Raw genomic sequence first — 72,089 nt, forward strand, 5'->3', positions numbered from 1 at the left:
GCCTAATATGTTGCAGTTACCGTACTGCAAAATTAGACAACAACCACACTCCTTCACATGCTATTACAAATAATTTGGAATTGTTTCCATTACCAAAAATTCTACAGCAGCTCAATTTGTATGAGAGCATCATAATTCAAACAGTTCACCCATTTCAAGCAATTATACGCCTTCATCCAAAAACAGTAAAATTACCTTCCGCTGAATTGGTGAAAGGCATTCGTGGCAAAGTAGTTTACTTGCCATTAGATCTAACGGAAAACGTACATACTCTAGGAGTGGAACGTTCAATAGAGCATTCTTTAATAGTCTTGGTAAATGGAGTACCAACAAAGGACAAAACAATTTGGCAACAATTAGTGGACTTACATAAAGTTAGACAAGCATTGCAATATCTAAAAGACAATAATGAGTACTACAAGGAAATACATATTGATGAAAGCTTAAGGCAAACAACTGAAATAATTCAAGAGCCATCAGAAACTGGACAATTCGAACTTCTGGATCCACCTACAGTATCCACTCTTTTGGACCATTACACAATTCATCCATTGCATTTCAATGAAAGCATAGATGATGCACTAGAAACTTACCAAATGCGACAAACCAAAGGGTCACCAATGAGTATTTGGGAAAAAAGCATAGAAGCACATGCTTTTCCACTGCTATTTCCTACTGGCAAAGGTGGAAGATACGATGATAGACCCACTCAGAATGAGGCATCAGAATACTGCTCACTGCGAATGTATTTGCAAAATCCCAGATTTAGACAAAATGTGGAATACATATTTCACCTACTCTATGAAAGTGAATTAGCAACACTATGTTATGGAGTTGCACACATTCTTAAATCTGGACCGCACTTTCAAAATATGTCAGCTACGCAGTTAATACAAAAAGTAGAAGAAAAATATGAGGTTTTACAATCAAGAATAACAAATTTGTTTACAAGCATGCGTGGTACAAAGAAATACTGGTTCAGAAGGCACAGAGACGTGCGTTGCATGATCAGAAGCTTTGGACCACCAACTTGGTTTGTTACGCTAGGTTGTGCAGAATATGCATGGGAAGATTTACATGAGTTCCTACGCATAGCAAACAGCAACAAAAACAACATAGATATATTAAGACCTGGAGAACTTTGCTCTCTAGATCCAGTTAATGTCTCAAGATATTTCCATCATAGTTTCATTGCAATGCTACACTTCATTTGCAATAAAAGTTGTATTCCCCTTGGAGAAGTGCAACACTTCTTTTGGAGAAATGAATATCAAGTGAGAGGAGCACCACATATTCACATGCTGTTATGGATCAAAGGTGCAGCAAAATTTGGGCATGACAGTGATAGCACTGTTTTGCAGTTTATCCAAAAATATGTCACATGTGAAATCCCTTCACAACAGACACATAGTGCGCTGCATGGGCAGATTTTACAATTTCAAAGACAAAAATGTGACAAATATTGTCGCCGCAAATACAAAAACAAAGGTATATACTACACCAAATGCCACTTTGGTTTCTCTAGACCAGTTACAGAAACAGGCGAAGTAAAAAACTTCATGTCTTCAGTCTGACATAGTGTTAAAGGTAAATCACCTAACAACACGTATTACAGAAAAAGAAGGGAAGAATCAAAATATATCAATGATTACAATGCAATCATTGCCCTATTATAGAATGCAAAAACATAGATGTGCAGTACATTGCAGACCATACAACTGCTGTTGCACGATATGTTACAGCCTACTTAACAAAAGCAGAAAAAACAGAGCTTCAAGACCTCTGGGATGACCTAGCATCAGAGAAAACATTATCTCAGAAATTGTACAACCTAGGCATAAAAATGCTTTCTCATAGAGAATGTGGCGCCTATGAAGCAGCAGATCGTTTAACCGGTACTGCTTTGTATGGAAAATCAGACAACATAGTATGGCTAAGTCTTGGTCCTGCAAAATCTAGAAAAAGAGTGCTGAAATCATATGAGGACATAGAAACAATTGCCAGAAATGATCCCAACGGCCAAGTCATTCTAAAAAACTATTTACTGGACACATACTATCCTAACAGGAGTAGCACTTTGGAAAGCATGTATCTATACCACATAGCTCAAAACTTTGCAAACAAAAATAATGTAAAACCCGATGAAAGCAAACGTAGATATAGAGTGACCGATTGTGATGGGAGCTTAGTGCAACTTAACAAACAAACGTTAATTAATCATGTGAAATTGTCATTAAAAACTCTGTAACAGAAAGAACTATATTATATGTCTCTGTTAAAAATGTTCAAACCATGGAGAAAAGAGGAAGACATACTAGATAATTATGAGTGCTATGAAGATGCTTTCAAAGCAAATGAAAGCACTATCACCGATGTGAACTTTACGCAGTACACAACAATGTTACACAATGAGCAGCAACCGGAAGAAAAACTTCAGGCCCAACTAGATAAAGACTCTTCCGACAGTAGTCAACCTTCTGTAACAGGACGTCAAGAACCATTAGGACAACCACTAATAGCAAATGAGGCTGCAGTAGCTATGGCAGAAGTAGAAAACACCATGTATCAGTATCAAGAAGATACAGAAGACTTAACTGTACAACAAGCAAAACTTAACAACTCTCAACGCACCATTTTTGAAGATGTAACAAAACAAATTGTACATGGTATACAACACGAAAATAAAGAATGTACCTGCCAAAATTACAAACGTATACTGCTGTACGTCAGTGGAGAAGCTGGATCAGGGAAAACATTCTTAATCAAAATCATCAGCAGGTTCCTTCAACAATTGACAAACAACAAAGTGTCAGCTGTTGTAACAGCCCCCACAGGTTTAGCTGCCTACAACATAGGCGGTGTGACTTTACACTGATTACTACTGCTTCCAATAGAGCATCAAAATAAATTAGACTACTACAAACTTTCTGCAGAAGCTGAAATGGAATTACGTAGAGTATTGCAACAAATGAAAATGCTACTAATAGATGAAGTGAGTATGGTCTCCAACCTAATGTTGGCTTTGATTCATCTCAGATTGCAAGACGGACTTAAAAATAATAACGAAGAACTCTTTTCAGGGAAACACATTATCGTTTTTGGAGATCTTCTCCAATTGACACCAGTAAAAGGTGAACCAATTTTTCAAACCTTAGGCCACAAACTCTGCCAGAAAACTGTTGGTAGCATAGGTAATGTTAACCTTTGGCAACATTTCCAATACAGAGAATTAACTTAGAACATGCGGCAATCTGCAGATCTCACTTATGCTAACATCTTAAAAAGTATTAGAGTTGGTGTTCTATCTCAAGAAGCACAAGCAATATTGAAAAACCGGCACATTCATGCACTTTATACAGCTGGGATGGAAAAAATATTGAAATTATCATTAAATTGTAGAGTAATGCTTAAACGTAAGCTTGACGTAGAGCAAGGGCTAGTTAATGGAGCACTGGGCACAGTTGTTGGCTTTCAATCATACCCACGTGATAGCAACATTCAGTTTGTAAATATTCGCTTTGATAAAGTTTCAGAAGTGAAAAGGATAGGGCACTCAATTGCTCGATTCCTTCTCTTCAAAGACATGTATGTACGTAGAGAGTGATTTTCTCTAACTCTTGCATATGCAGTTACCATTCATAAATCCCAAGGTCTAACCCTAGAGAAAGCATTGATAGATATAGGAAACACAGTGTTTAAGGAAGGCATGAGCTACGTAGCATTATCACGCTTACGTACACTTGACAGTCTATTGCTAATAAACTTTGATTCAAGTAAAGTCAAAGCTGATATTCCTTGCATTCTAGAATACAATAGATTGTGTTCACTGTACACCCCTCATCTGAAACAATAGCCTGTTCCAGATAAAGTGAAACGTGGTAAAAGAAAAGTAAATGAAACAGAAATGCAACAGAATGCAACAGCACATTCCGCAAAGAAAAGAAAAGAAGCTAAAGTTTCATCAATTGCCGCAAACATAGAAGGACCTATTAGGGAATGTAAACCAGGCACGTCGGCAAAGAAGCAACAGAAAAACCAAAAAATGCACTGAGATACAGAACTTGCTGGCCCATTCAAATTTACAAATGAAAGTGTGGTAAATTGCTATGCAAATGTAGCAATTAATATTATATTTCAATTGCCACCAATTGTTAACAATATTTACCTGCACAGTACAGACCAATTGTGTTTGCAAATGTTAGTGCTGCATAGAAATGCAACAAGCAATCCTGACAAAACATACAGTGTTCATGGAGTAAGGCAACAACTGGACGACTGTGCTGGAATGGTGAAATTCACTATGAACTCACAAGAAGATCCACAATAATTTCTAATGTACATACTATTAGTATTGGAAAGCAAAAGCATACCTGTAAATGAAATCTTCCAAATTTCGTACATGTGGAAACATGCATCCACTCTCTGTAGCAAAGTGATACAGTTAGAAATCCCAAATGAGCGATTTGTGTGTATTTCCATACCAAACAGTGAGAGCATTCAAATTCAGCAACTTGTACAAAATGCAAACCATGGCAGATTATGTAGTATTTGCAATTCAGACAATCGCTCCACCTTACTGATACAATCACATAGTGCCTACATAATACTTATGTTTCTACGTTATAATGCAGTTGGCACCAAAAACAACTGCAAACTGACTGGATTCACACACGGTCAAGTGTCACTTGGAAAGAAAACCTTTACAACAGTAGGAATAATCTATCATGCAGGAGCTACAAACAATGCAGGTCACTACACTGCATACATTAAAAAGAAATGTGGATGGTTTGAATGTAATGAGAGCACCATTACTCTAAAGCAGAGGTTGCCAGCTAACCTAACAAATGCGTATTTAATGTTCTTGAAGCCAAAATTTACGAAATAATGTGTACTTCAAGATTGTCAACAAAGTATGTGAAAGACTCCAAACAGTTAGAATACGCCCACAGGTATCTAACTACCCAAAAGGATGGAAGAATGACACAGATAAATGGTTATCACAGATTGTTGGAAACAAATACACAGGTAGAATACGCCTATAGGTATCTAACTGTTGTTAAAAATCGGCAGGAAGACAACAAAGAAATCATTAATGGGAAAGATGAAGGAAACAAGATATAACAACGACACAAATGAATGAGTTTCACAAATCTGTAGGAACAAATGCATAGTTAGAATACGCCAACAGGTATCTAACTGTTGTGAAAAATGGGCAGGAAGGCAACAAACATAACATTGATCAGAAAGATGAAGAAAACACTGAAAGGAAAAAATGAAGTAGTTAGTACCATAGGAAATGAAGTTTTTTTTTAATCCGACAAGGATTTTTTTCCCCAGACCCAAGGATTAGAAAAGCAAACACAGAAACTGAGCGCAATGCACAGTACACTGGTTTGTAAACTACATATGAGGGTAAAAAAAATGTTAACTGTCTATTATGGAATGTAGTACATTTTTTAAAAATGCAAACACTAACACACCTTTTTGTTTCATCACAGAAATGAAAAAATTATACTTCCGCCAAGTACGATAGCCAAATAAGAAAAAAGTATGTGGATACTGAACAAAGTAAGGAGTAAGTACATTGGCAGGCATTTTCTACACATGGGAATGTACACATCTAATCTATGGTACTAATATGCTGCAGTGCCTGTAGGCTGCCCTTCCATCTTCGGTGAGTAACCTACCACCTACGCCTTACAACGAAGGTACAAGGAGTATAGTTGCTATCCACAACCATCGCTGCACATGGAAACCATGGTCCTTGTAAATTAGCTGCTTATAAATTTACTTTTTGGACCATCGTCTGCAGCCATGAAGCTAAGACACTAGGGCATCAACACAACTAGCACATTCATCCAAGGCTCTAGGCCCTGGCCACAACCACCGTAGCATGTGACACCCATGGCGGCGTACTAATGAATATAATAATAGCCATTGGAAAAAATAATGCATTCACGGCATGTTGTCAATTTCAATGTTCCCTAACACCACACGTGTCCTTACAAATGTAACAACTCCCCCGTGCACTGCACCAGCTGAAATACTGCCCTTATTGGACCCCTCATTTTCTGTGCGTACAAGGAGGCCATAGGACATACGTCATTAAGTAGGTATAAGTGTATTATTGGGTGCATGGCCTTCGGCCCTGCACCCAAGAGTGCAGGGTCTCCCCACAACCACCTCTGTGATGTGTGGCAGTGGGGTTTATTCTGTAGGTGTGTTATCCTTCAGTACGTCTGCCCAGAGGCTTCACTCCTAGCTGTATGTCTGTGAATCTTACATGGGATGGGTGTGCAGGGTCTTCCACATCTAATACTTACCACTTTGTTCTTGGGTGCATGGCCTTTGGCCATGCACCCAACACTGCACTCACTCCCCACAACTTGCCAATCAAAATGCAACACTAGGGATGTATGCATGGGTGGCACATGCAGCGGTGGTTGTGGCCAGGGCCTAAAGTATTGGAAGTAAGGCCTTCGGCCGTGACACAGGGGTGTCGTAGTGACCCCCCAACATAGACTCCATACCCTGGTACTGGCTACTGTCTCTCAGGGCATGTAAAGTCCCCATTGACTTTACAAGTCGATTTTTATTAACTTAACCAGTGCACCCCATATTAATATGGAAGTACTGGAAGGGGTTGATAGTTTTTCCCCTATATTCATTTTGGAGAGGGTACCTTAAAGTCCTCCTCTACAAAGTTTCTGGCTGGTGGAAGTGGTTACTACCTTTTATATTAGACCGCAAATATTTCGCTATGGGATTTTCCCATTGTTCGAGGCTACCACTTTTACTGACAGCCTCTAACATAACGCCGGGCTATTTTGTAATTAACTTTACTCCGGTAAGTGAAGAGAAGGTTCAGAGACCATGGAATTAAATACTCCATGCTATATCCCGCGAAACTGCACATAGAGCATGCCAAACAGGTATTTTTTTACACGATCCCAGAGGAGGCCTCCAGATTCATCGATGAACATTTCCCAGGCTGACCCTCCCCTCCAACCATGTTCCTACAACTTCTCAGCTCTCCCGATAGGGGGTCACCGACACCGGCCACCCCCCTGCGCCAGGAATGTATTAGTCTCTTACTCCTTAATTAGTTCAGCTTGGTTCACCTCTACAAGATTGTGCCACACTAATATGTGCAAAAACCTTTTCCAAGTTACGTACAAAGCTTCATTGTAGGCATTGGGCCTCATTACGACCCTGGCGGTAAGGGGTTAACGCCAGCGTTAGCTGCGCCGACCCCTTACCGCCAATTACGAGGTCCCCTAGCGCCATGGTGCTTTTAACACCTGCTTTTAGCAGGTGTTAAAATCCATGGCGCTAAGGGACCATGGAGTTAATTACGCCACCGTAATTTACGGTGGCGTAATTAACGCCTTCCCCACTCCCATTATGCCCTATGGGGCAAAAATGGGAATGGGGAAGGGTAAATGGGGATTGGGGACTTACCGCCCCGCCTAGGTCGGAATGGGGCGGTAAGTCCGCCAACCACCATGGCGTAAACGTAGTTTACGCCATGGTGGTAAAGTCACGGCCCAGGCGGTAACTTACCGCCTGGGTCGTAATGAGGCCCATTATGTTTTATTTGGATCTGCCATTGGCCCGGTGCAGCGCCACCAGTCCGGCCTACAGGCCCCCAGGCGTTGATGCCACTGGTTTGGATTTGGTTAAAGGGTTTTGGGATTGATATTCCTCTAGTTGGGGGAGGGATGCGGGGGGGGTGGATACGTTGGGTGTTATGTTATAAAAATCTTGGTGTTGGCAGAGGAGGCGGATCACAGGGTAAAGTGGAATGACTGGGGCTACAGTACTGCTAAATCGGTCCATTGGATATTAACACTCTCTTGATACGAGCACCGCTGCATTATTAACTGAAAATAACCTGACTTTCATGAGCTGGAATGTGCGGGGATTGGGCAATTTTAAGAAAATGAGACAACTCCAGCTGCAGGCCAAATGTCATGGGACCAAGATCCTTTTCTTGCAAGAGAAACATGCCTGTGCCGAACAATGTATGAGATTTGCTAAAACGTGGGGTCCCCAAAGATACTTTACCAACTTCTCTACCCAAAGCCGTGGGGTCATGACTCTTATTCATAAGAGTCTTAAATTTGCTCTTATATCCTAACAAATAGACCCTCAGGGCAGATATGTGCTACTCCATGCCACACTTCAGAACAGGGAGGTGGCCTTACTGAACATATATGGCCCTAACATAGATGACCCAGAATTTTATGCACATCTCACATCCCTTCTCGATGGCTTCCCTCTAGTTCCCACTCTTTGGAGGGGCGACTTCAACACAATTTTTGATGTGGACCTCGATAGATCTGGGTCGAGACCCCGCCAACTCACCAAGGCAGCCTATAATGCGCTGTCATCCCTGCCATCCCTGCCCCGCTTCGCTATGTTTGATGCATGGAGACTCCTCCACCCTGATTCTCGCTTCTACTCCTTCTACTCCTCTGTGCATGACTCCTATTCCCGAATTGATGGGTGGGTGATCTCAGATGTATTGATAAAAAATGTTATACAACTGATGATCCTTCCTAGAACCCTATCTGACCACTCGCCAGTGACCATTACCATGGGTTGGGGTCCGGACCGTGACCGAACTAGACACTGGAGGATGAAACCCCATTCTCTCCTCGACCCCTTGTTCAGCTCCGAGCTCGAGGTAGCTATTGAAGAGTTCTTTGAAATAAACACAGGTTCAGTGTCTTCGCAGACCATTCTATGGAAGTCCTTTAAGGCTTACATTAGGGGTATAGGGCTGTCCAAGGAAAATGGCATTCTCAGAACAATCCGAAGGGGCATCGCTGAAAGCGAATCCAAACTATCGATCCTGGAGGCCCAATGCTCACTACTCTCAACCCCTGAGACCCTGGCATCTATAGGGGTGGAATTAGACACATTCCGGTCCGTGGCGGATTGTGAACAAAAATTCTTAGATAACCCTGGCCTGGCGATAAAATACGGAGAGGGAGAGCGTCCTGGCCGCTTCCGTGCTAGACAGATCCGCCGTGAGCTGGGGGCTCCGCATATCCCTGGGATTGAAAGGCCCGGCGGCTCTATGGCTATCGCATCACAAGACAACAACTGAGAATTTTTTACATTTTATGAAGCCCTGTATTCCAACTCGGATGAGGCCTCAATGGAGGAAGTCAGTTCCTATGTCGATGCCCTCCCCCTATCGGCCCTTTCCCCTGAGACCACTGGGTCCCTCGACTCCCTGCTCACCCCAGAGGAGTTCTCGGATGCCATAGACTCCCTCTCCTCGTGGGAAGGCCCCGGCTCTGATGGCATCCCGATTGAATTTTACAAATGCTATAAAGCTCTCCTACTCCCTCACTTAATAGCTCTCTGGGAAGAATCAGTAGAGGCGGGCACATTTCCCCCATCACTTCGTGAAGCCACAATAGCAGTATTACTCAAACCTGGTAAATCTCCCACACAGTGCAGTTCGTATCGCCCGCTCTCGCTCATAAATTGTGATGTAAAAATATACGCCAAATTGTTAGCGATAAGACTTGCCCCCTGTATGCCATCTATTATCCACTCAGATCAAGTGGGCTTCATCCCATGGCGCTCTACCTCTTTGAACCTGAGGCGTCTTTTTAATATAATTAGTAGAATAAGTCCCAATGTACACGCGGTAGCTGCCACTCTCGACATGCAAAAAGCGTTTGATTCAGTCTCTTGGAAATACCTTTTGCGGGTCCTCGAACAATGCAAATGTGGACCCACCTTTCTCTCCTGGGTCAGTGTGCTTTATTCAAATCCTGTGGCTGGGGTCCGCACTGAAGACCGATGTTCCCCTCTCTTTAAGATCGCTAGGGGGACGAGACAGGGTTGTCCATTCTCTCCCCTGATCTTCGCTAAAGCAATAGAACCTTTTGCTGACATGCTACGCCAATCCCACGCACATAGAGGGCTCCGTACTGCAGGTCAGGCTGACATAGTGTCCTTGTACGCTGATGACGCCCTGCTTTTCATAAGTTCCCCCTCCGTCAATTTATCCCCGATATTGAAGGACGTCGTCCACTTCAGTCGTATCTCGGGCCTCAAGGTGAACTGCTCAAAATCCACTCTCTTCCCACTCACGGATTGCACCCTCCCCCCTCCTAATACCGTGGGGTTCATGTGGGCTCAGTCAAAAATCACCTATCTGGGAATAGATATAACACGACAATTCGAGTCGACCTTCGAGGAGAAGTATCAAAATTACCTTACACATCTGGCGACTAAGACGCTAGCCTGGAGTAAGCTACCGATCTCCCTTGCAGGCAGAATAGGGATATTGAAAATGATAGTGTTACCCCAACTACTCTACAGGTTCACCAACATCCCTTTATGGCCAGGTGAGGGCTTCTTCCGAGTATTGACTCACACTATTAACTCCTTCTTATGGCACTCGGGTGCGGTTCGACTTAAACTTGGTACCTTGTCTACCCCTATGGATAATGGTGGCTTTGGAGCCCCTGATTTTCTTAAATATTGGCTGGTTTCCAAATTCAATACACATTGTACTGGTTTAACACGACGGACCCCCCTCCACATGTCAGACTTGGAGAAACTAGCGGTTAGTGACCGGGACATCCGTTCCTTGGTGATACAACCTGTCCCCTCAGCACTGGGCTCACTAGACCCGGTCGTCTGTACGTCCTTGGCATTAACGAAAACATGGAAACTCTTTGATACCACTTACCCGTTCCATGGCAACCTCCCGCTTTGGAACTTTCTCCCGGGGGTTCCACGAGTACCGCCACCAATGGTGCGACGCTGGGCTGAGGCGGGATACAAGCTGCTTCGAGACGTCTTCGAGCAGGGCAGCTTTGTTCAGTGGCCGGACCTCCCATTGCCCCAGAGACGTGGCCCGTGTGCATGGCTCCAGTATTCGTCCCTTCGTAAAACCGTGAAACGAAACTACCATATGTTCCCAGCGTTACAGCCAGATGACCCCGCTATTGAAGAACTGACCTCCCCTACACCCACCAGAGGTAAAATATCTAGGCTGTACACCATGGTGCAATAGAGATCCACTCTGAAATTCACTGAACTGAGGCGAGCATGGGAAGACGACCTTGGGGTGGAGGTGACAGATGAACGCTGGGCCCATATGTGTGCTCGTATACACCGGGTATCCTTTAACTCCCGCTTCAAATTGATTCATCTTAAGGTACTGCATAGGTTTCATTATACCCCGAACAGATTACATTGCATGTTTAGTGACCACTCCCCAAGATGTCCCAGATGTGGCCAGGATAATATTCACATGACTTGGTCCTGCCCCCGCCTTTCCCAATTCTGGGGTATGGTGTGCTCAACCATATCCGCTATTCTCGACCACCCTATCGACCCCTCTCCGATAAAGTGCCTCTTTCATGACTTCTCCGGACTCCCCCGGGACTCCAAAAAACTGGCTGGCCTTGGCATGCTCCTTGCAGTGCGATCCATCTTATTCTGTTGGCTACGCCCCACACCCCCCACTCATGCTCAATGGCTCAGGGCAGTCACGTGGGCCTCAGACACTGAGGAAACCTAGTCTTACCTACAGCCCACTCACTCAAGACCCAGAGATATCTGGCTTCAATTCCGGTCCTATATGTCCGATTTGAATGCGACACCGGATGCATCTTCTCCAGCCATTACCTCTACCCAACTAGGTTCCCCATCCTGAATCACAGTCCTCTTACGACTCGCTTATTCTGCATATGTACTTGATAAACATGTCCACATTGAAAGCAGTTACTGTATGCCTGTATTGTATCAACTGTAACTACATTGTACCTGTCCTGTGTGTTGCTCGCCTGTGTTATGCTGCCAAGCTGAATAAATAAAAGTTTATAAAAAAAAGGGGTACTTACTTGTTCACAAGACTTCAGGGAAGTGTTGCTAGGGGGTGTCTGAAGATATTTCGGTTTAACTTGTGCTTTCCCTCCCTTTCGTTGAATTGGTAGAGTGCCATTTGTAGTAGGTTTTCACTGTGCCGTTTTGCTCAGTTTTCACTATACTGCAAACTTGTCTACAATTGAATAGGGAGTTGTATATGCTTTTCTTTTGACTAAACTTAACTTACTTTATTAACTGTGATCTATGTGTTGACTTAGAAGTTTATAAAATAAATATATATTCTCTTTTTCATACAAAACTTTGCTCAGTGTTTCCTTGCTCCATAGTACTGTACTAGCTATTGTGTCAACCCTGAATACTGCTCCCTCTCCCTCTTGAGATAAATCCGACTGCTTAGCCACAGCTACCATCTAAATCTTTGTTGTACAGATTGATACCAAAGGGGATTTATTGCTGTCACCTGTGGTCCTAATCTGGGGTAGTGCTCCCTAAGGGAACTGCCCTGGATTATGCCTAACACCGGTGTACAGCAGTGAGGATAAAAGTATTGGATTGACATGTTACTGTGTTACTAGTGCCTTGGTGCAACAAACCACAAGGTTAACAATCACAAAAAGTTATTTTAACAAATGTCAAAAATTATGGAAAGTTATAACCAGGAGACCCTCCTTACTAATACTGCTGATTATTTAAGGGATCTGTGTAGACAGACAGGTCTTCCTGTCAAAGGCAAGAAACAAGAAATGATTTATAGACTGTTAGAGAAAGAAAGTCTGGATAGTGGTACTGTAGTGCCCACTACTCCAGTAAATGTGGCAAACAGTAATGAGGATAATGTTGAAGATGTTATTGTTGAGACAGATGAGGAAGAGGAGGATAACTATGTCACCCCCTCTAGTCCTCTGCCTGCTCAAGGGCCTCAACCTGTAGCTACTGGACCCTTACCAGGTCCCACATTAAGTCCTGAATTTATCTCCCTAGAAAAAAAGGGACTTGAACTTGAATTCAAAAGAATTAGTGCCAAAACTGAACAGAGACACCAGGAACTAAGGCTCAAAGAAATGGAGCTCAACCATGAGCTTGAGATGAAGAAATTGTCTTTGGAAAATGCTTCTCTCCCGAATCCTCTAGATCTTCCAGTCCAAAAAGACCCGGATGCCTAAAGAGATTGTGGGTATGTATGAACCTAAGTTAGATGTATTAGATTGGCTTGCTATGTTTGAATATAATCATGGGCTCCAGGATATCACAGGTGATATGGTAATGGAGTTGGGGGAAGAGGAGAGAAAGGATTATGAATGTGTAAAGCTAGCTTTAATAGCTAGATTTGGGAAGACTCCTTCCCAGTGCCTTAAGAGGTTTAGGACCCTCAAAAAGCATGATAGTACCCCTTGGGCTACTTAGGTGAATGAGTGTTTGAAGAACTTAGAGGGATGGATTAAGCGTTATAGAGTTAACACTTATGAAGGAATGAGAAATCTTGTTATGATGGAGTCTATCTATGATGCCTGCTCTCCTGAGCTCAGACAGCACTTGGCTGATTCTAAGTAAATGGATCCTAGAAAGTTAGGCAAGGCTGCTGACTTGTGGGTTGCCAACAGGGCTACTCACAAGGATTCAGGGGTCACTCAGAAAAAGGATGAGGGAAACCAGCCACCAAAAGGGAACCAAGAGACTTCTAATACCTCCCATCCCAAAGAGGGCCAAAACCAACAAAATAACCAGGGTAAGCCCCCAGGGAAACCAAATAGGGCTAGTGAGTCCTCTGGTGTTCAACCAGAGAGAGGTCAACAGAAGCCCCCATTCCAGAGAGCATTTGGAACATGCTATCTCTGCGGGGAAACTGACCATATCACAGGAGATCCCAGGTGCAAGGGTAAACCTGCAGGGATCAGCACAGTCTCCTTAGCCTTCACTCCTGAGGAGGAAGTACAAGTGGCTAGTGCTCACTTTGAATTTTTTGCTGAAGAACCCTCAAGTCTTCAAGCAACTGTATCCTTACAGTCCATGGGTCTGGTTAGCAAACAGAATAGGGGTGTGTATAACTCCTTTCCATAAAACTCTAAAGTATATTACATGGACAGTGTTCTTGTCAATGGCCAGGATACTCCTGCAGGGAGAGACACTGGGGCCAGCAGAACAGTGGTGGATGAAAGCTTTTTCAAGTCTGAGGATGTTGCTAAAGCACCCAAAGGTCCCACTAAATTTTCTGGAGGTCCTGTCCAGATAGTTCCTATTCTACCAGCCCTCATTCAGTGTAATAACATGAAAGTGAGGATTCCTGTCAGTGTTCAGACTGAGGTGCCTGGGAGAGTCCTTTGGGGAATGATCTAAAAACTCTAGGAGTAGTATCCAGTACCCCCAGGCCTCCCAGTATGGAGAAGCAGAACCTAACCAAATTGGCTAGAGAGGCTACCTTAAGGGACCACTCTGAGCCTGTGGGAACCTCTACAGAGACCCCCACTCAAAGCCCTGGTGTTAGTAAGTTGACCTCTAACCCAGGCAAATTTCAGGCTAGTATGTTAGGGAAATGGGAGCCCCAACCAAGCTCCATCATTGTTCCCTCAGTTTTAGAGTCTCTGACTCCCCCTGCTTCTGAGGAAGAGGTGGATAGACCAACTGGGCCCCTCTCTAGGCCTAAGAGAACTGGTAATTCTCAATGCTGGTGGAAAACCAGGAAAGAAAAGTCTAAGGCTAAAAACCTTCAGACTTTTGGACCTTCTATTGAAGACTCCAACTCAAATCCTAGTATTAGGAGGGAAACTCCTAAAGTAGGTAAGGTTAGATCTAAGAAGAATGGGAAGCAGGTACATTGCCTAACCCCAGCCGCTCCAACCAAGATACCTAAGACCCAACCTACTTCCACAAGAGTGGTGGTGAGGACCTCTGGAGGCCCCTCTAGATCTAAGGGAATCCTTTATAGGGACCCCTTGAAAAAGCCTATCACAGGTTCAGTAGTTGTACCCACTTCTGAGGGACTGGTCAACCAGATCCCCTATAGATTTAAAAAGAAAGATATTCCTCAAAGGGTTTGAAGGTCATATAGTTTACAATGGAAAACCTTTGATTTTACTATTGAGCACAGGTCAGGATGTCACCACCAAAATGCTGATGGTCTCTCTAGGATGTTTAGTCCCTCAGCAGCTTTGCTGGATTTGAAGGGTTTGTTTCTTTTTACCTGCTAAGAGCGAGACTCTTTTCCCCACCCTTAGGCATTTTTGCTATGTGTGTTCTAGGCTATTTTTGTGTTTAATGCCTATGGGATCTTTTTCTCTCACCCATAGGAACCATCTTAATGCACATGTGTCACACAGCACCATCTGTGCCGTGACACAGGGGTGTCGTAGCGACCCCCCAACATAGACTCCATACCCTGGGACTGGCTACTGTCTCCCAGGGCATGTAAAGTCCCCATTGACTTTACTAGTCGATATTTATGAACTTCACCAGTGCACCCCATCTTAATATGGAAGTACTGGAAGGGGTTAATAGTTTTTCCCCTATGTTCATTTTCGAGAGGGTACCTTAAAGTCCCCCTCTACAAAGTTTCTGGCTGGTGGTAGTGGTTGCTACCTTTTATATTCGACCGCGAATATTTCTCTATGGGATTTTCCCATTGTTCGAGGCTACCACTTTTACTGACAGCCTCTAACATACAGCCGGCATATTTTTTTATTAACTTTACTCCGGTAGGTTTTATTTGCCAGAACTTTGATAAAACGTCTTTCTCGAGTCTTACTCCATTTTCCTAACCCAGGTCAGGGATCCTTTGTTCGTCCTTTCGGCGGGCTTCTGTCAAGACGCCCTCCTTTCGGCGCCACTGAGTCTGGGGTGGGTCTGTTGTTTGGGAGGGGGAGTAGAACCCCTGGACAGAGTTGCCACAGCAACTCAGGTCGCACTCTAACCTGATAGGCTGGAGGGTCTCCTGCCAAGATGACCACTCCACTGTGTGAGTGACAGCTAGGCTGTATGAATGGGTCTCTTTCTGCATAAAAGCAGGGTCCTGAGGACTGGACGAGCAAGACGTCATCACTGGAACTACGGAACCGAAGGGAAGAGAAGCCAGAGCCATCTACAGCATCTACACCACCGGTGAAGCCCTGCCGGATCGTCTCACCACTTTTCTTCCACACGACGAGAGGAGATCTTCAGCAGAGGAGCCTCCTTCCCTTGAGCTGGTGGGGTCAACCAGTTCACCTATCGCATCCTCGGACCTGCCTTTAGTCGACTCGACAGTGCCCCACACTTGAAGTCTGGATAGCCAGGCAGCTATCGACCCGGACTGCGATAAAAAGGAGCGTACCTTTTAAATTTCGTTTGGCAGCACCGCGGCTAGTTTCATCCCTGGGTAGTGCAGCGACTCGAACCTTCCACCACGACGAGAGCCTCTCTTACTCTGTTGGACCCCTCGACCTGCAGTAACTACCAGGAACAACCACCACCGCAGGAGCCACTTCTTCACGGTTAAGGTACATTGTTCCGCCAGGCCGCCCTTTCTCCGTGGTAGCCCTAAAGGTGTTTTAAACCCTTCATCTACTTGTGGGGTCGGCCGCCCTCTCTCTTAACATTGTCTTTTGCCTCACATCTACCTCTTCAATATTTTTCTACTAAAGACTTGACTGCAGCTACAAGAACATTTTTGCTCCTAAGCTCTTGGTCCTGTACCACTGATTCTGGCTCAGGCCTATTGACTCTGGCTGATTTGTTAGATCTGCTCTCTCTAGATTGATTTTCAATGAGAAATGTGTTGATGCACCTAAATCTTCTAAACCCCTCTTCCTTCCTACTGTTTTAACCTGTGGAGTGCCATTTTGCTCAGTTTTCATTCACTCATCTTTCTGCTAAAGTGTTACTGTGCATTACTTGTTCACAAAACTTCAGGGAACTGTTGCTATGGGGTGTCTGAAGATATTTCGGTTTAGCTTGTGCTTTCCCTCCCTTTCGTTGAATTGGTAGAGTGCCATTTGTAGTAGGTTTTCACTGTGCCGTTTTGCTCAGTTTTCACTATACCGCAAACTTGTCTACAATTGAATAGGGAGTTGTATATGCTTTTCTTTTGACAAAACTTAACTTACTTTATTAACTGTGATCTATGTGTTGATTTAGAATTGTATAAAATAAATATATGTTCTCTTTTTAATACACAACTTTGGTCAGTGTTTCCTTGCTCCATAGTACTGTACTGCCTATTGTGTAAACCCTGAATACTGCTCATCTCCCTCTTGAGATAAGTCTGACTGCTCAGCCACAGCTACCAACTACATCTTTGTGGTACAGACTGATACCAAAGGGGATTTATTGCTCTCACCTGTAGTCCTAATCTGGGGTAACAGGGGTTGTGTGTCTTCACCTGATGATGTCATGTTATCCCCTTGAGGGTCGCCTCTCCCCATGTGGCCATTCCTCATATAGCCGCCCCCCGGGTCAAGATCAGGTAGCAGGTGCCATCCCCTGGCCATATGGGCAGAGGCAACCTCTGGGAACGGAGTGATGACATCATCGGATTCATCACATACGCTTCCTCTAATGCTTTGGCTTCCCGCCCAAGGGTTCTTTTTTTCGCTTTAACTTGGGATCTCCTCCGGGAAAGGAGCTTCTCCCTCAGGTCTACCCTACCCATTCCAAATGGGCTTTTCAGGCTGAAATCCCTCTTCTTCCCAAGAATCAGAAGGGGAAGAAGGAAGAGAGGATCCATGTGCTTCCTAAGAGCAACTCTGAGCAAACCAGTGATGGAATGACTCAATGTAGTGCATCAGAGCTAAGTGAGTTATGCCATGTTGTCTGTTGGATAAAGAAGCGAGTGTAAAGGCTTTACAGAGTCAAGCATCGCCTCTAGTGCCTAAGAATCCCACTGGAATCTAGGTGCTAGGTAGGCACATCTTCTGTGATCACTTTACTGCAGGACCCTCAGCCCATCCGATGTGGAGGGCAAAACTAGCGATCCATGATGGCCAGTGGGTCCATGCACAGGGGTTGTGCATCCTTTCGTTCTCCGGAGGGCTTGGACTATGACTCCCATAATTCCTCACCACTGACTACACACCCGAGGGCTGATGGGCATTGTAGTCTAAATCATCTGTAGAGCCATCTGTTGCAGACCGCTCCATGTGATGCACAATATTCTCAAGTCCCAAATGACTAGATTGATACTGACGTGGAATAACAGGCTCCTTAATTCCTATAAGATGGGTAATGGTATCTATCGCTGCCACATGCCATGCTAGGCATGTGGCATTCCCAGCCCTACCAGCCTTTACAAGTGAATGACTCACGTTCATTTCTGAGGCATCATGGGAATTCCCCACTTGTTCCAACCATCTCCTACACTGCATCCAAGCATGTGCCTCCATCGCCTACACTGCATCCTGGAGAACGACCAGCATGTGCTTGCTGGCAGGCACATGCCTCCATCTCCTACACTGCATCCTGGAGGCTGTCCAGCATATGCTTGCTGGCAGGCACATGCCTCCATCTCCTACACTGCATCCTGGAGGCTGGCTAGCATATGCTTGCTAGCAGGCACGTGCCTCCATCTCCTACACTGCATCCTGGAGGCTGCCCAGCATATGCTTGCTGGCAGGCATATGCCTCCACTGAGACTGGCTAGCATATGCTTGCTGGCAGGCACATGCCTCCATCTCCTACACTGCATCCTGGAGGCTGTCCAGCATATGCTTGCTGGCAGGCACGGGCCCCCATCTCCTACACTGCATCCTGGAGACTGGCTAGCATGTGCTTGCTGGCAGGCACATGCCTCCATCTCCTACACTGCATCCTGGAGGCTGGCTAGCATATGCTTGCTAGCAGGCACGTGCCTCCATCTCCTACACTGCATCCTGGAGGCTGCCCAGCATATGCTTGCTGGCAGGCATATGCCTCCACTGAGACTGGCTAGCATATGCTTGCTGGAAGGCATGTGCCTCCTCCTACACTTCATCCTGGAGACTGGCTAGCATATGCTTGCTGGCAGGCACGTGCCTCCATCGCCTACACTGCATCCTGGAGACTGGCTAGCATGTGCTTGCTGGCAGGCACATGCCTCCATCTCCTACACTGCATCCTGGAGGCTGGCTAGCATATGCTTGCTAGCAGGCACGTGCCTCCATCTCCTACACTGCATCCTGGAGGCTGCCCAGCATGTGCTTGCTGGCAGGCACGTGCCTCCATCGCCTACACTGCATCCTGGAGAACGACCAGCATGTGCTTGCTGGCAGGCACGTGCCTCCATCGCCTACACTGCATCCTGGAGACTGGCTAGCATGTGCTTGCTGGCAGGCACATGCCTCCATCTCCTACACTGCATCCTGGAGGCTGCCCAGCATATGCTTGCTGGCAGGCACGGGCCCCCATCTCCTACACTGCATTCTGGAGGCTGGCCAGCATATGCTTGTTGGCAGGCATGTGCCTCCATCTCAACATTGCATCCTGGAGTCTGGCTAAAGCAGGCATGCGCCTCTATCTCCTACACTGCATCCTGGAGACTGGCTAGCATATGCTTGCTGGCAGGCATGTGCCTCGATTGAGACTGGCTAGCATATGCTTGCTGGAAGGCATGTGCCTCCTCCTACACTGCATCCTGGAGACTGGCTAGCATATGCTTGCTGGCAGGCACGTGCCTCCATCTCCTACACTGCATCCTGGAGACTGGCTAGCATATGCTTGCTGGCAGGCACGTGCCTCCATCTCCTACACTGCATCCTGGAGACTGGCTAGCATATGCTTGCTGGCAGGCACGTGCCTCCATCTCCTACACTGCATCCTGGAGACTGGCTAGCATATGCTTGTTGGCAGGCATGTGCCTCCATCCCAACACTGCATCCTGGAGACTGGCTAAAGCAGGCATGTGCATCCATCTCCTACGCTGCATCCTGGAGACTGGCTAGCATATGCTTGCTGGCAGGCACGTGGCTCCATCCCCAACACTGCATCCTGGAGACTGGCTAGCATATGCTTGCTGGCAGGCACGTGCCTCCATCTCCTACACTGCATCCTGGAGACTGGCTAGCATATGCTTGTTGGCAGGCATGTGCCTCCATCCCAACACTGCATCCTGGAGACCGGCTAAAGCAGGCATGTGCATCCATCTCCTACGCTGCATCCTGGAGACTGGCTAGCATATGCTTGCTGGCAGGCACGTGGCTCCATCCCCAACACTGCATCCTGGAGACTGGCTAGCATATGCTTGCTGGCAGGCATGTGCCTCCATTGAGACTGGCTAGCATATGCTTGCTGGAAGGCATGTGCCTCCTCCTACACTGCATCCTGGAGACTGGCTAGCATATGCTTGCTTGCAGGCACGTGCCTCCATCTCCTACACTGCATCCTGGAGACTGGCTAGCATATGCGTGCTGGCAGGCACGTGCCTCCATCTCCTACACTGCATCCTGGAGACTGGCTAGCATATGCTTGTTGGCAGGCATGTGCCTCCATCTCAACACTGCATCCTGGAGACTGGCTAAAGCAGGCATGTGCCTCCATCTCCTACACTGCATCCTGGAGACTGGCTAGCATATGCTTGCTGGCAGGCATATGCCTCCACAGAGACTGGCTAGCATATGCTTGCTGGAAGGCAAGTGCCTCCTCCTACAATGCATCCTGGAGACTGGCTAGCATATGCTTGCTGGCAGGCACGTGCCTCCATCTCCTACACTGCATCCTGGAGACTGGCTAGCATATGCTTGCTGGCAGGCACGTGCCTCCATCTCCTACACTGCATCCTGGAGACTGGCTAGCATATGCTTGCTGGCAGGCACGTGCTTCCATCTCCTACACTGCATCCTGGAGACTGGCTAGCATATGCTTGTTGGCAGGCATGTGCCTCCATCCCAACACTGCATCCTGGAGACTGGCTAAAGCAGGCATGTGCATCCATCTCCTACGCTGCATCCTGGAGACTGGCTAGCATATGCTTGCTGGCAGGCATGTGCCTCCATTGAGACTGGCTAGCATATGCTTGCTGGAAGGCATGTGCCTCCTCCTACACTGCATCCTCGAGACTGGCTAGCATATGCTTGCTGCAGGCACGTACCACCATCTCTTAGACTGCATCCTGGAGACTGGCTAGCATATGCTTGCTGGCAGGCACGTGGCTCCATCCCCAACACTGCATCCTGGAGACTGGCTAGCATATGCTTGCTGGCAGGCACGGGCCTCCATCTCCTACACTGCATCCTGGAGACTGGCTAGCATATGCGTGCTGGCAGGCACGTGCCTCCATCTCCTACACTGCATCCTGGAGACTGGCTAGCGTATGCGTACTGGCAGGCACGTGCCTCCATCTCCTACACTGCATCCTGGAGACTGGCTAGCATATGCTTGTTGGCAGGCATGTGCCCCCATCTCAACACTGCATCCTGGAGACTGGCTAAAGCAGGCATGTGCCGCCATCTTCTACACTGCATCCTGGAGACTGGCTAGCATATGCTTGCTGGCAGGCACGTACCTCCATCTCTTACACTGCATCCTGGAGACTGGCTAGCATGGGCTTGCTGGCAGGCATGTGCCCCCATCTCTTACACTGCATCCTGGAGACTGGCTAAAGCAGGCATGTGCCGCCATCTCCTACACTGCATCCTGGAGACTGGCTAGCATATGATTGCTGGCAGGCACGTACCTCGATCTCTTACACTGCATCCTGGAGACTGGCTAGCATATGCTTGCTGGCAGGCACGTACCTCCATCTCTTACACTGCATCCTGGAGACTGGCTAGCATGGGCTTGCTGGCAGGCATGTGCCCCCATCTCTTACACTGCATCCTGGCGACTGGCTAGCATATGCTTGTTGGCAGGCATATGCCTCCACTGAGACTGGCTAGCATATGCTTGCTGGCAGGCACGTACCACCATCTCTTACACTGCATCCTGGCGACTGGCTAGCATATGCTTGCTGGCAGGCACGTGCCTCCATCTCCTACACTGCATCTTGGCGACTGGCTAGCATATGCTTGCTGGCAGGCACGTACCTCCATCTCTTACACTGCATCCTGGAGACTGGCTAGCATATGCTTGCTGGCAGGCACGTACCTCCATCTCTTACACTGCATCCTGGAGACTGGCTAGCATGGGCTTGCTGGCAGGCATGTGCCTCCATCTCTTACACTGCATCCTGGCGACTGGCTAGCATATGCTTGCTGGCAGGCACGTACCTCCATCTCTTACACTGCATCCTGGAGACTGGCTAGCATGGGCTTGCTGGCAGGCATGTGCCTCCATCTCTTACACTGCATCCTGGAGACTGGCTAGCATATGCGTGCTGGCAGGCACGTGCCTCCATCTCCTACACTGCATCCTGGAGACTGGCTAGCATATGCTTGTTGGCAGGCATGTGCCCCCATCTCAACACTGCATCCTGGAGACTGGCTAAAGCAGGAATGTGCCGCCATCTCCTACACTGCATCCTGGAGACTGGCTAGCATATGATTGCTGGCAGGCACGTACCTCGATCTCTTACACTGCATCCTGGAGACTGGCTAGCATATGATTGCTGGCAGGCACGTAGCTCCATCTCTTACACTGCATCCTGGAGACTGGCTAGCATGGGCTTGCTGGCAGGCATGTGCCCCCATCTCTTACACTGCATCCTGGCGACTGGCTAGCATATGCTTGTTGGCAGGCATATGCCTCCACTGAGACTGGCTAGCATATGCTTGCTGGCAGGCACGTACCACCATCTCTTACACTGCATCCTGGCGACTGGCTAGCATATGCTTGCTGGCAGGCACGTACCTCCATCTCTTACACTGCATCCTGGAGACTGGCTAGCATGGGCTTGCTGGCAGGCATGTGCCCCCATCTCTTACACTGCATCCTGGCGACTGGCTAGCATATGCTTGTTGGCATGCATGTGCCTTTCACCCCTCTCTGTGTCAGGACAATATTGTCCATTATCAGACTGGCTTTGCTTTACGTGGTTACAGGTGCACTTGACGGCCAAGTGCCTACTTTTCCAACGTCCATTTCTCTTTGATAAAGTCCTAGCAAGGATTGCTGCAATGGGCGGTCGATCCTGCAGGTGCCACCTCACTGGAGTCTGAGCCGGACCCTTGGTGGTTCCACATCCTTCAGACATCAATATTTAATGTTCCTGACCTTTAACCTGCCACAGAGGAGCCGGACCTGCCTCTATTGTTCACTTCACAGTGGTGCGTTGGCTTTCTTTGTCCTTAGGCCGCACACTCCATATCTGCCGCCTCGTGATAGGCGAGCAGATACTGCAGAAAAACAATTGAAGAGGCTGGGAAAGACTTCAAGTACACGCCTAGGAACCCGGGGGCAATAACGACCCAGTGCCACCAGCTCAGTGCTTGCTGGCCATGCCTGAAAGGGTGGGCGCTGGAGGGCACCTAGAGCCAGTGCCACCTGCTCAGTGCTGGATGGCAATGCAGGACAGAGGTGGGCACTGGAGGGTTGCCAGAGCCAGTGCCACCTGCTCAGTGCTGGATGGCAATGCAGGACAGAGGTGGGCACTGGAGGGTTGCCAGAGCCAGTGCCACCTGCTCAGTGCTGGATGACCATGCAGGGCAAAGGTGGGCACTGGAGGGCACCTAGAGCCAGTGCCACCTGCTCAGTGCTGGATGGCCATGCAGGGCAAAGGTGGCCACTGGAGGGTACCTAGAGCCAGTGCCACCTTCTCAATGCTGGATGGCAATGCAGGACAGAGGTGGGCACTGGAGGGTTGCCAGAGCCAGTGCCACCTGCTCAGTGCTGGATGGCCATGCAGGGCAAAGGTGGCCACTGGAGGGTACCTAGAGCCAGTGCCACCTTCTCAATGCTGGATAAATATACAGGGAAGAGGTGGGCACTGGATGGTTCCCAGAGTCAGTGCCACATGCTCAGTGCTGGATGGCAATGCAGGACAGAGGTGGGCACTGGAGGGTTGCCAGAGCCAGTGCCACCTGCTCAGTGCTGGATGGCCATGCAGGGCAAAGGTGGCCACTGGAGGGTACCTAGAGCCAGTGCCACCTTCTCAATGCTGGATAAATATACAGGGAAGAGGTGGGCACTGGATGGTTCCCAGAGTCAGGGCCTCTTGCTCAGTGATGGATGAAAATGCAGGGGAGAGGTGGGCAGTGGGGGGTTCCCAGAGTCAGTGCCACCTCCTCACTGCTGGGTGACAATGCGGGGCAGAGGTGGGTACTGAAGGATTCCCAGCGGCAGTGCCACCTGCTCAGTGCTGGATGGCAATGCAGGGCAAAGGTGGGCACTGGATAGTTCCCAGAGTCAGGGCCTCTTGCTCAGTGCTGGATGACCATGCAGGGCAAAGGTGGGCACTGGATAGTTCCCAGAGTCAGGGCCTCTTGCTCAGTGCTGGATGACCATGCAGGGCAAAGGTGGGCACTGGAGGGCACCTAGAGCCAGTGCCACCTGCTCAGTGCTGGACAGAAATACAGGGAAGAGGTGGGCACTGGATGGTCCCAGAGTCAGGGCCTCTTGCTCAGTGATGGATGAAAATGCAGGGGAGAGGTGGGCAGTGGGGGGTTCCCAGAGCCAGTGCCACCTGCTCCGTGCCGCCGGCTCAGTGCTGGATGACCATGTGGGACAGAGGTGGGCACTGGAGGGTTCCCAGAGCCAGTGCCACCTGCTCAGTACTGGATAACAATGCGGGGCAGAGGTGGGTACTGGAGTATTCCCAGGGCCAGTGCCACCTGCTCAGTGCTGGATGGCAATGTGGGACAGAGGTGGGCACAGGGGGGTTCCCAGGGCCAGTGCCACCTGCTCAGTGCTGGATGGCAATGTGGGACAGAGGTGGGCACAGGGGGGTTCCCAGAGCCAGTGCCACCTGCTCAATGCTGGATGACAATGTGGGACAGAGGTGGGTACTGGAGGATTCCCAGAGCCAGTGCCACCTGCTCTGTACTGGATGGCAATGTGGGACAGAGGTGGGCACTGGAGGGTTCCCAGAGCCAGTGCCACCTGCTCAGTGCTGGATGACAATGTGGGGCAGAGGTGGGCGCTGGAAGGTCACAGAGCCAGTGCCACCTGCTCAGTGCTGGATGACAATGTGGGACAGAGGTGGGCACAGGGGGGTTCCCAGAGCCAGTACCACCTGCTCAGTGCTGGATAACAATGTGGGGCAGAGGTGGGCAGTGGAGGGTTGCCAGAGCCAGTGCCACCTGCTCAGTGCTGGATAACAATGTGGGGTAGAGAGTGGGCACTAGAAGGTCCCAGAGCCAGTGCCCCCTGCTCTGTACTGGATGGCAATGTGGGGCAGAGGTGGGCACTGGAGGGTTCCCAGAGCCAGTGCCACCTGCTCAGTGCTGGATGACCATGTGGGACAGAGGTGGCCCTGGATGACAAGGTGGGGCAGAAGTGGCCCTTGGAGGGTTCCTAGAGCCAGTGCCACCTGCTCACTGCTGGATGACAATGCGGGGCAGAGGTGGGCGCTGGAAGGTCACAGAGCTAGTGCCACCCACTCAGTGCTGGATGACCATGTGGGGCAGAGGTGGCCCTGGATGACAAGGTGGGGCAGAAGTGGCCCTTGGAGGGTTCCTAGAGCCAGTACCACCTGCTCAGTGCTGGATGACAATGTGGGACAGAGGTGGGTACTGGAGGATTCCCAGAGCCAGTGCCACCTGCTCAGTGCTGGATGACAATGCGGGGCAGAGGTGGGCGCTGGAAGGTCACAGAGCCAGTGCCACCGGCTCAGTGCTGGATGACAATGTGGGGCAGAAGTGGCCCTTGGAGGGTTCCTAGAGCCAGTGCCACCTGCTCACTGCTGGACAAAAATACAGGGAAGAGGTGGGCACTGGGTGGTTCCCAGAGTCAGGGCCTCTTGCTCAGTGATGGATGAAAATGCAGGGGAGAGGTGGGCAGCGGGGGGTTCCCAGAGTCAGGCCCACCTCCTCAGTGCTGGATGACAATGTGGGGTAGAGGTGGGTACTGAAGGATTCCCAGCGGCAGTGCCACCTGCTCAGTGCTGGATGACAATGTGGGGCAGAGATGGGCACCGGAGGGTTCCCAGAGCCAGTGCCACCTGCTCTGTGCCGCCGGCTCAGTGCCTGATAATGTGGGGCAGAGGTGGGCACTAGAGGGTTCCCAGAGCCAGTGCCACCCACTCAGTGCTGGATGACCATGTGGGACAGAGGTGGGCACTGGATGGTTCACAGAGCCAGTGCCACCTGCTCCGTGCCGCCGGCTCAGTGCTGGATGACCATGTGGGACAGAAGTGAGCACTGGGGGGTTCCCAGAGCTAGTGCCACCTGCTCAGTGCTGGATGACCATATCGGACAGAGGTGGGCACTGGATGGTTCCCAGAGCCAGTGCCACCTGCTCCGTGCCACCGGCTCAGTGCTGGATGACCATGTGGGACAGAGATGGGCACTGGAGGATTCCCAGAGCCAGTGCCACCTGCTCAGTGCTGGATAACAATGTGGGGTAGAGAGTGGGCACTAGAAGGTCCCAGAGCCAGTGATGCCTGCTGAGTGCTGGATGACCATGTGCGGCAGAAGTGGTCAACTGAGGGTTCCCAGAGTCAGCCACCGAGCTATGTGCTGAATGACCATAAGGGGAGCAGAGGGCACAGGAGTCCCTGCGGGGCAGTGAAAGTCACCAGAAGTGAGAATCCAATGGTTAATTCCAACCATTCCTGGTGTTACTGAGGGGCAGCAAGGGGCAATAGATAGAGGAATCGAAGGGTTAGTGCACCCAGCACTGGTGCCTGTTGACCCAGAGGGCCAAGGGGAGACAAACAGGACAGTTTCAGCAGTACAAATGCCAGGTGAGAGTGTGGGTAGGGACATCAGGAGGTGCCCACCAGTAAGTTTCAACCCTACAAAGACCTGCTGATCAGGTCAGAAGGCAGTCAGTAGGAGGAACATCGCAGAGAGGGCCTGTTCTTGAAACTGCCTGGACACCTCACTTCCAGGCCACAAAGACCTTAGAAGGCAGCTTAAGGGCTAGTTTTGGGGGTTTCACTTAGGGGTCCTTGTCACAATATTAACCAAGTTGTTCATTCATAATTGATCGAATGGTACATTTGACCGAATTCGGTCATTACCATTCGATCGATTATTAAACATACCGAAAATGTGGAGCTGGGTTTGCAGGGGTGACTCCCACTCCCCATGTTCGGTATTTTGGCCTTGGGAATTTGCCGGGATGTCCCCTGCTTCCTCAAAATGGGAGGCGGAGGACCGAAAAAAAAGAAAAGGGGACCCTACGGCATCACTTCCGACCCGCGTTAGAGCAGTGGATCTGATGCTGCAGGGGTGCAGAGCACGTGGAGGTGAGCAAACAGGTGAGTAGGTGAAGGGGTCTGGGGGCGGCCGCATTTCGGTTTCATATTTATTGAGGTTGTTTGTTGGTCTGATAATTGTTCTAATGCAAGTAGATTTACTGCGGACAATTATCAGATGAACAAACAACCCCAGCTTTACCAACAAACAGCCCGACTTCATGGGTGAAGGGGGATAGCTCAGGGGCAATGTGTTCCCTTGGAAGCAAGACAACGCAGCGGAGCAATCCCGTGCTTAGAAAACCAATCTCTGGTATTAAGCGCGTTATACAAGAACAATTATAATTATACTAGTAGAAAGTGCAATCAAGCATTTATTTGTGTGTTTAAAGTGCACACTGCAATATACATCCCTTCTTAGTTCTTAAGAGCGTTTGGAGCTGAACTTGACAACATCTAGAATTCCATTATGGGGATGCCGCCTCGCTTCCAGTTTTGCTTTTCTGGTCTGTGTAATGTCTATATGAATCACTTACCCTATTACACCAACAAAACCTTCTTGGACTCAGCAAGGCAATAATACACACAGAAACCAACTGTTAGAATATAATTGGCTCTTTACAGGCTGTTTATCACAAACATAAGTATTCAGCTAAATATGAGAATACATGCAATCATTTATACATCAACACACAATACAAGGAGTTACATCAGCGTTAGTGTAGTTGCAGAAGAAAACGTAATCTCTGCCATGACAACACTACCCAGGCCCAAGGCAAGTAAGCAGAGATGTCACACGTGCTAACGGGGTCCGGAGCGGAGCGTCCTCCCTCTCAGCGAGACTTCATCCCCCCGGGTTCCAATTCTCTATCATCCGGATACCTCTCCTCTTATGGGACCAAATATCCTGCCCCTCCTAGGTTTCCAACCGTACCCGGCCGAAGGACAGACAGCAAGCATGGAAGGCACAGAGTGGAAAAATCCAGCTGTTCGTGGAAAAACCCAGTTTGTCTCCCGCGCGCTCACTCCCAGCACCCATTATCAATGCACCTGCATTACTCTGACTCCCTTCTTGGCTCGTCCTTTAGCGAACAATACAACAACTCTCTTTTCTAGTGAGCTCATCCATTTCAGAATATAATATTGCAATCGCTGCAGAATCCATGTCTGCCTCTTAACTGAATCCACATACATGTAGACTTTCATTACGTTTTGGAGGTGAATGTCCAAAAATGGCAGCGTGCCAGCGCCATGTTTTTCAGCTCATTTTCGCACACGCATTACACTTTCCCCCACCACACACAGTCCTGGTCGACTTCCACTTGATCCCACAATGCATCTGTTCCATCCTTGTGTGTTTATCATCTTCTCAATGTCGATTTTGCAACTGAAAGTCACTTTTTGGTTTTAAGGGAGTTTTTATTCATTAGTCAATGTATTCACCCCGCACTCACTTTTGTTTGGGTCCTGATGCCAGCTTTGTTATGCAGGGTGCTGTGGAACAGTGTGGTATCTATCATGTCCTGGCATGTCGTTTGATTTTAACGTCACATCCCTTTTACAAGTCCAACAAGCGCTGTGAAGCAACTGGAAGGTGACACGTGGCACTCCACAAACTCCCAAATAAATAAATAAACACAATACGTTAGCGGCAGCGAGGTCATTAAAGGGCCACAGCGCCTCGAGTGGACCTGGAAAGGGGCACTGGTAATCAGACTCTACAGCCATGCTCAACTCCTTTGCTGCCCTCTGGTAACAGAAGAGTTTGGCAAAGATGCCCATGTCTGTATTATGCAGATTAACTCCAACAAGCGCCGAGCCTTCGCCCAAGAGGAGCCAAGCCTCCAGCCCCCCTAGTGCCATCGGTATGAAGCACTTAGCAACCCTCTAGAACTTGCAGGTAGCAGGGTCGGAGGCATTGTGCCCAGAGGAAGCACAATTCAACGCCCACCCTCATATAAGAGGCCTCAGGATGCCCTCCCGGCACTCCTAGCTGCTTGGGGTGGAGGGAACACATGCACAGGCAGTTTCTATCCTGTTCCTTTGTGCACTCCTCAACTGTGGCTTTCCCGCACTCCTCTTCTTTACACAGTCAATCCTTGGCTCTGTACTCCTGACAGATGGTCTGCAAGATTATATCTCTGGGGTTTTGCAGGGGGGGCCTAAAATGCTACCTGACAATTCTGGCCCACACACCAAGGACTTCCCGAGCACATATTGCGGCCTTTGCATATCGGTGCACATACGACCATGGCCCCTTTCCCTTAACCAGACTGTATCTTCCCAATCTGCTACTTCTGTGCTTCCTGTTCCGATCCCAAATCCTCCCTACCCCTCACTTCTTTCTCCATAGACTTTGGTCGGGTTACCCCTTAAGAGGACGCAATATGCCAATTTCTCGGACAATCTACTGGCACTTAAGACCATTACAGTGGCGATTGGCACAGTATAAACGCGGCATAAGAGAACAAGCTTGACTTCAGCAGGGCATTGGATTGCGGCAGGGTTAGGGAGGTTTATATATCTCTGAGGATGTGCTCCAGAAGTGGGGTGAGATAGTGGTCCTCTTCTCTTGCACTCTCTTGCACTCTCTTGCACTCAGCTCATCTGGCCACCGGGGAGTGTGCGTGCCAAGTGCAGAGTCACTAGGTGGCGAAGTGCCATTGATGGAGGTAGACGGTCACTTTTCTGTTCTTGGAATTGGCAGCAATCGCTTATTATCATAAATACACTGCATTGTTCAGACATGGAAAAAGTAGATAGCATGGCGAGCCTTCAAGCCGAAGGAGAAAAAGCAAGTGCGCTTTGTGGGAAGTTGTGGGCAGAACCTGATAAAGATAAGGGCAGCAGACAGGATTGGGCATGGGCAAGGAGTGGGCGTCATGTCTTTTGGAAATATAAGGCAGGACGTTTGACTTGGAGACTTGAGCCCAGTCCCTTTGTACTGACCATAGAGTACGTTGGAGAAGTTGGCCGGAGGAGTTGAGCATCATGAAGTGGCTTATTGTGGCGATGGTGTGCCTCCAGCTCTCGGAGGGGCTGGTGAGGTGAGTGTGCCAACACTTGGGTTAGCGTAGTCCTTAAGAGCATATGGTTGTGAGCGGAGGACAATCCTGGTGAGCTGGTTCCTGTTGCCTGGTGGAGTCAGGTATTGGGTATTCACTCAACTTGTGATGGTCTCCCTCCAGCTCTTGGAGGGGCTGGTGAGGGGAGTATCCCAGCAGTGGGGTCCGAGTAGTCTTTAAGATCCTAGGGCTGTGAGTGCAGGGCACTCCTGTTCAGATGGTTCCTGTTGGGTGGTGGAGTTGGGTATCAGGAAATGGCTTATCATGGAACTAGTCTGCCTCCACTTCTCGGAGGGGCTGGTCTGATAAGTGGAGCTGCTGGTCTTAGTCTGTTCTTCAGATCTTAGGATTGTGAGTGGAGGGCACTCCTGTTCAGGTGGTTCCTATTGGGTGGCGGAGTTGGGGATCAGGAAGTGGCTTATCATGGCACTAGTCTGCCTCCACTTCTCAGAGGGGCTGGTCTGCTGAGTGGGGCTGCTGGTCTTAGTCTGTTCTTCAGATCCTAGGATTGTGAGTGGAGGGCACTCCTCTTCAGATGGGTCATGGGGGTGGTGGAGGTTGGTAACACAAATTAACTCATCCTGGCAATGGTGTCCCTCAGGCTCTCGGAGGGGCTGGTGAGGTGAGTATGCAAGCAGTGGGGTCTGAGTAGTCTTTAAGATTCTAGGGCTGTGAGTGGAGGAAAATCCTGTGTAGATGGTTCCTGTTGGATGGTGGAGTTGGATATAAGGAAGTGGCTCATCATGGCAGTGGTCTGCTTGCACATCTCGAAGAAGCTGGTGTGATAATTGGGACTACTGGTCTTCCATGTCTCCCTTCCTGAGGTCCTTCTCCGGTTTTCTTTACAGTGTACCACTCCTAGGGAAATGTCTTCCTTCCTCAGGTCTTTCTCAGGTTCTGTCTCAAAGCCCTCCTAGTTCAATACCCTGCCAGGTACTGTGACCATGAAGAGCAGTGGCGATCTTCCTTATATGGGTGCGGATCCCCGATTCGCATTTCCTCTCTAATGTCCTTATGGATATACTTGGGTTATTCTCCTTCAAAGAGCTATCAGATGGCCAACTATATAAGATCGTCTCTTTACTGTGGTTTGGGTCCCAGACCCTGTATTGGCGATCTCCCTCTCCTGTTCTACTGGATACAGCCTTGTTGGGCCCCTAACGCCTTTCCGGCCAACCACGTACATTGCTTCATGGTCCCTGAGGGCTACAGCCTCTCCAGGGTGTTTGCTGGCAGCCGCAGGTCTTCTGGGGCTGCCAAGGACTTTCACGGGACCGCAGTGGCTCTGCAGTCTCCCTTTTCCTTCTCATTGTGCGGTTCCTTTCCTCTGCACTTCTCCAGCTTCAGGATCACCACACGCCTTTGTCCACCAGTTCGCCAGATCATTCCTCTTCCCTGACTGGCATCAGACCTTCTTGCTCCCTTCCTGGCGTCCTGGACTGCTTCCACGCTTCCGGTCGTGCTTCCTTCGCTCTCGTGGGTCCTCCAGGGAGGGTTAGACAAACAATGAAGTCTTCCTTCAGTTTTTATAATATGATTGTCCTGCCTTTGCCTACTTTGTCTAGAGTGATAATCTAGGTTCTGCAGAGTAGTTTGTATTGTTCTGCACTTTTTCCTCGTCATAGTACTGCAGTGACTGTTCTCCCAGGAGTCAATAGTGTTCTTCTTCGTCCCAGTACTTTGCCAGAAGCCCCTATTTATGTATCTCCTATTCTTCCTCATCTCAGTACTTCTTCAGGAGGTTAGCTTGCCTACCCTACCTACACACATTGAAGTATGGGGGTAGATGGGAAGGAGAGAGGATAGGCTTCACCTGCCTGGCCTTGGCGAGAAGGGATGACATCCGAGGATTAGTCACATTAGTTTGATCACAAGCCTTTATCAACTTTTCTTCTGCATTGTCAATGTCTAGCTCCTCCTCTCCAACTTTAGCATTCATTGATTTAGATGTGCATAATGCGGTTCTCTAGCACCGGGGTGTCTACATCCCACTGATGCTGCCATGTATTGTAACATGTTAGTAGTAGCTTGGTCTAGTGAGGCATGTATTCATTCTTTTCTTGGATAATTGATCTGAGCTGCAGTGAGGCCTCAGCACCCCATTCGTTCTGGAAACCGTCCCTTCACATGAAGCTTCCCCCAAGGAACATGTCCGGCATCTTCATGATGGTGTGTAGGTCAGGTGTCCTCCACATTAGTCAAACCACTATGGTGTAGGTAATGGGAGATCTGCCTCTAAGTGTGCCATCTTCCAGGCTCCTTTTGTGCATCCCACATGCTCCATCTTCTACTTTTCCAACTATCTGGGGAGTATTGGACAGGAAGCAGCCGCATATGGGGCTGTGGGGGTACATTACAATAGGAACGTGTGGGGCCGACTCCTCAGAATCCATCCAAGATAGCAGGGGGCAAAGACGCAAGTTGCAAGCTACTAGCCAGAAAATAAGGTTGTTATATTTCCATTTTAAGGGTAACAGTAAAATTCATAGATAATGTAATGCAGAAAGCTTCAAAACATTTAGAAGTTTCTGCATTTTCTACCCCTTGCTCCTCCTATACCTCTCCCAGGGGCAGAAAGTTCAAGTTGCAAGCTACGAAAGTCACTCACGACCTTCATGATACATATACAAACAGCATCCTATTACTTACTCGCTGAGGGTAAATTATCACTTGCTAAATGCTACTGGTGACTGCACATTTGGTACCCAGACTTCCCCCTTTTTTAAATTCTACCATCATGGACACCAGTATTTCTCCTTGTTGCACATGAATTCCCATAAAGAAAAACCTTTTAACCACACATTGCATACCACTTCCTTAGCCAAATTTAGGACCTTCGGTCTAATTGGGCATGCAAGTACCATACAGTCTTTTTTCATGGTCTATAAACTGTTGCCATACACTGATGAAACGTTTATAATGCTCTAGGACTCTAGCAGCTTCCCCATCACCAGAACATTTCACAATGTTGCCTGCCTCCCCTCTAGCAGCCCCTGCTGACCTACCTGTCTGCTGCGCTGACTGGTGGCCTGGCTACCCTCAAAGTCTCACTCAGTACCAGGCTCCTCCATGACCAGCCACCCCTGCACTGCCTCTGGACCTGCCATGCACTTAGGGGCTGTAACTGTAACCCTACAGTCCCCTGCCTCCTTGCACTTACCCAGAGCGATGCTGCCCTGATTGCACTTGCCCTTTCCCTGGCACTACACCCTTCTCCCTCCCCCCTGCGCTTTGCGTTATCGCACTTGCATGATCTGAATGACACAAGGCCTAGTAAGATCGTTGTTTTGTCCTCCCACTGCATTCCCTACCTTGTCTTGTCGCACCTAGAAACACGCGTACAGGCACGTTATAAATGACTTATCATATCATATCATTGGTCTGTTCTTCAGATCCTCGGATTACAAGTGGAGGGCACTCCTGTTCAGATGGTTCCTGTTGGGTGGTAGAGTTGGGTATCAGGAAGTGGCTCATCGGGACAGTGGTATGCCTCGACCACTCGCAAGGGCTGGTTTGTTAAGTGGGACTCTTAGTCTTAGTCTGTTTTTCAGATCCTAGGATTGCAAGTGGAGGGCACTCCTGTTCAGATGGTTACTGTTGGGTGGTGGAGTTAGGGATCACGAAGTGGCTTATCATGGCAATGGACTGCCCCCACTTCTCGGAGGGGCTGGTCTGAGAAGTGGAGCTGCTGTTCTTAGTCTGTTCTTCAGATTTTAGGATTGTGAGCGAAGGGCACGCCTACTCAGGTTGTTGCTGTTAGGTGGTGGGCTTGGGTATCACCTACAACGGTCTCCCTCAAGCTCTCGGAGGGGCTGGTGCGGTGAGTATAGCTACTGTCAACCTTTGGGTTTTCCATCACAAGCTATGTTGTGTGTGCAGTGTTCCATGTTTACCATTGGAGATGAGCATCACCAAATGGTGATTATGGGCCTTCTCGGCTGCAGCTCTCAGAGGAGCAGATCAAGGGATGACTGCAACTCATGTACTGTAAGACCCTTCAAAGGCTTCTGAAAAGATGTCCCCCCATAATAGCAGGCCACTAGGGGTGATGTTGGGTGATATTTAACACAGATGTAAACTTCGTGAAGAGTCTAATCCAGACATAGAATTATGTTATATGTTTGCCATCTTAACCATTTGCATGAACTCAGCACTGATGGCTCCCAGATAGGCGAGATGTTTTCCATGGATACCTTTCCTGGGGGAATGCAGTTGTGCATTCGTCCGGTTGATGTGACAGTAGTGTGAAAGATGGTGGATGGTTAGGTTTATTGGGCTATGGGTGTGATGTTGAAAGGTTTGGGGGATGGCGAGTAAGTGAAAGAGTTGGAGGGTGCGATCGGTATGGTGTACGTTACTCACTTTGCCTCACTATTATCTCCAATGCTTCTCCTGGGATCTGTTACCATGTGCTATGTTTCTCCACTGAGAGTGTGTTGTTAAATGCTGGTTGCCTTATGGTATTTTATGACAGTGTATTTTTAGAGAGTATTACAGATGGACAACCAAGAAGTAGCAATGGAAATGTGGACTCATGCTTCGGTACAAATGCCGTTGACTTTGCCGGTCAGTTGATAGTGCTGGTCCATTTCTCCCGTTCTCAGGGTCCCTCTGAAAAAATTCAAGACCATCCGGGAAACCATGAGGGAGAAAGGCGTACTTGACGACTTCATGAGAACGCACAGGAGGGACCCGGCAATCAAGTACAACTTAAACAAGGTCAACGACTTTGCTGTTGTCTACGAGCCCATGAACATGGATGTGAGTATCAAGCTTGGTCTTCTTAGAGGCAGACTGGTTTGAGGGCATATTGACTGAGAATTTCCATGCAATGATGCGTCTCCAAAAGGCAGTACGGCTGGTGCAGGGTCAGTCACATGCCAGGTCTGTCTTAAATGTGACTGACTGTGCTCGGTCCCGCAAGCCTTTTAGAGGCATCTAATGTCCAAGAATTCCTCAAGCTTCCTCATTAGAGCATCTACCTCTGCTCTTGAGTTCTAAATGCATCACAAATATCACTACGGAATCACATTACACCATCATTCTTTTTGATCCTCACACAGGAAGGGTTTTACCTAATTTGTTCTCCCATTTTCATTTTCAGGCTGCTTACTATGGACAGATAAGTGTTGGGACTCCTCCCCAGAACTTCATGGTCCTCTTTGATACTGGTTCCTCCAACCTCTGGGTGGCCTCAACGTACTGTTCCAGTTCAGCCTGCCGTAAGTGTACCACTACTTCTGAGTATCAGTGAGCACTAAATGTGCCCGCTTGCTGCAGGTCACCCACTGTAGCCAAACAGAGCACAGGGACTTTCCCGCTGGGTCTTAAAGTGCTGAAAAATGTCCTCCATTAAAGTGAAGAGGTGAGCCTTCCAATTGCTCGGAGTGGAGGACATTCTCATCCATCGCATAGATCTTGAGAGTTTCTGGTAGACCCAAAGCGCAGCCGTACATGTCGAGATTTCTTTGTAGCGCTCTCCCTCTGTAGAATTTGCTTTGCACAATAGGCATTTGTGCATTAGGTGTCCACTGAAAGTGGTGTATTATTTTATTTATCTGTGCTGGAATATCTGTTTTAATGCAAAAAGAATATGACCGGCCTCCACAATCCCGATCTATGGTCTCCCCTCTCATTCCATATCTGGCATTTTAGGGTATCGCTGATGGTTGTTTCCATTCCAATCACCTGCTTTCAACACGTGGAAATGTATATGACCTGATGGGTTTGACATGCACCACCCCATCCCCCAATGTTCCATCAGAGAGAAGCAGCATCCGGGGATTGCTTGAGCTGAATGATTTTCATTTTTCTCCCCTAGAGAACCACCCGCTCTTCGACCCCAGCCAGTCGTCAACCTACACCAGCAACAACCAGCAGTTCTCCATGTCCTATGGCAGCGGGAGCCTCACTGGCGTGTTTGGCTATGACACAGTGACCGTAAGTACCATCACTCTGTGGGTAGCTTTAGAGGGAAGCAGGGAGGGCATGGAACGGGTGATCGGAATGGTCTTCTGGCATAGCAGACTGACCACCTCAGGCTTCTCTGAGATTGGCAAGTTATCAGCTAAACACAAAAAGACATGACCCCCGGTAACAAAGCATGGGTCAGAAAGAATGCCATCTCTAAACTCCTTGAAAATGTACTCTCTGGGGGCATTGAGGAAGGATTTGAGCGCGTTGTCAAATCACCCCAACATGCTCTGACCTTTCTGGGGAATCCCGTGAGGGTAACACTGCCCTCTATGGGATCATCCAGAATGGGGAGGGATAACCAACTTGGTCACAACATCAAAAAGAAGAGTCTCCTTTGTCCATAACCCAAAACAGCCAGAAGTCACGCATCAAGCATTGGGGAAGACAAACATCCTGACTCATCAACACAATGAGAAAACATCTTGCGAACATGGGGAGGGTCGGCGGTGGGCGATCCTTCTGCCATAGGTGGGAAAGGTTTCAGGGAGCATCCGTGAGGAGCCCGCTCCCCCAATTGTCCCAAAAGGAAAGGTCCCTTGGACCATTTGGGAGGGTTTGAGCCTCTTACCACAGTTAACCAAAAAGGAATGGTCTCTGGGAACACTAGGAGAGAGGGGTACTGAGCCGAGCCTCCTACCCCAGTCACCCAAAGAGTAAAGTACACAGGGAGAAGGGGTGGGAGGCTGAGACAAGCCTCCCACCTCAGTTACCCAAAGAGATAAGTACACAGGGAGAAGGGGTGGGGGGCTGAGCCGAGCCTCCTGCTCCAGTTACCCAAAGAGTAAAGTACACAGAGAGAAGGGTGGGGGGGGAGGCTGACTGAAACTCCTACCCAAGTTATCTAAAGTTCAATTGTGCCCAGGATTATTGGGGAGGTGGGAGGAGGCTCCTACCCCAGCTACCCATTAAGGGAAGGAAACATTGCGGAGTCGGACAGAACTTATTGCCACTGTTACCCAAAGAGGAAACGTTTTAGGGAGCCTTGGAAGAGGTGCAGGGAATGAGCCGTTCGACCCATTTTCCCAAACAGGAAGGGCTCAGGGAACATTTAGGAGTGGGGACTGCACTTCCTGCCCCAGTTATCCAAATAGGGAAGGTGTCTGTGAACACTGAAAAGGGGTATGTGCCTTCTGTCCCAGTTATCTAAAGATGAATGGCCTCAAGGAGCATTGGAAAGGGGTTCTGAGCCTACTGTCCTTATTTCCCCCAAAGGTCTCAGAGATACTGAAAGAGATGGGGTCGGGCTGAGCATTCTGACCCACTTTGCCAAAGAGGAAAGGTCTCTGAGAGCCATTGGGAATGGGGGCTGAGCCCCTCCCCCATTTACCCAAAGGGGGATGTTTTGAGAGAGCATTGTGCAGAGAGGCTGAGCCACTTGCCCCAGTTTTCTCAAAAAGGAAAGGGCTGCAGCAGTTTTGGAAGTGGGGCTGAGCCTCCTTCCCCAGTTCATTCAAAGAGAAAGGGCTAGAGGACCCTTGTGAAGTAGGGCTCGGCCTGCTGCCCCATTCTCCTCAAAGAGAAAGGTCTGGAGGAGCCTTGGGAAGGGGGCTGAGCCTCCTCCTGCAGTTGCCCAAATGAGAAAGTTTTGAGAGAACATTATGAAGAGGGGCTGAGCCTCTTTGCCCAGTGTCCTCAAAGAGAAAGGGCTGGAGTAGCCGTGTGCAGGGGGCTGAGCCTCCTGCCCCAGTGCCCTCAAAGAGAAAGGGCTGGAGGAGCCTTGGGAAGGGGGGCTGGGCCTCCTGCCAAAGTGTCTTCAAAGAGACAGGGCTGGAGGAGCCTTGGGAAGGGGGATGACCCTTCTGCCCCAATGTCCTTAAAGAGAACATTCTGGAGGAGCCTTGGGAAGGGGGCTGAGCCTCCTGCCCCAGTGTCCTTAAAGAGAAAGTTCGAGAGGAGCCTTGGGAAGGGGGCTGAGCCGGCTGCCCCTGTTTCCTCTATGAGAAAGGTCTGGAGGAGCCCTGGGAAGGGGGCTGAGCCTCCTCCCCCAATTGCCAAAATGGGAATGTTTTGAGAGAGCATTGTGAAGAGGGGCTGAGCCTCTTGCCCCAGTGTCCTCAAAGAGAAAGGTCTGGAGGAGCCTTGGGAAGGAGGCTGAGCCTCCCGCCCCAGGTTCCTTAAAGAGAATCTTCTGGAGGAGCCTTGGGAAGGGGAGTTAAGCATCATGTCCCAGTTTCTTATAAGAGAAAGGGCTGGACGAGCCTTGGGAAGGGGGCTGTGCCTCCTGCCCCAGTGCCCTTAAGGAGAAGGTTCTGGAGGAGCCTTAGGAAGGGGGCTGAGCCTCCCACTCCAGTGTCCTCAAGTGGAAGGTCTGGAGGAGCGTTGGGAAGGGGGCGCTGAGCCTTCTGCCCCAGTTATCCAAAGAGGCAGGACCTCCTGGAGCAGCAGGGTGGAAGAAAAGCATCAGATTCATCCATCCAACAAGGAAGGGTCTTTAGGAATGTTCTGCAGGAAGTATTTAGTGTGACTCTGGGGGGCGGGATGTGGGGGGGATATTGCACCACGTTCGCCCAATTAAGGAATGGTCTCCTCTGAGAATTGGAGCGATATATGAAGAGATAACATCCCGTCCCTGAGGCCCAGGTAAGGAACATTTGGTGCCGAAATAAATCCTTTGTCCCCTCAGCGCAACCCAGAGAACACAAGAGATAGAGCAGAAGAATGAAGCCCCTGAAGGTGGCGTGGGAGGCGCATGCGTCAACCATGGAATGTTGAGTCGTCCCTATTGGGATTTGAACTCATGCCCGTCTTATCTCCTCTGATTGTCTCCCCCTCTAGGTCCAGGGCCTAAGCATCACCAACCAGGAACTTGGCCTCAGTGTGAACGAGCCTGGCACCAACTTTGTCTATGCCCAGTTTGAAGGTATCTTCGGGATGGCCTACCCTGCTCTCTCAGCCGGAGGAGCTACCACTCCGATGCAGGGCATGCTGCAGCAGAACTTGCTGACTGAGCCCATCTTCAGCGTCTACATGACTAGGTGAGGAGCCGCGGGATTAGGTGAGGAGCAGTGGGATTAGGTGAGGTTCAGCGGGATTAGGTGAGGAGCCGCGGGATTAGGTGAGGAGCAGTGGTGTTAGGTGAGGTTCAGCGGGATTAGGTGAGGTGCAGTGGGATGGCTAGAGTTGGTGGCCAGCTCAGAGGAGAAACAGCTGCTTTATCTTGGTAAATTAAGGACAAGGGGTATTTTGGACAAGGTGGTCTTGCTTGAAAGGTGGCATGGCAGGTCTGAGTCGCTCACTTACTTGTTTCTGCCAGGTGTGTGGGACTGCAGCAATGTCAGTTACATAGAACATGTTTTCACTGTCCTGTGGCTTCTGCGATTAACCAATCTATTCCTATCGTCCCACTTTATCTCTCCAGCCAATCCGGTGAGGTCATCTTTGGTGGTGTCGACAGCAGCCTCTACACTGGGCAGATCTACTGGGCTCCCGTCACTCAGGAACTCTACTGGCAGATTGGCATTGACGCGTGAGTCTACCTTTCCACCTCTCTGAGGTCTCTAATGTCCAACCTACCCTCTGAGCTTCTCCTGGATCTCTCCAATCGCCACCTCTTGAATGGAGAAGCCAGCGGGCAATGCTGGAAAGGTCTTAAAGTAAAGGTGGTGCTAAAGTGCACCTGCAGAGAAGGGAAGAGGGAGTATCTGCTACTTCAGGTCATAGATCACACCCCACCAATGCATGTTCACAAGCGCAAAGCATTCATTACCTCTTCACATTCATTTTTTTTTTAAATAATTCCAATATTCTATGGGGGGGGGGTCTTATAAGCAGGTGCGAGATCTTCCTAAAGCAAGACCTAGACACTGCCACTCTCACCACCACCCTGTGTACGTTTGTCCACTGCTTGTCACACAGTGCTGATGAGTGAAAACAGTGCTATTGAGTGGAAATGATGGTGCTGTTGAATGGAAACAGTGCTGATGAGTGGAAGCAGTGCTATTGAGAGTAAACAGTGATGATGAGGGAAAACAGTGCTATTGATTGGAAACAGTGCTATTGAGTGGAAACAGTGCTGATGAGTGGATACTGGGCTGATGAGCGGAAACAGTGCCATTGAGTGGAAATTGAGCGATTGAGTGGAAATGCAGGTTGAGAGTGGGGCAATCAAATAGGTTCAGATTTGCCACTATGCACTATGAGCACTGCCAGGGGACTCCCACTCTCCGTGTGGTCCACCTTTCCCCAGAGGCATAGACAGGGTAGAGTGTGAGAGGGCAAGGCCCACCGAAAATCTGTAAATGCCCAGACAGCAGGGCTGTGTGGGCATTCACAGATGTTAATGTCAATGCAGTGGACCCAGCTACATTAGCTTCAGGCCCCTATTATTAGGCAATCCTGGCTCTGCTTCTGCCTTTACCTCCTAAACCCTATATTGGGCCAAAGTCCAGCACTGGCAGAGGCGTAGCCAGGGTTGGCCTGAGCGGGCAAGGCCCAACTACATTAGCTTCAGGCCCCATTTGTTAGAAAGCCCTGGCTACGCCTCTGATCACCGGAGTTCCAGGCATGAGCTGTGGAAGTGTTGTCTCTGCACATGTTTGAAGGTGGGCTTAATGAAGGAGCCTGGGCTCTGGGACTGCGGAGTCAGTGGGTCCACATGCATCACACAGACTGGTCCATCATCAGATTATTTTTGATACCTTCATTTTTTTAACTAGAAACCCAATTCACTGAGCCACACCCAAACATTATTCTTATTAAAAGATCTTTGTTGCAAACTTGTGTTGAGTAAAATTATCTTTCTTAAATGTTCATAGAAAACAGGACAGTAAATATATTTGCACATTAAAAGAGTTTTCAGTAATTTCATCAAATATTTCATCATAGAAGAATCCAATTTGGAGGAAAGAATTTACAACAAACGAGTGACCAATGTATAAGTAGATGTTTTGTAGCGCCTAACTCTGACATGTAATTTGCATTTGTAATTTGTGTTGGTGAGTGGAAACAGTGCTGATGAGTGGAAACAGTGCTGATGAGTGGAAACAGTGCTATTGAGTGGAAACAGTGCTATTGAGTGGAAACAGTGCTATTGATTGGAAACACCAAGGAGCAGCCTCCACTTTACGCATTGTATACAGATTTTAAGGCGGCATTCGATTCCATCCCCAGAGACAGGCTGTGGCTCAAATTAGAAACCATTGGGTGCCCAAAGGGATTACTATACTACCTCAGACTCCTCCATCATAATACTACGGTCAGGCTCAAATTAGATCAGGAAGGGCATCTGACTAATATGGTTTACCAAAATAGGGGAGTCAAACAAGGGTTTGTCACTGCACCATTGGTCTATAACCTATATGTGCACGACATACCAGTAGTAATCTAGGCTGCTAACAACTGCACTCCTAAAATTGGAGATTCTCATTGTGCTGTGTTAGCTTATGCAGATGACTTGGTACAGCTGGACAACACCATAAGCGGCCTCAGAAGATCTGCTATAGCACTATGGGAGTATGCCAAGAACAACGAGCTGATGGTTAATCGTGACAAAACCGAGGTCATCAGATATACGCACACAAGAGTCAGCCGGGTCAACCTCATGGTGGGCAACACGAGCATAGCATACACACCATGCTATCGATACCAGGGGATCGAATTCGAACCACTTGGTGACTATAACGCATGCAGACAAACGCGTATAACCAAAGTCGTTCAAGTGTCTGCCCTTATGGCTAGTTTCCCCTACAAACAGGGGATTCACAATGTGGGCTACACGGCACTTATACATCCAAGTGTTCTCTCCAATGATCACCTACGGCCTTGAGGCACTATGGACATCGGATCTGGCTTGGCTCCAGGTTATCGAAGGAAAATGTTGGCGTTGGATCCTGGGGTTACTGCCTGGAGTCCCAATGGCCCTTATAAGGCTTGAACTCGGTCTCCTCTCTCTAAAAGCTACTGTCCTAAAAAAGAGAGCAGACTTTTTCTTGAGGACGACTGGCGGCTCCACCAACCCACTATTGATAACTATCCGACAGGAACTTGGTAAAAGCTGCACCACTAGCTAACTGTACGAACCCATGATCAAATTACTAACAGAGATAGGATGGAATCACAGAGGAACTAGCTACTCGAAAGCAGTGCAAAATGCGCTCCATAAGCGGGTAGCCTTATGGGACTGGCGAGAAAACTATGCCCATCTGAGCAAGCTAAAGAGATACCAGTTTGTCCACCACAGACACTATGGGCCTCATTAAGAGCCTGGCAGTACGGGGTTAACGGCGCCGTAAAAGGTGCCGGCCCTGTTAACCCCGTACCGCCTCATTACGAGGTCCCCTCACGGGACCTGGTAAGTAACGTCTGGTCAAACCAGGCGTGCTTACCGGGTCCCGCGAGGGGAAGAGGGAGCAAACAACGGGCCAACTCGTAATGGCCCGTTGTTTGCTCCCTCTCCCATTCCCATTCAGCCCTATGGGGGCTGAAATGGGAATGGGGAAGAACCGGGTCCAGGTCCTTGGAGGGAGGAATTACCGGGCCTTCCGAACTCAGAATGGCCTGGTAATTCCTCATTCCGTAGACCCGGACGCGATTTCGGCGGCAACCATGCCGCCAGTAGCAGCATGGCTACCGCCGAGGTCGTAATGAGGGCCTATGACTTCATGAAGCCCCAGGCATACCTAAATCTCTGCCCAGCAATTAGACTCGGTCGATTCATCATCTTGCTAAGACTGGAACAACTCCCCACTAGGATGAACTTGGGAAGTAGAGCAAAAATACCGATAGAAGATCAAATTTGTCGACTCTGCAGACAAGCAGAAACTCCTGAGACTGCGAGACATTTATTAACTAAATGCCATGTCATGGCCAAATCCATCCAGGCAATGTTAGCCAAATATGTACATAATTTAGGAGCCATTGGCGATCGATCTTTTTGGCTATATTGCATAAACTCTGGGAATATGAGCCTATTAGTGGCTTTACACAACATATGGACAAGGATTGAATCGAAATTGGGCCCTCTGCTATAAAATGTGATAAAATATAACTACACTAACTGTGACTGAGGTTAACCTGAATTGATTATCAGCATAACTTTTTACAGGCAATATTCATTTCTTCTTTTTAACATTTCCTGTGGTTTATATAGGAAAGTATTTTATCTTGATAACTGTAATCATGTGAGGATGTATATATATCGATATTGTGTACTCTATTTTTATTCTGTTTTATTCATTGTGTATGGTTGTTTTTTGATATGTGTAAAGTTTAATTTACTTAAACTAAATCACATTAAATAAATTCATTAATTTGTGTTGGTGTGTGGAAACAGTGCTGATGAGTGGAAACAGTCCTATTGAGTGGAAACAGTGCTGTTGAATGGAAACAGTGCTGGAGTGGAAACATTGCTATTGATTGGAAACCGTGCTATTGAGAAGAAACAGTGCTGCTGAGGGAAAACAGTGCTATTGATTGGAAACAGTGCTGTTGAATGGAAACAGTGCTGCTGAGGGAAAACAGTGCTGGTAAGTGGGAATGTTGCTGTTTGAGTGGGAACAGTGGTTGAGATTGGCGCAATCGACTGGGTTCAGATTTACCACTAAGCACTGTGAGCACTCCCAGGGGACTCCGAAACAAGTGGCCAATCTATAAGTAGATATTTTCTACCGCCAGACTTTAACATGTCATTTGCATTTGCTAAAATGATCCATTTGTAATGTTCACTATCACTTATAACAACGTGCTCGGTTATTTAACACTTCCGTCTAGCCTTGATGAAGAGCATGACTGCAAAACATGATCCACATGTCGGCTAATCTTTGCTGTAACCAGTTGATATGTAAAAAAATGGAACAAATATTGTCTAATCATTTGTTGTAACAAGTTGAGATACATGGCTCCCCTTTTATGCTGAACCCTTTGATGAAATGACCCGGCGTTTACTGATTATTCATGTGTTGCATTTCTATCTAGGAATCTATTGACTGGCCAGTTTTCTACGAAGCTCTAAAAAATATCATTTTAATCGACACAAGTGCGAAATAGAAATCTGTTCATAGCAGTAATGTCTGGATGGGGGGCAGTGCATTGGGTTCCTCGTACAGACACATGAGTTTTAGAATTGGGGTTGGCAAGTTGCCCCTGAACGATGAACCTTCGCCTGCATCCTACCCAGTGCAAAGTCTGATAAATAATAACATTGTTCACTTTCTGGATATACTGTAAATTAGGGATTGCACGAGTACCGATACTGTTACACTTGTGCCATACGGAAGTACAACTTGCAGGAAACACAGTTACTAGTCTTCTTATGGTGATATTAGGCATGAGTTCCAGCTTTGCCAATCGGCAATCCGTGTTGCTCATGTCAAACTTGTGCGTCCCCGGATGCTGGTCCCAAAGCATTCCTGAAGCTTCTAATGCTCTGCATTCCCTCCCCAGGTTCTCCATCAATGGACAGGCAACCGGCTGGTGCAGTCAGGGCTGCCAGGCTATGGTCGACACCGGAACCTCTCTTCTTACCGTCCCCCAGCAGTTCATGGGGTCCCTGCTGCAGACCTTGGGAGCTCAGCAGGGTGGGAATGGGGAGGTGAGTCCTAGGGTCACTCAGTCTGAGAGCCAAGCCTACGAGGCATGGCTCAGCAGAGCTGGAGCAGCTGAGCAGGACCTCCACTGAGACAGCTCCATCACGGCTCTAGAGTAAATCCCATTTCTCCTTTTCACAGTTCCTGGTAGACTGCGGCAGCGTGCAGAGCCTCCCAACCATCAGCTTCACCATCAACGGTATCTCCTTCCCAGTGCCGCCATCAGCCTACATTCTCCAGGTAAACCCGTCAAGCCACTCTCATGCCCCATGTTGATCCAAGATGGTGGAAGGGCCACAGTGATGCAAGAAGGTTCTTTGCATTCCCCAGAGTGGGCTGGGAAATAGAGAAACTGGGAGATGTCCCATCGTTGCAGACCCCCAGAAAGGGCTTGTGCAGGTTCAGCCACAGTTCAAGCAAGCCTGACCTTTCTCCTCCCCCCCATTTCGACCTGAATATCCTTACAAAGGTGCCAAGGTGCTGGGCCTGTGGATACTTCTACAGGCCGGCAGGACTGCCCCAGTGTTAGGCAAGAGACTTCACTTGCAGTGGGACGTCTTTGTGTGTGGTTATTTCCTTCCTGAGTGACGTCACATGGAGGGTTTCTGAGATGTGCGCAAAGTGGTCTACCTCAGGACAAACCCTGGTGAAACCATGTTCTAAAAAGGACTATTTAGGGTTTGCCTGTAAGTTCCTTTGGGTTTTCATTTGTGTTTGTGAAACTTGGAAGCAGGTTTCTGGTTTTCAGACCTATCAGAGCTGCTACAAATGCTCTAACCACTGATTTCTGATCTGTTAACCCTAGAGCAACGGTTACTGCACCGTCGGCGTGGAGGAGACCTACCTGCCCTCTCAGAACGGACAGCCCTTCTGGATCCTGGGTGATGTCTTCCTGCGCCAGTACTACTCCGTCTACGACATGGGCAACAACCAAATGGGCTTTGCGCAGTACGCCTAGAGTAGACCTGCGGCCCACCCGGCGCTATGAGAAAGACCAGTCCCTTCCAGTCATTGGATCCTAGCACCACCCTACAGCCATTGAGGGCCCACAACAGCACTGGATGGACTTCATGGGTCTCTCCCCTTTGCTTCTCTTCTCCCTGACTAACTCAATCCTCTTGCTTTCCTCTACGGGGGCCCTCCCCCCTAATCCTGCAAATAAACTTCTAAATCCATCCGGCATCTTCTTTGTTTTTAAGGTGGGGGGCGTTTGGAGGGAACACATTGTGAGGGGGGATGACACCCCCTCAGGAGCATATAGGCACCAAGGCTCAGAGAGGGAAGGCAAGACTGAGGTAGGAAAGTGAGACACGGGAAGAGAGTGTGGGGGGGGAGAGTGGGGAGGAGAGTGGGGTTGAACATAGGGGAGGGTGTGTAGTAGAGATTAGGTAGAGAGAATGCGATTGTGAGACAGGGAGGGTGAGAAAGGGAGGAAAAGAGCCAAGGAGGAAATGAAGGAGAGAAAAGGAGTTGGCTAAAAGAAAGAGGACAGAAAATGCTAAAAAAGTGGGGAAAAAATTAAATGTGAATGGAAATAATGGCATAAAAAATAAGGAATATAGAGGGGAAAGCAAATGAAACCAGGAAAGGAGCAGAGCATGGAAGAGAAAAGGGGTCGAAGAAGGGGTGGGCTATTGCAGATAGAGTGGGGTGTAGGATAATATCGGGACTTTAGGACAAGATGGCGTCTCTGAAAGGCAAGGGTAGAGTCAGGCACGAGTGTGGGCGGCAGCCCCCTCTCCCCAAACTCTACCCACTTCTCCCATGGGCCAGTCTCCCTCTGAGGAGCAGCCACTTATTATTACAACTCAAATGTGGCAAAAATAAAGATTGCAAAGTGCTCTTCTGCACAGAATCGCAGACTAGTTTCAGCCTCATTCTTCCCCATCACAGATGGGGAACATGGACACATAGATGATTGGGCGATTTTGTGGGAGAGTCTCCTCTGCTTACTCCTTCCCTTCCAATTTTTGAGTAAATCAATGTTTCACACGGGGACAAAAGTCCGCGTGCCAACAGGATTGAAACTCCTGGATGCATTCCCCGGATGTTAGGGGCGGTGCTGTGTGGACCCCTGTGACTGAGCACACACGCTCTTGTTTGCACTTTGTATTGAGTTCCTGTAGGGTATAATGCCACCCGCACACGTCTTCTCACTGTGCGCCATCGCTGATAGGGCAGCTGCTGCTTAAAGTGAAGACTGACCCCTGAATTAGGGAGCTCATTGGCCTCATGTTGTAGTGTTTAGCCGAAAAGTCATTGCACCATACACACCCTTTTTTTTAAATCTATTAGTTCCCAGCAAATTTGTCACTGAGCAAATATAAAAGCATTAACATTCACAAATACAAATAAATACAAAAACCTAAAAAAAAGGAAAGAAAACAAATGTCATTACTATCAACCCCTCACCGGAATTTAAAACACTACTAACCCTATCCATACGATATAATATTCGTAAAACCAAGAATGTTAAGATCCGATTACATCTATAATAAAATAAAATACAGTATAAAACAACGTATAACCCCTTTCAACAATCAAGCTTAGCACCACCCTGGAAACAATTTTTTTACAGCCACATGATAAAACTCTATAATCCTGAACTAGATGATTAAAATACAGTGCGGGAGAGAGGTTAATACAGGGGGAGGTGGTAAATTGCTTCAATGGTTCCCTCCTCATTGCAGTGCCTGCATGTCCTGGGTCCACATTCGATCCCCTCCCTTCCTCCCGCAATCTCTTTAGTTGGGAAGAGGTTGCGACGCAGTCGTAAACATTGCGTACACTACTATTAACCTGGGAACTTTTGCAGATAATGGAGGAGCACACCAGAACTCCTAACATCTAATAATTCCAGAGTATAGATGACACCCACGCACCTCCTCAATGGTTTTTATCCATCCAGCCTCCCACAGTGTGTTGCTCTACCCAGTGCCGTCTGCAGCAATTCAAGGCTCAAGCTACACTGTGTAATATACTCACTAGTAGTCACTACCCAACAGTCTGCTGAGCCGATAATCCACCAATTGCCTCAGATGCCACCAATTGAGGCCTCTTCTGCACAAACTATTTTCACTAGCATCCTCAAGCTCTTCCATAGTGCTACTACAGCAACAGACTGTAAGCCCAGTTGGGCGAAGCTTTAGGACTCTTCTCCAAAATAAGCCTCCAAAATAAGCCTTCAGGTTTTATCCAATTTGCCTCTAGATCAAAAAACAGAGTTACGGCACCATCTGTAACCAGAGGAACGAATGGCTTGTTATAGTATTCAATTGTTGGAATAGGCACACTTTAAAACATGTCACAGCCATCAATACATAAAAAAGACCCAACAAAGTGAATGGGCGTACCCCAACATTCTATCATGTGCCCTGGGTCCAACCATAAACTGCTATCAAACATGCATATTTCTATCCCTAAACCTAATCCTAACCGTAACCCTAATCCTAACCCTAACCCCACTCTGTAATTCTAACCCCAACCATCAACCTAACCCTAACCTTAACCCTAATCCTGACCGTAACTTAACCTTAACTATAACCTTAATCTTAACCCTAACATTAAACCTAACCCTAACCCTTACCCTAACCCTCACCCTAAACTTCACTGTAACCTTAATCCTAACCTTAACCTTAACCCTAACCCTTACCCTCACCCTAACCCTAACCACAATCTTAACCCTAACCCCAACCCTAACCCTAACCTTAACCCTAACCCCAACCCTAACTCCAACACTAATCCTCACCCTAATGCTAACCATAACCCTAACCTTAACACTAACCCTAATCCTAACCCTAACCCCAACCTTAATCCTAACCCAAACAAAGATGAGCATAAAGCACCTTCTCACTGTCCCTGCATAGATATTGGGCCTCAGCTAGTGTTCACAGTCTGGTCCATACTTTCCAAGCTCTGCAAATAAAACTAGCTATTGCGAAAGATACAAATATCATGTTGGGTTATGTTAAAAAGCTTCCTCCCACACTAGTGGTCCTAAAGTGTATGATTTTACTGCAACAGCATTGACCGCAACGGAAATGACCGTATAAGAAATGACTGCGTATACCATTTAATCGCAAGGTACAGGTTAACATTATACATGTATTTACAAATTAATTATGGCACAGTGGCATTTAATGTAAATATGAAATTTGATAAATGACTGAGTAATATGTAGAGTACCTTCAGAAAGTAAACACGAATCAGGAAGTAACAATGACATGAAACGTAATCACACAATAAACGTGTGACGAAAACGCAACTAATGAAAAAAAGGTTTACACTAACTGAAATGAAAAAAAACGTCCAGTAACAGTCAATTCTAACCATATGAGAAAAAGAGCTGAATTGTTAATATTAATAATTGACTGAAGAACAAGGAAACCACTAAATATATCGGTGGAATTAATACGGATTTTGGTTCACTGAGGTTAAGATTGGTATGCAGTACTAAAAAGAATATAAAGATTTAGATTTAAGGAATTATAAATGATTTCAAAAGACTAACTGGTAAATTTTATAATGTATTTCATTTGGAGATTTACAGTGAAATATGGAAAAGGCAATTTATATATCGTCGACGAAGGGGAAATAACAGCTAAAACACAATGGATACATATATAATTTAGAAAGAATGTAAAATTAAAGAAAATGGTGGAAATGTGTGGAGCATAACAAAAGAGACTGTAGAGGAAGTGGGGAAATGGTCAGACAAATGCTAGGAGAATTGCCACCCCATTTAGCAGGTGAAATGCCATGCTGCAAATGACTGAAAAGACAAGTATCATATGAAAGAAAGAAAGAAAACAGGGCACCTAAAATACCATAAAAGTTGGGAGAAATGAACATTCCAGAGAGTCTGAGGATAACATTACAAGGTGAAAAGGTTCTGCATTTTGATACTGAAAGTGAAGAAAACCGCTATATAATTTATAGAACAAAACAAAATATGTCAAGACTAGCATTAAGTAAAAACTGGATGTTGGGTGGGACCTTTAAGCCAAAGCCTTTCAAACAACTGTATAGTGTGCACGGTGAGGTGGATTCTGAATTCTTCACGTTAGTATACATATTAATGAGTGAAAAAATGAAAAATCCCATCAGGAAATATTCACAAAATTAAAGGAAGGCATGTCGGAAACAAAGAATACTTCAAAAACATGTAGCATGGACTTTGAAATGGCTGCAATAAAGGCAATACAACAAGTGTTCCCAACATATGAAATGCAAGGATGTTGTTTTCACTATTCCCAAGCATCATGGCGTAACATACAAAACACGGTTTGCAAAAGCGGTATAGCATAGACAGCGAGTTCCAGCACCACATACAACATTTGTGTTCGCTAGCATTCATTCCAAGAGAACATGTGGTTAAAGCATACGTAACGATTGTACAGAGTAGTTACTATCAACAAAACGAAAACATAATGGCCAATTTTCTGAACTATTGTGAGGAAACATGGGTTGCACAGCAAATACGTTTCAGTGGAAGGATTCCAAAAATTAAAATTGAACTATGGAATTGTTACAACGCACTATTAACAGGCTCACCAAAGACAAACAACAAGTTGGAGGGATGGCATAAATAACTAAAAGTAGCGTCATAAATGTACTGCAAACAGAACAAGGACTGCAAGAAACCTCAATGATTCAACAAATCAGTGGAAAAAAATTACATTAAAAAACTGCAAAAAGTTTGGTAAATATTAAAAAAAAGAAATTGAAGAAAAATTTGAAACCTTAAACTGAAGTAATTACTTAATGAGCATATAATGTCATTCAATATGACTTTGTAACATTATTAAAAACATTAACATCTTTGAAATGTACATAGTTTATAGAGACAATACATACCATAACCAGTAACAAATCAACATAATAACAAATGAAATACTAGAAACTGTTTTATTAATATATTTGAAAATTTGTGAAGTGAGATTCGAACAAATGCTTAAATAAATACTGTTTTCATGCAATAACCGGTAAGTCTGTAGTAATTAAAGATTATATTGAGATTGATACTGTTCTGGGACTAATCTCAAAATGTAAAAGATCTTGTGCACCCGGACCCAACGGGTTAACTAATAACACCTTTAAGTCAGATCCAAATTTATGGTCCAATTTACTGTACTACGAATTCAAGGATATCCTTGAATCTAGGGTCTGCCCACAATCTTGGTCATTAGCACATTTTACACCAATCTTCAAGTGTGGCAGTAGGTCAGATCCTAAGAACTATCGGCCTATTGCCTTGATTGATGCAGACTGTAAAATCTTTTCTGCCTTAATTCTCTCACATCTCGAAGATTGGGAAAAAAGATGCCACCCACTAAGCCCCTTTCAGACAGGCTTTCGCAAAGCCCACTCTACTAACATCAATGGCATTGTGGTCAAATGTGTCCAGGACGCGGCTTGGAATAGGGACAAGGGCCATATTTTCATGGCCTCAGTCAACCTCTCTTCGACTGTGTCGATCACCAAAGGCTGTGGCGTAAGCTTGCACTATGGGGCCTACCAAGGGGCTTACTGAGTTTGTTGGAAGGGGTCTATAAAAACGCTGGTATAAGATTCAGCCTCAATCAAAAGGGAGATATGTCATCTATCATTCAGACATACTGTGGGGTCAGACAGGGGTGTGTTCTAGCCCCTTGGGTTTTCAAACAGTGTGTGTCTGACGCAGCTGAACATCTGTATAAAGAGGGATTGCTAGCTCCAAGAGTGGCCCGCAGTAAGGTCGTCTGGCTGGCATATGCAAACGACTTTCTGTTGTTTGACTCTACTAAGGTGGGCCTTCAGCACCTCCTGGACACTTTTGCCAACTATGCCAAGATTAATGTTTTGATTATTAACCCCAGAGAGACCAAAATTCTCGCATTTGCCAAAGGAGCCCATAAGAACTCGAGCCATTCTTGGAACTTGGAGGGGGTGAAGGTGGGCATCTCTAGCAGCCCTGCCTATTTAGGCTATTGTGTTGGTGCGTACAGGGGTTCCAGAGGGCAGCTCGATGTGCTTTCTACTAAAGCAAAATTATTGGAATATCAGATCCTAAAAATCGCAAATATGGGAGATTCGCCATAAAACCAGCTCTCCTTTTCTTTGAAAGGAAATTAGCTCCAAAATTGACTTATGGCCTGGAACTATGCACAGAGCAAATTATGTCTAAATTGAATGTAATTGAGGGTGGAACTTGGAGACGGATCCTTGGCCTACCGAACGCGGTTCCCCTCACTGCAATTCAATATGAATTAGGATATGCCTCTTTAATGTCACGTGTGCATTGGACGATGCTTACGTTATATGCAAAGATGAAGGCTCCATCAGTAAACACCTTATATGAGTTAGTAGGAAGCAACATTGACTTCTCGGGTTTTCTAACTAAATTCTGTAATTCCTGCGAAAAGATTCTCCAAAGTGTTGACTCTGATTTGGGGCAAATAAACACTAACCCGATGAAAACCAAAAAGAAGTTGCTGGACTATGATTGGTCTCTTCCTGTAGATAGCTTTCACTCATATAAAACGATGAGACACTTATCACACGAACATACAAAAAGAGGCTCCCTCTCCAAGATTCTCACTATGTTCCCAAATAGAATATATCGGGCTTTCCTGTTAAGATTACGTTGGAATATTCTCCCCACTCTGCATATTATGTTGAGAAGAAATCAAATTAAGGTGGAGGACAGCTTATGTAGGTTTTGTCATCTAGTACCTGAAACGGCTAAACATCTTATCCTTCATTGTACTCAAATAAATACCCAAAGAGATTCTTGTTCAGGCTTATTGAAGGACCTGTACTCTGGCCAACCTACTGACCTTGTCTGGCAACGCTGCTTATGTGTACAAAACACGCGAGAAGGATTGGCTCTTTTTGGAAAGATCTCTCTCTTTTTGTAAATTCTTTTGTAAAGGTTTAATAAAACCGTATACAATAAAAAAAAAGATTACTATCGAAAATCACATAACGAATAATTAAATTAGAAAAGGGAATATAATTTACCAATGAAGTCTTCATGACTGTAGAAATCCAGTAGAAATTGTTAAAGCAAAGAAGAACCAAGATGAAAAACCAAATAAATTCCCCCCAAAAAACAAATCATCCAGCATCTGAGAAAATCCACTGAAACCAAAAAATCCAGGAAAAAAAGAAGAAAAAAACAATAAAAACATTCCAGCAATAAGGTGCAATGACATAAATCCAGGAAAAACGCACGGAAAATCCATTTGCATCAAGGAAAACCATTGAAAATGAAAAATTTATTAAAAAAAACAACCAATCCAGAAAAATTAAATGATTAAGAATCCAGGGAAAACCATAAACACACAAAAAATCCATAAAAAGGCACGAAAAATCCACAAAACTACATAGGTTGTCATGCACACAAAAAAAACAATAGAAATCCTAGAAAGTCCAGCCGCACGCCAAATCGCATCCATAAGAAATGAAGAAAATGGCAATAAGGTACTTCCGTTAACGTCACAATAGAAATTCCAATAGACGGTGGCGCCACCAAATGGACAAACACAAAATGACACTGAATATTTCGAATTAAACTAAATTTATATAGTAACCAATGAGAAAATAAATATTAGAAGAAATACATTTATGACATATAATTAAAGAATGTATAAAAAAACTAAATAAATCACTATTGATTACATAATTAACTAACATACTAATAGAGTTAATAGGATGAAAATGAACAGTAGGTCAAAAAGTAGTGTAGGTCAAAATGAACAGTACGTCACAAAGTACCTATAAAAGTTAGTCAAATCTACTGTACGGTCAAATAAATTTGTACAAATTGACCAAACCCGTCTTAAAGTATTGTGGCTTCTCTGGATAGTGGCGTGTCATGCTCCCCACCCAGTGTTTGTTTGTTTATTTATTTGGTATGGCGTGCAAAACCCAGAGGTAATAGGGTGCAACAGAGGGCAGGAAGATAAGGTTACATAAAAACTTAGTTACAGGATAGGCACATATTTACATACAGTAATTACAATTCCGAGAGGTCAGTTGAGTGGATATACATATATACATTCAGATAGGCTTAGGTCTGTGGGTATGATCAGTCGTGGGGATCATTGAAGCGTAACCAGGTTAGAATGTTGCGCCTGAAGCTTTGGTAGGATTGGTCAGCTCTAGTGTTGAGGGGGAGGGCGTTCCAATGTAGGGCTGCCATGACAGGGAAGCTACTGCCGCCTGTTTTCTTTTGTCTGAATGTGGGGACCTGGAGTTGGAAGGAGTTAATCGTTCTGATGGGGCGGGTGGAGGTCTTTTTTATGATTCTGGCAGTGAGGTATGAGGGGGCTGCGTTGTTTAAGCATTTGAAGGTAAGTGATGCTGTTTTGAGAGCGATACGGTCGCAGATTTTGAGCCATTTGTGTTCTCTTATTTTGTTGGATATGTGTTCTTTGGAAGGTAGGTTGAGGGCTGTTCTGAGTGCATTATTTTGAAGTGTTTGGAGTTTGTTGAATATGTACTTGTTGGCTCCTAGGTACATGGCGTTACAATAATCAAGTTTGGAAAGTATTAGGGCGTTGGCTATGATGATGCAACTGGCTTGGGAGAGGAATGCTCTACATGCTCTGATTAACTTACAGGTGTAGGCGGTGGAGGAAGCTAGTGAATTTACTTGTTTATTTAGTGACAGGGCTGAGTCTAGGTGAAAGCCTAGGGTTTTGTGTGTGCCAGACAGTGGTCTGTGGTGGAAAGGAAATGGGAAAATGGTCACAGGACATGAGAAGTGGGAGTAGAGCAAAAACGTACAGACATACAAAAGGAACAGCAGAAGTGCCAGGAAGTGCAGTCTAGCAGCGTGGACCTCTGCATGGACCTCTGCTCGCACCTGTGATCATTACTACATTCACTGGATTTTGCTTAACTGTGACTTGTTACCTGTGGCCCCGCCCCCTCCATACCATCAGCCTTCTTAAACCCTGGTGTGCGTGCACCAACGCGCGCGCACAGCAGAAGTGCCAGGAAGTGCAGTCTAGCAGCGTGGACCTCTGCTCGCACCTGTGATCATTACTACATGTATTGGATTTTGCTTATCTGGTACGTCACTCACAGCACGAGGACTGCCGTTCACAATTGGGCTGTGCTTACCATATCACCAAGTATTGACTTATCTAAATATCTCTTTATTTATACTTTTAGTGACTTGTGACCTGTGGCCCCGCTCCCCTCCATACCATCAGCCTTCTTAAACACTGGTGCGCGCGCTCAGCGGGCGCGCACAGCGGGAGTGCCACGAAGTGCAGTCTGGCAGTCTAACAATCTTGCGGTCTGCAATGAGCGGTGCGGGCCAGGTTTCTATGTATTGTGTATCATCCTGAGTTATATTCTCGTGATAAATAAGAGCAAACTAATCTGCTCCCCTACCACGTATGCTAATGCTGCATATATACTGATTTCATTGCTTGTTTGCGTTCAAGTCCCGCTGTATGTGTCCCGGTGCCCTTACTCCCCTTTCGGTCCTTAGCATTGTGTGTAACGCCGGCTCATAATCTGTATTCTCTAATGTCTTGTAAAGGTTTTCAAACTATGATGCTCCTTACACAGGGTGATTAGGTACTTTATATATAGCTTGCGAATCTTTGTGAGTAACATATAACGCTTTCTTTAATGACTGTATTTACCTTCAGTACGGTACGTGCTTAGCTTTTTCTATATTTCCCACAGCACAGTCACTTTGCATCCTCCTCACCGGAAATGGCTGGAAATTTAAGAAGTGGGTGTTTTCACTTTGACCAGTCCGCGACTGATTCAGCTGAAACTGAAGCTATGCTCCAGCGAATTGATGAGGGCTCTAAATTAATAAATGAGGACCAAACGCAATTAGACCTCCTTCGGAACTCAATGCCGGCTCGTATGGATTTAGAGAATGGTATCTCCACCGCTAACTTGCTATGCCATGATATAGCCATTGCTCATACGCGTGCTCAAATTCACTGCCCTTTTTCTACAATAAGGGAGTCCCATTCTTATGCCCTACGAGAGATTCATGATCCTGAATTATCTATCCTTCAAAGTTCATTTACTACACATAACATTGGGGCCAACTGTATATCATCCTCCATGCCATGTGTTATAAATACTAATCCCAGTACCGACATATCAATGATGACCCCGGCAGTCAAGGCCGAACTTGGCAAAAGAATATGTTTGTCCTTGGGCCCTTCCACGCCTGTGTTAGGAACCTCAAAGGATCCCTGAGATTTCAGACCGGGTGCAAAATCCAAGGTCTGTAGTCAAAACACGTAGCGAGGATGCAAAAGAGTTCCAAACAATGGCCAAAGACTGACGTAGACAGATACAAGAAGCAGTGGCAAATCCAGGTACGAATCCGAGGTCAGCAACGTTCCGGGCGGGTAAAAGTCCAAACGTGAGGCAAGAGAGTAGTTTGTAGTGTTCCGAGGTCAGGAAGATTACAGGAGCAAAACGAGGTAAACAACAAGGCCAAAGGGTAGCACGAGAAGGATAATTCGAAAGACAAAAATAGGTCAGGAAAACAGCAATATCAAGGTCTGAAGGCAAAAAGGCTCATTGAATGAAATTCAGAAGCAGCGTCTGTTGTCATGGGCGGTGCTTATAAGTTATTGAGTAGAACGTTTCAACACAGCAGAACGCTTCAAAAGCGACCGCAAACTTAAATACAACGTTTTTAAAGCTGCGGTTTTATTTCTAAGTTTTCCGGGCTCCTCCAGCCCGGAAAACTTAGAAAAAAAAAGCAGCTAGTGCTTATTTTTTGTAAAAAAAATAAATAGCACTTACCGAGATTCAGCTGCAGCTTTCCTGCTCTGGTCTCCGGTCCGCGTCCTCCAAGTCCCGGCACTAATGAAGGGAAAGCCACCCAGCGGTAGACTTTGTTTACTACAGCTGGCTGGCTTTTCCTTCATTAGTGCCGCAAAAGCAAAAGCCAGCACAAAATGGAGGCGCCCCTGTGCTTGCTTTTTCGAATTTTGAGCTTGAATAGCTCAAAATTTTACATAGGAAGTTTTAAAACGGAGGATGCTAGTATATTTTTTTATGTGGCCTATCTATTTTTTAAATAAAAATGTTTACTAGACCATCCCTTTAACAAATCTCTTGGTACCCCCAATTGATCAAGTACATCATTGGCTTCCTCCATCATGTCCCTCAGATATTTTGATGCGGGGATACCGCTCCTGATGCCCTTCTCCATGATGTTGTATATTGTTGATTCATCACTAGTTAGCAATTTCCTGTATACACCCAATCTACGCCATTCGAGGACACTCCCCAATTAATGCAGGCCCAGCTCATAACGAATCGCCATCAAAGGTACTTATTTGGGCAGACATCTCACCATTGATTTAACTACCTTGGCTTCATATGTTGCCACCTCGCCCCTACACCAAGACAGAGCTAGTTCTAATCCATAACAGAATTGGGCCACAATTCTACTTTTGTATAGGCGGAGACTGGGTACTAACGAGAATTTGCCATATTTCAAATCTATTTTACATAATTGGGCAATCATGGTTCCAACCTTCGTATCCAATAAGGCCAGAATGTTAGCTTTTTTCTTATCTCCAAACACTGGATATCCTAGATATCTAAAGGCCAAGCTTGTGGGAAGTTTTTCATAATTTAATAACCAGATAAAGCCTTTTGATTTTTTCTTGCTGGATAGGCATACTATAACCGTCTTAGTGTAATTAATTTTTAGTGCGTTTGCCAAGATGTATTTGTTAAAGGCTGATAAAAGGCGCTAAAGGCCAATAGGGGTGAGATCATACAGGGTCACATCGTCTGCATAAGCAGTCCACACTAACTTAGTGCCTTCAATCTTCAGAGAATATACTATAAGATGTTTTAGGCTATTTCCCAGGTCAGGGAAGTACAAATTAAATAGGGTTGGGACGTCAATACAGCCTTGCCTTAGACCATTGGTGACCCTGATTTCTTGCGATAAATTGCCCTCGACACTAAGTCGCACCTTCAGTCTGGAATCTTCGTGCATGTTATACAAAATCGACAACAAGGGAGGTGGCATTCCTAAGGTGTCAAGTTTGGCCCACAGGATTGACCTATCCACAAGATCAAAAGCTGCGGTTAGGTCAATCGATGCAACATAAATAGGTGAATTTCCTGGGGTCCATGCTGCATTTTGCAGGATGTTAATTAGAAGACCTCCTGCATCGGTGCCTACGTTTTTCCTAAATCCAAACTGGTTTGGCGACAGAATGTTAAATTTGTCAATCCAGGTCCGAATGTGCTCCAGAAAAATGCTAGCAAAAATGTTGGAGTCAACGTCCAAAAGGGCAATCGGTCTGTAACTTACTGGGGACGCCCTATCCCCTTTTTTGTAAATAGGTACGATATACGACATTCTACAACTAATACGGATAGTCTTCGTATGTAGAATGTCTTTAAATAGGAGGAATAACATTGTTGCCCATAAATTTACATTTCCCTTCATAACGCTGTTGCAGAGAAGATTAAGTCCTGGGGCCCTAGAAGACAAGTATTTAGCGATTATACCTTCAACGTCCTTTACCCCAAAGGGAATATTCCAGGCAGTATTTACAATATAGGGCGGCGGGACTCCAGGCCCTAATAGATGGAGTGTACAATGTACTAAAATGTCCTTTCCATTTGTCGGAGTTTACACATACTGTTTGCGCTTTACTTTGAGCAGACCCTCCCTTATTTACCAGTGCCCAAAATCTTCGTGGATTTACGTCGCTAAGGGATACAAGCATGTCTTCGGCGTCTCCCTGGTACAATTTAGCGCGCAAACACCTGGCTTTCCTCTTCCATTTGTTTTTTAGCCGAGTTAATTCGCTCTGGTCTATCACTATTTAAAAATATTTGTGATGGCTTAAAAACCCACGTATTTCACGGTTACGCTCCTTCTTGAGTGTTTTCATCTTATCTGAGAAGGCATGCTTATGGGGCTCTTGTTTCTTTAGAAATCTTTGTTTTATGTATCCCCACATTAAATGAGACTACGGACTCAATGTAACCCATGAAGGAATTGTGGGCATATAACATTTTTTTTGAGTAAACACGCTGCGGTTGAAATCTGCCTGGAAAAAAGCATATTGACTTTACCAATGTTGGTTTTATGCCACACAATTCTGTTCTGTTGGGCATTAAGAGATACCGACAAATCGTAACTGTATTTCTCAACCCTATTAGCCTCTATCGATATAGTCATTTTTGACATTTTGTAGTTGCTTTCCAATGAATCAATCAGATTAAACCCATGTATAAGAGGAAAGGTCTTGGTACATGCAAAAATATAATCTATGGTGGAGCTCCACTTTCCACTTTCCCAAGTGGAGGTGTCTGCTGTGTCCTCCATCGTGTTGTTTGCGCATTGCATCCCCCAGGCCTCAATAAATTGTGCCCATTGCACCCCCTGAGAGTATTTCCAGGGATCCCCCGTTCATTCCTCATCCAACCAACCTTGCCCTCGAACCCGTCTTCTTCAATACAAATTTCCGAATTAAAGTCCCCACACATTATAAAATAAAAATCGTTGTCCATATCCAGGCATTTCTGAATCATTGAATTTATTGACTCAATATAGGTCTTTAGATCACAATCCAGTTGCCAGTATATGTTTATAATTAGGAGGTGGGTCAGAGCACACTTCCAGCCCACTTTTATGAGGACAGCTATACAGCCATTATTTATACGGAAGTTCTTTATGGTTTGTAAATTGATGTAATTCTTCATTGCAATAAGCAATCCTCCCGCTGGTCTCCCCTTGGTTTGTTTTATGGCAGGTTCCTGAAAGATCGTGAAGCCATCTAATGATATTGCATTGACTGCCCATGTTTCTTGAATGCATAAAAAAGAGTATTTCAAGAGCTCTAAACACTTAGTGGCAGGATACAACAATGGACGGGACCCCCTAGAGTTCCGTGATAAAATATTATGCTTAGCAATACTCTTAGGTGGAGTTTTTCAAACCGTGTATCTTAACTATTGATTCTCCCAGGGATTCTGCCAATAATGTAAGCTCGGCCACGTCATTTAATAATTTCTCAGGGCTGATATTACGACCTCCTTGTGTAGTGTTGTCACCATGTGACTCAAAGGGATGTCCTGTCCGTTCCCCTCCTTGATGTATTTCTGCACCCTGACTGAAGTTTACAATGTCATAGCCACATCTTTGCAAAGCCACTGCTTCAGTTAGTACAAGTTCATATGTTGCTCTTGAACAAAACACAATCCTTACACAGTCATATCTGGTGGGGTGAATGTAGTCAACAAGCTTAATATCTCCTGAAGAAATTAAAGAGAGACGGGGAATCTCATTAAATAGGGAGAGGATCCTCCTTCGATTTAGTGACGGGGGGCCTCCCATTGTTCATACAAAGTTCAACATAACACTAGGGTCTTCTGTGTATTTCGGTTCCCTCCATTCTCTCCTGTCGTGCGGCCAAGTGTTTTGGAGCATAGTGCTTTGTTTCTCCATCTTAGATTGCATCCCAGATTCCCACTCCCTACCATCTCCCCCTCGGGTCTCAAACTAGACGTCCTGCCCTTGATAGTACTCTCTTGCTTTTTCGCTGACCTTCTCCTGGTTTCACAAGTAAAATTTCTCTCTAATCTGCTCTTCAAAGTCCTTGACTGCGAGAGAGGAGGGTGCCCCCCCCAAGGCTATCCTCTCTCGTATTAACAATATTAGCTGGGGTTTTTATGGAATCACCCCCGTGTTTTAAGGTGGTCAACCGAATGTTAGGCCCACCTTCCGGCACTAAGTCCTTAGGTCCGGGCTGGCACGTATCTTTATTAACTTCTGCCATTTCTTTAGGGATATCCCGCCTCTGTTCTACCCAGATTTACAGTCTATTTGCGACATGAGTAATGGGAGGGGTGTACCATACTTCGACGGGTGTTGTAGGAGTTTAAGTAACGCTTCTTGGACCAGTTTTTTTTATATCTTCGCTGGGAATAACAGATGGTTCATTGTCATTGGGTTCCAAGCTACCGTTCGCACCCACCGTTCCCATCCCCTCCTTCTGAGTGGAAGTGATGGGAGTATCTAACCCCTTAGGGGAAACATGGTTTTGATCTTTTTCCTTTCCTATTTCCTTTGTTTTAGTGTTGAAGAACTGTTGGATACTCCATACCTCTTTGCTTACTTCACGAGTAATGTTAATTTGTTTTTTTGGATCTGCCTTTTTCTTTTTCTTTATTTCAATTTTTTGTTTTTTTGTTTAACAGTGGGTATTTTCCCCTTGTGGTTCATAGCATCGGATAAGGTATTTGAGGCTTCACCGTATTCATTACAATGGGCCTTCTGTTCAGTTTCTACGGTCTGAAGGGGGCTGCCTCCCTCCCCACATCCTGGGCGCCTGAGGCTGCCTTTATCTTTAAAGCTAGCTTGCTTTCTTCATTAAGTTGGGTGAAGTCTAGAATTCCTTCCTCCTCTGATAAGCTACAAATATCTTTAATGTTTGTATTTGAGTTCTTTATTTTAATAGCAGGTTGATTTTGGGATTTTTTTGTTTGCGCTAATTTACCCTCCCCCCTCACACTTTGCTCTTCTTTTGAGGCCCTTGCTCTCATTTTCTTTTCTCTATGGGAGATAACATGAGCAAAGGGACGCTCTTCTTCCTGATTCGAATCTGAATTCAATGTGGACTTCACTCGCTGTTTCTGAGTAGCCTCCTCCTCAATCACCTTCAATAACGCTGATGGACTGTCAAGTTTGTTCCTAGTACTTAAGTCTAGGATATTGATTTCTTTACTGTCTCTGGTGTCGTGCTCCCTAGCTCTAAGGTTTTCCACAGATTTAATCTTTTCTGAGTTGATTAATATTGATCTCATTAATTCCTTCGCCTCTTCCGACTTGTTCTCCTGCTCAGTTTTAGTTTCGCAAGGTCCGGGGGCCCCATGAGATGATTCTCTTGCTGCCCAGTAGTTTCTGCTCTTGTCCATTACAGGATTCTTGTACTCTCTGTCCTCATCCAAAGTTTGGGAGCCTATATTATGTCTCGGTTTTGTTTCCTTTGGAGGTTGCGACATGGTGTAAAGATTTAGAGCATGTACAAAACCCTCCAACCTACTTAGTTTTTCGGAACACTCCACCAGTATGTATCTCAATTCCTGTAGCTCCCCGTGGGTCCTTTCGTGTCCCTTGTCCAGGAGATTCAAAATCCTGGTAAGGACTGGAAAGGACTCTAACGTGGGTGCACTCTCTTCAACAGTAAACTCATTACCAGGGTGGTTAGAAGGCTGTTCCTCAAACTCATGACTCTGGGGAGGAGCAGATATAGTGGGGCTTGAACAGTTATGAGGACCGGGCTTTGGGTCCCCCGTGTTCACACTACCGAACATGCCCCTCACTTCTCCCATGGAGTAGACGTCAGGTCGCGATATCGGCGTTGACAGGTGCTCCTCCACTCTTCCAATAAGAGGTTTATGGAGGTGCACATTGTCAAGACCTCCACCCCTGGCCCTTACCATAGTTGAGGGTCCAGTGGAAAGTCTGACCCTTCTATCCAACTCCGCAGACACAACAGGGGCCAGAAGAGACGCGTCCAGTTGGGGTGTAGGGGACAAAGTGTCATCCAAGTTTAATGTTGAGGGCCTTATTGGTATATCTTGCACGCTTAAGAAGCTTTTTTGCTTGGGTTCTTCTGGGCGATCTAGATTCTTGGAGGGTTCACTGGAGTCCCTTATAGAGTCCCCCACTAAGGTTGGCAGCGGGGGAAAATCAATGCCACTTAAATCCCATTTTTCGGCTTCCACCTCCCCCAATTGTTCCTTAGTGGCTTCTGCATTCGTTTTCAAGGGGGACTGGTTAGCAACGTGGGGATTGTTGGTGTTTAAGTATACAAAGGTTCCACTTGCGATTGGTGTATTTCTTTTTCCCAATTTGTTTGTAAGACCCCCACGCGGCGTAGGTAGCGTCCCACTTCGTAGAGTTCCTACCATACTCCAGGTTTGGCAGCACATTTAAACCTTGTGTACGGTATGTTACACCACTTTTCTATTTACTTCTTATTATTTCCTCGCAAAATATAACACCAAATAAGGGGAGCTAATAATACATTGAACACCCTTCTCCTGTTCTATTAATTTCAAGCAAATATTCACACAAAGATACAGTAAGGAGTGTGTTTGGTCCTTTCAGTTCCGAGCTATCAACAATTCAATCTCGAACCCGTATCTGGATTGCAAATGGTAAAGGGGCGTATTCTCTAGTAAATAGCGGGCACAAAAAAAGTTAAACAGTCCTCCGCCCCCTTTGCAGCCATCTACTCAGGGTATAGGGATTAAGGATTGGGAAATTCCCCCCACTCAAACAACACGATGCACAGAATATCTAGGAAGGCGCAACACTTTCAGTGTTGAGTATGCAGCAACAGTATAAGGGATTCCCTCCACACGCACAAAGATAACGCAGCGTGCTCCGGACGGAGACACCTTTTCCACTCAGTGATCTAGATTTTCTCCACACTCCCGGCGCCCGTTAGAGCTCAAAACGGGGTGGCTGGAGACTCCGAGGGAGGAGGTACCGCAAAAGGGGAAAAAGGAACATGTAATGAAGCACTCAGACAATGTCCTCATTTGCATGGACACTGCGGTCTGCAGTGGTTACAATTCCTCTAGGACGCTGGCTACGGAGGTTCAGTGCAAAGCTAAGAGGCAAAACAATGGAGAATGGAGAAAGTAACACCGCCACGCCCCTGCTCCCGGCTAACGGGCACTTCCGGGGGCACTTCCGGGGGCACTTCCGGCACTTCTCAGTGTGCGCGCGCTGGTGCGCGCGGCCGTGCCTATTTCTGGAAGTTTCCTGATTAGTGGGCGGGGCTTATGACTAAGAGGAAGCAGAAAAGGGAGATTTGAGTATTTTTGTTATAATTAAATATACTTAAGTATATTTACACCGTTGTAGATATTACTTCAAGTGTGCTCACCCCGAGCAGTTAAAGAGAAAGGTCCACAATAGTTCAGCAAGAGTCCACGGGGTGCAAACTTGACAAGGTTGATGGCGCACTTCACAGGAGAGTTTCCAGATGAACAGGCACTTCCGGGCACTTCTCGGTGCGCGCGTGTGTTACTATCTTCAGCATTGCTTTTCTATCGTATTTGGATAATGTTTTTAGAGTAGTACATCAGTGTTATTTTAGCTTTGTCTGAGTCAATCCTGCAATGATGGTCAATTAATAATGTCTTTTATATGTTTTTGTCTTAGTTACGGATAAAGACGCAAAAAAACATATTGTAAAAGTTTGTTTTGCAAACTAAAAACAATAAAGAATACAAAATGTAAAAAAAGGTTCAAATGGTTTGGGCTACGCTTGTGGTAATTGGGGTGCATGTGTAATCATTGTTAGTGGATCAAGCAAATGTTGATTGAAAAGAAAGGGATTAAAGGGACTAAACCTGTAAGTGATGCCCAGTAATTTCTCATGAAGGTAGTTTTTTGGGCAGTGATTTCGTGCCACTAGAATTGGAGACCACATGGTAGTGTGATGATCTCGCAATGTGCTCAAGCATGTCCTTGAAGTGTTGAGACCTCATTGGGTTTTTTTAAACGTCTCCTCTGGTACCCCGGGTGGATAATCTGGTAGCACTGAGCCGCCTGAAAGAAAAGGCCAGAGCCAAGAGTTGGCCATGTAAAAGTGAATGCAAAGAACACACAAGGGAAAAAGGAGGGGGAGAGGGGGTCATCTCAATTCTCTGAGTAGTACAATGCTAGGAGGAGAGTACATTCTAATCCTGGCGCCGGTACTGAGGCCTAGAGAGTCATGATGGAGGACGTAACACTGTCCAGGGGTATTCCAAATAGTCACTCGCCTTGCCGACGCGTGAGACCCCGATGGAGAACGATTGCGGAACCTGTGCTGGTGGCCCACAGTAGGGTGTGCAGCACAGCCCTGATCCTCCAGGAACCCAGTGGGGGTGTCATCCCTATGGTTCTGAGATAAGGAAGAGGAAGTGCATTCATCATGCTCGCTTGATCTGATGTGACAATTTCACTGACACGCCCCTTCCCACCCACACGCATAGTGCCAAGAATGAGTCAGGGGTAATATGCACACCCTAAATTTCATGTACAGCGATCTCATGGTCTCTTTGCACCGCGCCAGAACAGGGGCTGGTTTCATGATACAATGCGGGAACACACTAGGGTTGGTGCACATCCTATTGAGGATGTGATTTTCCAGTAAGCCTCCAAGGATTCCTTCCTGTTTTCCAGCTGGATACGGACTGTCTGATCTAAGAGAGCTGTCCTTCTCCGCCCGGCTTGGAACCTTGCACATGTTTCAGCCACTGAAGGTTTTCCTCCCCTGCTAGGCCTAGAATGCCAGCCATGTGAGCATTATTGACTCTTGGTTCAGCTACGGCCTTAATGGAAGAGGTAGCCCATTCCACCTTTCCTGCATCTAAATGCATCTTGGCCCTTGGTACCCTTTTCAGAACATTAGGTGTGCTCATTGGAAGGGACAGCAATAACTTTAAGAACTGACTCGCTGCCGTTTTCAGCTGCCCGCCAATGGCTCAACCACAAAATGTGCACACATATAGGGTGAACGTATTAGCTTTAGCTTGGTAACCCAGAGAGGCTCCTTTAAATGATCTTCTTCCAATTTTGCGGTTCAACCTTCAAATTCCCCCTGCCTGCTAGTTTAGTAGCGATGTGAACTTACAAACTTGTGGGCACTAGGACCCTGTTGAGGAGAATCTCCGATCAGGTAATCAAAATCTGGTACCACACGGGCTCCCCTTCCAAATATGTGCTGAGGTTTCGGGACCTCCGATCTCCTGACCATCCCTTTGATCTTAGCAGTGCTAACTACCAGCCTCTTAGCACCACAGTAAGTTTCAACCGATCACAGACATTTCATGAGGCTTTTCTTTGTTTAAGGCCAACAGCCCTGAGTCATCCAGAGACAGTAAGCACTAGTGCAATGCTCGTGCCTATCTTTGGTAAGGGGACCTTTGCTGCCATCAAAAACCACTTCATCTCATTGATGAAAATGTTGAAAAGTGTTGGTTCTAGGACAAACCCCTGACTCACGCCCATGTTTATTGGGATCTTCTCGATCACCTCACCTGCGACCCACTCTCACCCTACCTTCCATCGCCACATGCATAGCCTGGATCAGGATGGTCATTCCAAGGCACGCCACAGAACATTTCTCTCCACTGAGCCTAATACAGCCTTGGGGGCCATAGGTCAGCGGCATGTGCTCCGTACCTTATAGGTGTAAGAAAAGGCACTGGCGTTCAGTCCGGGATCCCATGTGAAAACCTCCTAAAGCTTCAACTCTGATCTTCTGGACTTCAATTAGGCCTCCGGTCTCACCAGCATCATTTTACAAACATGTTTACAAAGTGTACCAGTAGCGGATTAGGGACAATTAACATGTGGAGTTTCCTTGCACCCTTTGTCACTGAAGTACATTCTGAGGCCCGGGCCAGAGATCGCTCAGGAGCTTGAAATAGGGTGCCTGGAACGCGGTCCACGATCCACTCCCAAGGCCTTCCACCTTAATGCGAGCTATCACAACTAATACTTCGCCTACTTTAATTACTGCCACCCTGAACTCCTTGGGGAACCCCTTGTTCATAGGCCACAGTCTCCGCAGTACCATCAAGAGGCCTATAATGTTTCTTCCACCCTGCATTTGTGAGGTTACTGCCCATTCCAGGGACAGAAGCCTTCACGGCGCCTGAGGCCCCCTTGCTCCCCATTCACCAGAATCTAGAAGGCCTTTGCGTCTTTCTAATCTCTTACGACCGCTTTCCAGGCTCTGCCTCAAAATACTTCCCTTTAATCAGATTTTTAGACTTCTGGTGTTGGACATCTCTTTAGTTGAGTCCATCTTGCTAGCTGGGTAAGTTGTCATTTTGCCACTCGCTAGACCCAGCCACCATCCTCGGTTGCCAGCCTCAGTGTTCAGAGCCATCGCCCAGAACCCAGTTTCCAGGTGTGGCCAGCCTGCCCTCATCCATGTAAAAGGACCACACCACCCTTAAGAGTTCATCAAAGGTCACCTGTGGCCTCCCCAGGACCCCATCAAGTGGATGATGAGTATTCACGCAGGGCATGGTGGGAAACTCTCTCGGGCCAATCTTATGCCACCTGATATAGTTGCCCATTTCCACCAGTTTCTAGTTTCCCGGGTTATGTGGCACACCTCACCCCCAAACCCCATGTCCCCAAGGTGTCCCTGAAGTCACAACCAAGGAATGATGATCACTATAAAGCAGAGAACCAACTCCATTTCCAAAAGCGCATGCCAGCAACCAGCGGTGAAGAATACATCACCTCTCTGCCCGCGGGGCCTATTAATGTTACATGCTGGGGGAAGTCAGTGCGTCCGGGTCCCAGCACCCCAGCTGCTAACTTGTTTAGGGGTACCAAACTTACAGAACTCAATGGAACCCCCCCCCCAAAACCTGCAATATGTGACTCCTGTCCTAATCGGCCATTTAAGTCTCGCAACCACAAGCTCAGTGATGAGAGTCACTCCCAATTCCACTTTCAACAACACACTCAAGCTTGGCAGGACCTGTGACGAGCAATCCGGCCGGACATCTATGTAATGGATGTTAAATGCATAGGGGCATATCTATGACCCCCTCGCCCCTCTCCCCCACCTCTCAAGGTGTTGGATAACCTTGGGTTTGGAGCGCCATACAAATAAATAAATAAACAAAGAAACGGGGGGATGCGTCAACGTGTTTCGGCTGCTACACAACTGACTATCTATGCGCAGCTCCGCTCATGTGAATGGAGTGGGGTCAAGCCAACTATTGGGTGGCAGAGGCAGTAACAGGGAAATGGATAGGATGGGGAAACTGAGAAAATTGGGGTCACTGAAGTGTCCCAGGTGAAAGGTGTAGGGATTAGGAAGGGGAAACATGGGCGCATTTCCCCCGCACGGGGACGGGGGGCAGAGTGTACATGTCCAGTAAAGCGACGTTGAAGGGCTCTGACAAATTGAAAAAACCAAAAGATGGACTGGGTAGAATCAGGAGGCAAGGGAGAGCAGGGCAGGGGTGTTGGCCTCAGCCGCAGGACAGGGAGGAGGCGAGCAGGAAGACAGTAGTGGAAGCATGACCCGCAAAAGAGTCCTGTGGGAAGGGGACCCCTCGAGAATCGGGACCCAGCTTTCCTGGATCTCCGCTTTACGAGAATTACAGAATTGGCACATAGTGTAACACAGGGCAGACAAGTAATCATTGGGGCAATGGAGACTACTGAAATATGAACCCCACTGCCTGCACATGTGACAAGAAAGGCGAGCACTAGAGTCCTGTCAAGCAGACAAGAAAAGCCACATGCCCTGCAGAGCCAATCACTGGGCTTGAGTCATGTGGGAGGAGGAGCCATGCAAGCATCACAGCCAATGACTGTCAATGATCTTGCAAGAGCCACGTGAGCTACATGACCAATCCTGAGGTGACCTGATTTGCTCCCTTTGTAATGGCACAGCAGGGTGAAAAACAATGGATTGGAAGGCTGCTCATAGCAATTGCCAGTGGATGTGGTTAATGAATTCTCCCCCATGTGTCGATGGTCACTTACATGTGTGGTTACAAATGGCACATGTGCTGTGATGCCTTTCGGCAGTTTTGCAATCCTCTCCCGTCAGTGACACCCTTTCTAGGTTTTTATTCACCATCATCCTGGCCTGGCCACACATGTGTAGCATTAATTTCCCTCTGTGCTTCCCTCATTGCACAACTGCATTTCTTTAACACTCAAGTGTCCTTCAGCAGTTGTTCTCCACTACAATAAAGTGCAAATACTAACATTAAGACCAATAAATGTTATGTTATGTTAGCGGTACTTGTATAGCGCACCGTCACCAACGGAATTGGTCCCCAGGCGCTCTGGCGGATCTGTAAACAGGAAGGATGGGTAGGGTTAGTCAGGAAGAGGGGAGAAGGAGAGTGGGAGAAGTGGTGTGTTGTTGGCAGCTTCAGCTCGGCATACACAGAGTGCTGGGCTTTGGTGCTAGTATCGGATCGGGCGAAGGCCTCGAGTGCTTTTGGTGAAGTTTATGTGTTGTTGGTGCCGTGTGGTAAAGTGCGTTGGGATTGCTGGGAGAGAGATGGTTGTGTGGTTTTGTGTGGGTTTAAGTATGCAGAAGATTGAGGGTTGGGTTAGTGGGATCAGTATCCTGATTTAGGTACTTATGGTTCTGTTAGAGTTGTATACCTGTTGGTTGGGATGTTGCTGGTTCCTTGTGGGCCGACTCGCATTGGTGGAGTTGCGCTGATCCAACTGTATCCTATTGAGTGTGGTTTGGATTGGTGGGTACGTCTGAACCTGATCTTCAGGTGTGGGACCGGGTGGGTGATATCTATTCTCAGGTGATCTAGTGTGACCTTGGTCGGTTGAGGCTTTAAATGGTTCAGGGTCGGGGTTGTGCTGAAGTGTTGTCCTAGTGGATCCGTCTTGGTGAGCTTGTGTATTCAGACATTCGTATCCTTCTGTCCTGACTGGTTCTTTGGTTTCCGTGGGGTGAACATCCCATCACATGTTGCAGAGTCTTGGTCATGGCTGCCATTGGTGAAATCCGCGGGCGCGATTTTTCCTGCTCCAGCCTTCGGCCATTTGCAGAACGGTATGCCCAGCTTCTGGCATATGGCACAGGTTGACAATCTTCGCAGAAGACATTCACTATCCCGTCCCTAAAACACTGACCTCCCCACTGACCTCACTTTTCATGATCTCCGGATACAGGGGTCAGGGGCCCTTGCGAGCATTTGGGTCATGGCCGATGAGCAGTGACGCAGGCACACTTCCAACCTCGCCTCTCAGCGTCCACTCTTCTCCTCTTCCTCTCCTTCCCATATTCTCCTCCCCATATAGCTTTGAAATGACCAGAAGGTGACATTGGGCACTATTCAAGAACCCTCCCTCCATGCAATCAGTGTGGGGGCAAGGGGGGCATGCCTGCCTTAAAGCAACATCTCCTTCCAGGGCTCTTCATCACAGAGACACATCCTGTAAATTGATACATAACGGCCACCTGTTTACATCTAGGTTACCCCACTTTGGGTCATTCCAGTGCCCAGTGACTCGGGGTACAATTGTACGCATCCAGTGCAATTTAACTAAAGGTCTCGCATTTTGGAAGAAAGTCCTGTGGACTTTAGGAAGGAGATAAATGGAGAGATGTTGTCACTATTTGGGGAACTTCAGTGATATGGCTTCTCTCCCCCAGTGCCCCCCACTATGCACTCTAATGGCACAGTACGGGGTCGCACCTGGCCATAACTACTTTATGGAGGAAGGTCCAGGCTTCAAGTCTGCTCCTGAGGCAGGTGCCCACCTGAGATCACTGAGGGTTTGTAAGGTCACCTTCTCAGTTATAGGGCATGTAAGGGTGGTCCTTGGCATTGGGGTGCACCCTTGTCCATCACAGGTCACTCCATCGCAAGGATCGAGCGGGCGGCCCTTTGAGGCAAAGGTCATTGCATTCACACATGTAGTGCCTGATTTCTGTCTATAGGGTGAGATGCCCAGGTGCCTTGTGGGAGTTGAGTGCTTTCCAGACTGGTCCCAGTAGCAGGGGCCCGATGGGTCATGTAAGTGTGAGCCCCATCACCGCCTCTCTATATGGACATTGCGCTGGCCCCTCCCACACAGGAAAGTTTGACGTCTAAGAGGGCAGTATATAGTGGCATTTACAAGGATTGACATTATCATTCTTATTTGGGTAAACCTCTAAGATTCTATAAAATGATCTGACCTTCCTGGTTCCTTAATGGTTAAGCTGCACGTGATCTATCTGGTAGGTATTTAAGCAATTACTGATCGACTCCTAACAAGCAGCCAATGGCATTTTAATTGTGTTTGCTTGAAAATACAAAAAAAAAATGTTGATAAAAAAAGAGAAATAGGCCCAGCTCCAGGTCTGCACTATCCACTGAAACCTTATAGGGATTATTTATTTATTTATTTATTGGGCATTTGTATGGCTTCTATACATCAAAAAGTTTTTCCAGGCGCCAGTGTTTTTGCTCTTGGTACCTAGAAACAATTTGCTTTTGCGCTATTTCTATACTAACAGCCTTGACTTAGGCCTCCAGACTACAGGCGGACCCGCTGACACAGGGAACAAAACCTACCAGCCAATTACCATACCTGGCTAACATCCAGAATTTTTCCAGAGACTCCGGAATTTTAAGCATTTCTCTGGGTCTCCAGAAAAGTCCCTTGAATCTCAGGAATTTTGAGATTCTTTGCGGGTCCGTCATATTCTCCACCTGATTGGCTGCCGCTGATAGCCAATCGGGTGGAGAGGTGGGCGGGACACGGAAACAGCATAAAATGTTCGTGCCCACTGCCCACATCACCACTATATGAGGCTGCTGCTCCCTCAATGCGACCCCCGACATTATAGTGCTTTCAATCCATGTCATTGGATTGAAAGCATCATTATTTCTGCTGCGGCGCCGCCTTCATTTTGCTTACTATAGCATTGAATGAATTATTTTCAATGGTATAGTAAGCAAACTGAAGGCTACAACAACTGAGTTTACCTTTTTGACAGATGGGCGGGGCGTGTGGCGGAGCCGTGTGCAAATGGGCAGAGTCTTGTGTGGCTGTGGGCAGGGCATAGATCTCAGGAATTTTGATTTTCAAATGTAGGCAGGTATGCCAATCCCCTCAAAAGAACAGAAATATGAGGACCCGTCACCCCAACAATACACACACCATTGGCTCCAGGTCAAGAGCAGGATCCACGTCAAAACCCAAACCTTGCTTAGAAGAGGCCCAGACACCACCTCAAGAAAGTCCGTACCTTATGTGCCGGGGTAGGATGCTTCACTCCAGCACATCTCCACTAACAGTGGCACGCGTCTTCAGGGCACTAACCAGCAATGCATGGAACTCATACCCAGGGAACTACCACACTCGCCGAACACCTGACTTTCCAGAAACTCCCAAAAACCTCCAGGCAGCAAAGAGTATCAAGCATTGCAATGCCAGCAGGTTGGGGTTCTGTGTAGGCACGGCAAAGCCACGGTAGCAGTGGTACCATTCCCTGGCTATCGATGATGGTAGCAGCTGCAAAATGGCAGCCGTCGGGGCACCCGCGAACATGCTGCCAAGATGGCTGCGGCCCCTGGGCTCCCACGAGAGCTCGCTGCCAAGATGGCCGCCGCCCCTGGGCTCCCACGAGAGCTCGCTGCCAAGATGGCCGCCGCCCCTGGGCTCCCACGAGAGCTCGCTGCCAAGATGGCCACCGCCCCTGGGCTCCCGTGAACACGCTGCCAAGATGGCCGCCGCCCCTCGGTGCCGTTTCCTGGCTGCACGTGGCGCCGTTATTTGCCTTGATGTCTGGCTGGCTGGAGGCGTCGAGAGCCCAGGACCTCGGCGGGCTGATCCTTGGGTCCACGTGACCCCGCAGGGCAGAGCCTGCTCAACGAGAAGTGGGGGCACTGTGTCGTGTGGCGATGAGACCCTGCATCGCTGAGGAACGGTGGCTGGGCCACCACATTCACTGGCAGGGAGACTGA

At 47.1% G+C, this 72,089-nt stretch overlaps 1 protein-coding gene across 1 annotated transcript; it reads left to right on the top strand.

Annotated features, from left to right (window-relative positions):
* Positions 1-30,028: 30,028 nt before the first annotated feature.
* Positions 30,029-45,775, top strand: LOC138520053 (gastricsin-like). The gene is made up of 9 exons (XM_069632583.1): positions 30,029-30,084; positions 34,707-34,863; positions 35,207-35,324; positions 35,924-36,042; positions 38,854-39,053; positions 39,437-39,544; positions 44,458-44,605; positions 44,742-44,840; positions 45,406-45,775. The coding sequence occupies exons 1-9, from the start codon at positions 30,029-30,031 to the stop codon at positions 45,556-45,558; spliced, it is 1,158 nt and encodes a 385-aa protein (XP_069488684.1). The 3' UTR covers positions 45,559-45,775.
* The last annotated feature ends 26,314 nt before the right edge of the window (positions 45,776-72,089 follow it).

This window comes from Ambystoma mexicanum, chromosome 13 (assembly GCF_040938575.1).
Source record: "Ambystoma mexicanum isolate Mex_15411 chromosome 13, UKY_AmexF1_1, whole genome shotgun sequence".
Classification (NCBI taxonomy): Eukaryota; Metazoa; Chordata; class Amphibia; order Caudata; family Ambystomatidae; genus Ambystoma; species Ambystoma mexicanum.

What these genes read in the sequence shown, in the direction of transcription:
- LOC138520053 (XM_069632583.1), top strand. Translation starts at nt 30,029, where the DNA reads ATGAAGTGGCTTATTGTGGCGATGGTGTGCCTCCAGCTCTCGGAGGGG. An exon ending in CTGTTCCAGTTCAGCCTGCC is followed by an intron (nt 35,325 to 35,923) that starts GTAAGTGTACCA and finishes TTTCTCCCCTAG; the next exon opens with AGAACCACCCGCTCTTCGAC. An exon ending in TTGGCTATGACACAGTGACC is followed by an intron (nt 36,043 to 38,853) that starts GTAAGTACCATC and finishes CTCCCCCTCTAG; the next exon opens with GTCCAGGGCCTAAGCATCAC.